Raw genomic sequence first — 72,089 nt, forward strand, 5'->3', positions numbered from 1 at the left:
TAAGTGCTAGGCCTAGCCAAGACTAAATTGATGTGTTCGATTAGAAGTCTTATGTCGTCATCACAAATCAGAAACTAGGAAACAAAATATTGGATAATTAGACTGATTATAATCCATGTCTCATGTCCGTACGATATCTTGTAGAATGGAGGAATATTTGACCACTTATCTTAGAATACGTAACTGATTGGGTCAGAGTTCAGCAGCAGCTTTTGGAAGCTACAATTTGCTGATCGATTCAGAATTTATACTGGCAATTATAGTTATAGACTTATCCAAGTGGGAGACTGTTGGATTAGGTGTCTAAGCCATTAACTATAATTGGTATAAACTTGAATTGATGGTAGCACAGTCCTTTTGGGTTGTTTGCAAATCCTGGCAATTGAATATGATAGCTTTTAGAGAAAGAGATAATGATTTATTAATTTATTATATGGTTAATAAATTAATTAGAAATCAAAATAAATAATTTTTTAATATATTATTATAATAATATATTAATTAGAAATAGTAATATTTAATTAATAATTAATCAGAAATTAATTAGAATTAATTTTGGGATTAATTTGATTAATTAAAAGTGCAGGGTCTGTTTAATTATTTATTGAAAGTTGAGAAAAGGAGTCCATGGACCTCGTTGGATGAGGTGGACAAAAATCATTTGGGCAAGCCCACGGAATTTCGTCTAATCCCTTGCATAAGGAATGGAATGTGCTCCTTGGTCACCAAGCAAATGGATCAAAGTTTCCTCCTTAAACCCTAGCTTTGGCACCAATCTACCTCAGTTATATAAAGGCCTCCCTAGCCCCATATTTTGTCCATGCCTTTCTTCTAAGAGCCTTGGACGAAATATTGGCTCTCTTCTCCCCTCTCTATAGTTTTCCTCTTGGTAGTTTGGGTATGATTCCATTAGAGGCACGACACTTATGGTGTTTGCTTCCAAAGGATCAACAAGAAGGTTTCTTTGTTATTTACAACAATAACAATCAAGGTATGTAATCCTGAACCGTATTTTGATTTTTTCGAAAATACACTAGGGTTCTTAGGGTTTCTTTTTGATGTTCTTAGTTATAGGTTCAATAGAGAAAACATAGATCTTTATTAGGGTTGCATGCACACTTAAGAGTTTAAGTTTATTTGTTTTGCATAAAACTCATCATGATCCACCTACATCTTCTTCAGTTTCGACCATCCAACAGCCCGAAGGATAACATTTGGTTGTCGGGTAGCAAACAAACTGCTCACAGGAAAACTTTAAAGAATCCATATCTGAAAAAAAATCATGTATTAGAATATTAGCAAAAAAAATGTTTAATTACCAATCATGTATTTTACCTTAAAAGCATATAAAAATCCGTTTAGGGTGTACGTCATTTTTGAGGTTTTGTAGGTTTTGGTAGCAATAGATGTATAAGATTCTCACCCTTATCGAATACAGTGCATAGTTGAGAGTACAGTTGATCTCAAATTATCCCCCCACATGGATATATGCGACATAAAAAAATCACAATTAAGTTTGTAAAAAATATTAGTAATGATATTTAGAATTTAACGACATGATACCTGTTGAATTCATGAAGGTTGGATAGCAATGAGAAATACTACTCTGTCATAAGCTGACGAGGCAACTACCTACTGAAAACCTTCTCTAACAGATATAGAAGACATACACGGACCACATCTTCGTCTGATAATTCATTAAGTGAATTTTTCTAACACATGAACCACCTGTTATAATTTCACGGAGACATTCTTCTTAACCATAGGAAGGCGGAAATGGATTGGAAGGCGACGCAAGAAATAGAGGCAGGAAAATATTCACCAAAGTTAGAAGTCGGTGAGAACTGAGAAGACATAATTATTCCATCCCGAAAGATAACTCGTACCCCCTAATTCCAAAAACCATTCCTCTACTCCACTTCGAGGATCTGTTATTACTTCGTGGCAAAACACGTAATGCAGAAGTAAATGGTCCCCTTTTATCCTCGCTGGAATATCTAACCACTTCACAAAACAGGTCTTTCGGAACATAATCTCGCATGACGGTCTGTCTTTGAGTGTCGTAAGAATATCCTCACCAATTGCGAGTTTGCAAGTTAGCGTAATTGATGCTTCAAAAATGTTGTCATGCTACAAATAAAAACAAACAAATTAATTTTGAGGTAAATCATAAGTTTAAATGGCGTTCTGGAACGAAATGTGACTAACATTCTGGACCTGTTCTTCGCATTTCAGACTTTTTCTTTGTGTTCCAGAGTAGTTCCTCGCATTTCGGACATTCCGAAGATGTTCTGAATGGTTTTTTTGTTTTGGAATACAAATTCCCAATGTATAATACCCTAATATAAATAAGTAAACTACTTTTGGGTTGGTCTTAAATTTAATGTAAACATCTACAGAAGTCCAGAATGTGTTATGTGCATTCCGGACCTGTTTTTGTGTTCCGGGCTAAATTACTAAAAACAAATAATCTTATAATCAAACTACTAAAAGTGTAAGAGTAAAAAACTTAACCATAAAACGATCGGATCATTAAGATCGTGTTCCCTATCTTCTGTGTTTCTTAACTCTGAAACATATAGTAGTAGTCCGAATGTGTCAGAATGAGTATGTCGTTACTTATCTGGAATGTATCGGAAGAAAATCCGTAACACGACTTTGTAAATTGAGATCCGGAACAAATTGGATTAGTCCGGAATGGGCATTCTGGAATGTCTTTGATGGGACGGGCCAGGTACACAATCCAAAACAGACTTCAGAATATTCCAGAAACAGTGGTTATTTTTGCAAAATCGAATTTATAATGGTTATTTTTTAAAATAAACACAAAAAATGGTTAGATTATTAAAATTTTCAGTATTAAATCATTTAAGTCATGTTTTGTATGTTTGTGTTTTTAAAAATTAGTAGCCGTTAAAAATTAAAAAATATATAAAAAATTAATAGTTAAAAAATTAAACAAAATTAAAAAAAAATGATTTGGCATGCTAATACACACCATCACTCTTTAATATGATGTTGCCCTTCGTTGATATGTAAAAAGATAATGTGTCACCATAATATGCATATCATCATTCCCTCTGGTCTTAGTTTTTTTTACTACAATAACTTGAAGTCTATAAAATTAAATATAGCATATTTAGAGATTTATTTAAGAATTGAAAAAACTTTTTCCCTATTTTTATTTGATTCATTTTTCTTTAATTGGTATTGTTATAGGAATCATAACACTGTTCGACTGTTCGAAACTGGAATGAGTGGTTGAAAAATCCTCTCATGATTTAATTGTTTTTCTTTTGCTAGTTTTTCATTAGCTTTTAATACATATAGTAGTTCAAAAAAAATGTTAATATTACATATTACAATAATAAAGTTTCATCCATTAAATAAAAATAAAAAGTAAACTTGTTACTCTTTAAACTTTCCAATTAAACTCTATGTTATAAATGCTTTTAGTACGAAACTAATATCCATTGAAAGTTAATCATGATAACTAATTTATAGGAGGTAAATTTGAATTTAAAAAGTTAAATATTATTTTGTTTATCTCATTTCTTAATTTTGACATTTATCTTAATCTAATGGGTAAAAAAAGTAAAAAAATTAATAGAAATAAAAGATAGAAAGACATTTGACTTCTCTCGAAACTATTTGAGTTCTCTTGAATTAAATACCAGGAGTACACTATGACAGTACTCTATTTTTGTGCCCACGGGAAAATTTATTGCAATTATTCAAAAATATATTTCTTTCAAATCCGACTGGGTCCAAGAATTTATGCGTGCAATTTATTCAACAATATATGCGTTTCAGGCAGGGTCCCATGCATTTGTGGGTGTTATTAAACCGTACAAACAATAAAAAGTTAATTTGATAGGAAAGAAAACTTATTTATGTAATGTACAAATTGTTATATGCCAAAAATATGTGCAATATGTCTCTAAAATGTTGATATTTTAACATAATAATATTCTTTTTAATGTGGCTCTCCTTAGGACAAATCAATAATTATTATTTCTTCTAAGAAATATTATATTATTTATAATTAATAATTTTTTAATAATTTATATAACTTTTTTTAGACGACAGATTAATAATTTATAAAGAATCAAGATATCATATTACCCAACAAAAAATCAAAATATCATATTTACCCTTTATAAACTTTAAAATATCATATTTATCTTTCATAAATTTTAAAATATCATATATTGCCTGAATTTTATTTTAAATATATTTTTTTAATTTTTATTATTTTTAAATATATATATTTATTGATTTACTATTATACCCTCTTCATAAATTTTCAAATCAACTTCAAACACTCATATAAAATAAAGTTAATTGAAGTGATTTTTGGAACAATAATGACGGTTATTCTTTTTTTGAAATCTTTGTATATAATATTAACGGGTTTTTTAGGGTTTTGAATGTGAGGGAGACAATTGTAAAGTGGGTTTAGAATTGAATTCGTTATTGAATCAAATAATACTTTAACAAGTAATCGATTTTTAGAATTGATTTGATAAAGATTGGACTCACTCGACATTTAGTTCATTACTTGTAAGTAGAATTTAATGATGCCAAAATTCAAACCAAGTGAGTTACATACATAACTTTCATTACTCATAATATTTTGAGATGTTTCACGGATAGATTGAGCACTTTTGGTTTCGTTCCAAAAATATCTCAATCGGTTCTTTTAGAAGAGATTTTGAAATTCAATCAATCAATGTTTGTTCGGGAATTTATGAAGAGTATAATAATAGTCTATTACTTAAACAAAATATCTAAATTCATTATAAAATGTTAATTTTTTTTATTGACAAATATGATATTTTGAAGATATGAAGGATAAATATGATATTTATATTTTTGGTTAGATAAATATGATATTTTAATGTTTAACAAGAGCATATACGAAATTCTCCTTAATTTATGTAACTACTTATATTTTGAATAAAAATAAGTATTACACATTTACTTTAAATAGTTTAGTTATTATAAAGTAGGTCGAATATATCATATTTACTATTTTATTAGTTTTCAGTGTTGTAAAATTCGCGGAGTTGACCGATTAATCGACCGAGTACTTTCTGCTCGACCCCTTACTGATGCGAGTTATAGAATCCGAGTACTCCTCGACCGGCCCTTACTGAAGCGAGCAGTGTTGTAAAACTCGATCAACTCGGTGATTAATATGTATAATATACTTAATGATTTATTATTTAACCATACACATGGGATTATATATATATATATATATATATATATATATATATATATATATATATATATATATATATATATTCAGTAATTATTCACGAAGTGAGACCATTGTATGTTTTTCAGTTTTTGTATATTCACATGTTTCTAATTTTATTATATATTTCAATCAAATTATGATTTTAACTTGTGATTTTGGCATATATAATTTCCCTAAAAATATTTCTACATGAATTACCGAATCCGAATACTCCCCGAATATTCCGGAGTACTCGCTACTCGACAGTCAGTCGAACATGTACTGAATAGCGAAGTCTACAGCCTTGTCAGTTTGTCTGTCACACTTTTTTATTATTATAACGTAGAAATTAATTTAATATTATAAACAAGATAATTTAAATAATACTAGCATATGAACGTGTTTACATAATAATAAATTAACATATAAAAAAATTAATTAATTAAATACAATATTAGAATAAAAAAAAAAATATTTAATGTTATTAACGGTTGCAAGCAATATAGAAAGGACTACACCAACATGGCTTACAAATTATACACTTTGGATGTTCAAGAGTCTAACATCCTCATATGGGTATTATAAAAATCATACATTTAAAATCAATTTTAGTTTTAAAAATAAAAGATAAAGTTTAAAGCTTTTAAAAAATCTTGCAGAATAGCAAATGGTCTTAAAAGTTATCAAAACATTTGTTATTTTAGAAATACGAGGTAACAATAGTAATCAAAACATATTCCAAACTCCCCACAAGTCATGTCTACTAAAAGTCTGGATCCTCAAATTTCTTCAAAGATTTCAATCTTAAGAAACGTCAAAATAAGTTACGAGTTTTTTTAGTAGGTTCCCTCATATTGATTCATTTAGAGTAAGGAACGTCAATCCAAGTTACTCGAATCAAACATCCCAAAAACAGTTCAAAAACACATAGAATAGTAGGTTTAATAATTCAATCGAAAAAAGTGTAACGTTCTGAAAATTACAAACAAAAATTTCATTTTAAAATATATAAGCCAATTAAAACCTTATACTTAAAATCATTAAGTGACTTCTATTTGTTGAAAACCATAATGTTAACAAAGTTGAATTACAAAAACAACAGGAACTAATATCTTCGATGCGTGTGTACAGTCTTGTCGAACTCTTCTCACGAACAACCTGCAAAACATTTTATCCACACCTGTAAGCATAAAGCTTAGTGAGTTCTCAAGTATACCACATATTCCACCATACATACAATGCATACAAGTAAAGTCCTCGGCTCTAGCGTCGATCTGCCAACACTCCTAACCACATGCATATAACATACATAACAATCATACGTGTCACCTACTGGCACTCTACGATCAGGTCTTGGTCGTCATAAAATCATGGCATCTCGCCAGAATAATATCTATACCAGGCCAATGCTAATACTGACAACCGCCTCATGAATACATAGTCAGATATAGTCGGGAGCCAGATAGATAGTCAACAGATGGTCCCACCCGAAAGCAATAAATTAAACAAGAACCATGCAATAAGGCTTTAGACCAAGAGTTATCAAGCTATCTAACTTGGACTACATACGACCCCTAGGTTATCCACTCAACAACCATCCGAAATTATCAATTACCCTAACCATTCATAACTATACAAGTGATGTGATCCAACAACAGTATTTCATATAGGTGTTGTGATCCAACCATAGTCTTTCATACAGGTGTTGTGATCCTACCACACTCTTTCATACATGTGTTTTGATCCAACCATAGTCTTTCATGCAAAGTCACAAAGACAATCTAGCATAATATGACACCAAGTGTCCTACACTACACATACATATCAAGAATTTATCCTAGACACCTATCATGCTCGTGCTCTAACAGTACCGCTTTCTTATCAGACAAAGAATATACAATGGCATACGTGGTATAGTGAGAAGAATCACCTGAATCACGAACCGGAGAAGCACAACAAAACTCTCACTCCTTACACTAATCAATTATGTGAACTGACTATCACCAATTAAAGACCAATCCTTAATCGACAACCCAAATCCTTCAAGTATGACCTAGGATCAAACTGGTCAAAATTCAACAGTCAACGATCAACCATGTCAACAATGACCATGTTGTGGTGAGCTCTTAGCCATGATGTGGTCAAGTCAGGACAAAACAATCACGATGCAGAGCACCACCATGTTGTGGGTCTTCCTTTGACACGTCGTGGTTTCTGGTAGATTGCTCTTTTCTTCATTAAGAGCATAATCCTTACAAATCAAAGCCTATAACTTCAGATTTGGTCCTTCTCATTGACTTAATGGATAAAGTTTCCAACTTTACCCATTAAGGCATCACCACAAAGCAAGATCTACAACCCTTACTTCAGTAAGAGTATCCTAAACAGCACATATATAATATAAAGTGAATTACTAAAATGACCAAAATACCCTTATTGTAAAAAAATCCCAAACTGTCAGATTATTCATTATTAGTCTAATTCGGAATAATGTAAATAAAATAAGGTCAAGCGGATGTGCCAAATCCTGTGAAATGGAAACTATTGCTCCATCACAGTAGCCATTACACGTTGGTGACATGTCACGTTGTAACACCCCGATTTACCGAGTATCAATTTATGGTTATAAATTCTCATGATTTCGAGGTCTACTCGACGAGTTGGTTGCCTGACTCGCCGAGTAGCAGCGGGTTGGCTACGTGTTTAAGTGACCTACTCGCCAAGTCCAAGAAGGGACTCGACGAGTAGGAGCTGGTGGAGGAAAAACCCTAATTTTGGGGTTTTGCACCCTATTTAAAGGATCATTGGCCTCCCCAGCCTCCCCTTTACAGCCTCTTGACGATTCAAAACCCTAGATCGTGTGTGTGTACTTCATTGGTGTGTTGGAAGAAGGATCTTGGTGAGGAAAACTTGGGGAAAACAAGTGGATTGAAGCAAGGAACTCGTGGGAATCAAGATCTACTTCAGTTGGCATCTTTTGGAAGGTATTAAGCTATTATCTCAACCCCATTTCATTCTAGATCTCTTTTGGGTGGATTTAGGGCTTTTCTAGCATAACAAGAAGCCATTCTTGAGTATAAGCCAGGATCTGAAGTTGTAACTTTAGATCTGGACTCTCCTTGGCCTCTAAGTCCATAAAGTAGCCAGCTTTGACAAGTATGAACCTCCCCTCAAGTGTTAGACTTCTTTGCAAGCTTAGTTTTGTCATTTTAAGGCTTTAGAACTTTGCATGCACGTAAAGTTTGCAACTTTACGTGATAAGCATACCTTGGGAAGTTGGATCTGCAATATGGAGCCTTTGCATGACTTAAAAAGCATCTGTATGGAAGAAGGTCTGAAGGGACTCGGCGAGTCCGTTGAAGATGGTCTTGAACTCGACGGGTTGGATGAACAACTAGGCGAGTCCGATGAAGATTGCCTTGGGCTCGGCGAGTGGCATGGGGACTCGACGAGTTGGCAAGTTATGCAAGGAACTCGTCCAGTAGCTGAGGGTACTCGACGAGTTGAGGTCAACATGGACTGTTGACCTTGACAGTTGACTTTGACTTTGACCAGTTTGTCTCCTGAGGGTATTTTGGTAATTCGGGAATTTATGGATTTGGTCCTATGGTGATTATAGGTGGTGGAGTTCGGGGCTGTGACTCGGAGTTTGATCTTATCTCTACGGTTCGGCATTCCGAGGTGAGTTATCCTCACTATATCAACAGGGTCTACGGCACCAAGGCCGACCCTTTATCAGATTTGTATCCGGGTAATTGCATGAAATGTTTACTGATCTGTTAGGTCTGCGTCCTGGTAGTTAGGACGGTATTATGTTTAGTGACCTGGTTTAGGTCGGTATCCTGGTATATAGGATGGTTGATATGTTAGATTTCATCCTGGCTTTAGGATGGTTGCTATGTTAGATTACATCCTGGTTTAGGATGGTTACTATGCTAGTAATCTGTTTGATTGATATCCTGGTTGTAGGATGGTTTCTATGTTAGAGATCGGTTAGATCTGTATGACTATCTGTTATTGCATGCTAACATATGATATTTATGTGCACATGCTTATTGGTTTGGAGAAAGGGTTGAGGCAAGTCCTGCTGTGTGCAGTAGGCCAAGACACCCTGGGCAAATCTAGTCAGGCCGAAGGCCCAGCGAGCGGTCCGGATAGGTTGAAGGCCCCGAGAGGGCGGTCCAGACGTGCCGAGGCTCGGAGAGTGTGCCAGATAGACTGAAGGCCCGGTGCGGGCGGTCCAGTCAGACTGTAGACTCAGAGAGTGGACCAGGTGGACTGAAGGCCCGGTGCGGGCGGACCAGTCGTACTGTAGACTCGAGATGCATGGTTGTTCTGTAATTGTTGATATGATATGATTATGGTTATATGAGGTTGGTATTTTGAGGGTAACTCACTAAGCTTTCGGGCTTACAGTTTCAGTTTATTGTTTCAGGTTCAGCGGATGGCCGCGGGTAGGCGAAGGCATGACCGTACACTTCCTCGATTGATGATTATGATTTCTGGGAACTCTGATGTATAAACTATTTTGAAAACAAATTGTAATAAATGAATGGTTGCAAATGATTTTAAAAGTTTTAAACTGACTCAAATTTTATGGGTGTTTCAAGTTGGTATCAAAGCCTTGGTTTGAGTGAATTGGAGGAACACTCGTGTGAATCCAGTCTCAAACTAAGGAAAAAGATTTTCGAAATGATTTTTTAAATGGTTTTCAAAATAAGTAAAAGAGGATGTGAAGTGTACGATCAGTCGGAGCCAGTAAGTTGACCCCAAAATACCATGCAGTTATTGATTATGTGATATGTTAGAACAACATGCTAGTGATAAGATAGGGATCCTCATGAACCGTATGAGATAATTGTCTGATCTTTGATGCCTTATCTTATGTAGAGTACCTCATTGATTGTTGTGTGACTCTTTCGCGTGTGAACTAACTATTAGGTGAATACCCCAAGTCACATGCTACATGGGTTAAATGGTCTTAGGGTAAGGGATTTGGTCCTGCTGCACAGCTCTTGTCTGAGTCCAACCGTTGTGGGATTAAATCTTTTTGTCTAAGATTGTTTAAGCCATGCTGTATGTGATTGTATTCATGCAATAGTTAACCGGCACCAATGGAGGGTCGTGTGACAGCTTCTTAGATGGGTGGGTTGTGAGAGGTCGGGAGGCCAGTTATGAGATGTTTAGCATTTCCTCTATGAGTGAGGATTGAGCGCTCGCTATGTTTATGTATATTGTTAGGGTGTTGTGGTGATACTTGAGACAAATATGGGTAGGTGTGGAAGGTAGTATGGGCCCATACTATTGAAAGCACAGGACCCATACGCGTAGCAAGGAAGTCACAACCCCTAGGGTTTGGTTGGGAGTTGGTTCCCTGTTCTTATATGGGTTATCGAAGATCTTTCTGGTGTATTATCAGAATGGTGATTACGAGACGTCTTGAGACCGGATCCGGGTCAGGATCGGGAGCTGGCAGCCTGGATAGGCCAGCATTGGCAGAGGATCGTGTCAGGGAGATCACCCGGGAGGAGGTGATCGAGATTGTTTGGGAACTGTTGCCGGAGATGTTTGGGTCTATCAAGACCGCCATGAATGATTATTTCGACGAGCGCTATGCAGCCATTGCTGAGACGGCTGTCGCAACAGCTTTAGCAGCTGTAACGACGGCAGGGGGAAGAGCTGGTCGAGCTTTATAGTATCGGGACTTGTTACTGGGACATATTCTAATGAGAAGAGGGCTGCAGTTACTTGGGATCAGGGAGATGTTCAGTACTCGATGCTTTCCGCGGGGTGAGTGGGAGAGGTTGATATAGGAGTTCTGGATTTGAGGCTTCGGGGTTTTGCTCGAGGCCAGGATGCGAGTCACAGGGACTCAGGAAGGGAGTAATGATTCTGATCAGTTTGAGTTTTGCAGCTGGAAATAGAATGGTAGAGTTATTGATCAGAATTTTATCATCTATGGCAAGGGATGTTCCCTTTCAGATTTTCGAAGGAGTGAGCAGGTTTGTGACCCCAGGATCAGGCTGCACTCCAGCTCGGGTCAGTTGGGTGCAGGGATTGGCGATATTATTTCAGTGCCAGTGAGCGCAGGTGGGTGAGTCAGGGTGCGAACCATGAATGAAATGATTTCTAGAGCTCGAGAGCGGGAAACTTGTTTGGAGCACCTTTGGAAAAAGGGGTATTATGTGGGAGGTTTGCGGATAGGGTTCCACAGGATGGTTATTCATCATTTTCAAGATTCAGAGGTTTTAGCAACCGTTTGTGATTGACGGACGAAAGCACCAGGGGAAGTGGCCCGTCGCCAAAGTATTAGTTGGAGCATTGTCTTCTGGTCTTCAGGACGTGAGTGTGGGGTCATTCAAGCATTAGTGACTGTCGGGTTCTCTGGGATTCTGGAAGTGTTCTTTTGGTTCTTAGAAGTGTGTGATCAATTGGGATTGGCTAGTATGGAGCGCTAGTTAGGAAGATTTGGTTGTCATCGGATCGATCGTTTGGAAGTGGGAAGGATTGGGAATCCTCTAATTTTCATGTATTGTGGAGGCTTAGCCGAATCTAAGTAGGGGAGAGTTACTTCGAGATGTAGAAGCGGGAAGGGTTTTGAAACGGGGATGAGTTTCACAACCCGACAGGGAGAAGGGAGGCCCCAGTGGCTGCTTGGTTTGAGGGTTGTGTTGGTTGGGGGTCGGTAAAACTCCCCAGCATAAGAAATACGTCTTCTTGGTGCTTGATAGCAGAAGTTGGGAACCAGGTTGGGGATTCTAGTCATGAATTGAGCTCAGTTCAGGTGTTCAATCGAGTGCGTGCTCGACTTTGAGGGTTTTTCTTTGGATTGGTAGATTGAGGGTTTTGTTAGCTGTCAGGGTTCGACAGTGCTTTCAGCACAGGTGTACGGGTTATTTAGCATATGTGGTAGACACGCGGGTCAGGGAACAGACCACAGATTTCTGAGAGGGTAGATGATCGACATGAGGCCTAGGGTTAGGTCGGGGTTGGAGTCCACGGAATGGATCAGGAGTTCGGAACCCCAAGTGGGTGAAAACAGTCTGCATGGGAGAGATCACCGGGAGGGGTGGTCCTAGGAGGTGCTCAACAGTTTAGAGCGGTCTGGATAGACTGAAGACCGGTGGGGCGTACCAGTCAGGCCGAAGGCTCGAAGAACGGTCCAGACATGCTGAAGGCCCAGAGTGGCGGTCCAGACATGCTGAAGGTTCTGAGAGTGGTCCAGATAGACTAAAGGCCTGGTGAGGCGGTCCAGTCATGCTGAAGACTCTGTATGTGTTTGTAGATCCAAGTGCGGGTATTGAGTATGCTGCTATGCTTCAACAATCAGCAGGTATGTCCCCAGGTATTAAACATGTTGTTGGAGTGGGCTGAGGATTCCGATGTATTTTGGGTTTGATCGGAAGTTGTTATTAGAGATCGGATGGAGTACAGAGGATCTTGGTGATCTCGTTAGTTCGAAGTGCCTCAAAGGATTAATCTTCTTGGATCGGTTAATACTCCAGTTGGGGACTGGGAAGTAGATCCGATTGGGTATTTGTCAGCCTTAGGAAGGCTTGGGATTAGAATATCCTGTCATTCAGGTTCTAGGAACCGGGTGAGATCTTTCTCATGATCGTCTATGGCATTTGGATAGGGTTGAGGCGGTCCTACTTTATGCGGTAGGCCAAGATACCCGGTGCGGGCCGACTGAAAGTCGTAGGCACGGAGGCTCAAAGGGAGCGGTAGGGTTGAGGCGGTAGGGCAACAAACCCTGAGAACTTCAAATCGATAATTGAATTGATTAGACATGCTGGTATTCCAACCCGAAGGGGGTGATATGGGTTAGATATGAGCGCCGTTCTGGTTGGCCGTTAGTGGTAGGTATGTTGATGATAGTTTAAGTTATTGTGATGTGTCTTAGGTTGGTTCCATCTATGAAAGAGACATTGTGTGTGAAGTAAGGAGAAGATTGGTCACTGAAGACTAGGTAGGATGTGAGGTTGACGTGGGTCGTGTAACGTTCATTATGATGGTAGAAGTTGATGGTAGGGAGTGGAAGCAAGTCCAGTCAGTCGGTTTCTTTTCGGGAAACGCGTGGGACTGCTGTTTGTGTGCGTATTTTGGTTTAGCCATCGGTGAGGTGTCCGATGTTTCGGATAGTGGGAAGACAAGTTGGGACCAGAGGGGTTTTGACTTCGTCTGGGAAAACACCATATGGTAGCAAGAAGAGTTGAATTCGGTGTGAGACTTGGGATTCGTGTGTAGGATGCGGGGGTATTCCATCCTAGGGATGACTGGACCCGTCGAAGGCATGCGTGGTATTCCAGCCCGAGGCTGATTGGGCCAGGCATGAGTGTTCGTGTTTCAGTGGATTGATTTTGTATGATGTTGTGGGACAATGTCCTGTCGGCACAAAGGGTTCGCCTCAGAAAGAGGGAAAGTTGGGTTTCCGATATGTTGGATCATCAGGATTTTGTCAATTGGAAAAGTGGCTTGTAGGATGGACCTTTTTAAAAGGTTTGGTTGGCTTTCACATCACCTTTCATAGTTCGCAGTTGCGAAAGTGTATCATGAATCAGGAGGCGATAGTGTCGTTGGATGACATTCAGGTCGGCGAGCGCCTGGATTCTGTTGAGAGGCCTGTGGCCATACCGAAAAGAAAGGTGAAGGTTCTGTGGAACAAGGAAGTACCTTTGGTATAGGTACAGTGGGAGCACCATAAAGGGTCCGCGTGGACGTTGGAGACGGAGGCAGAGATGGGAGAGCACTATTCGAGGATGTCATCGCAGCAGACTTCGAGGACGAAGTCTAGTTCAAGTGGGGGAGAATTGTAACACCCCGATTTACCGAGTATCAATTTATGGTTATAAATTCTCATGATTTCGAGGTCTACTCGACGAGTTGGTTGCCTGACTCGCCGAGTAGCAGCGGGTTGGCTACGTGTTTAAGTGACCTACTCGCCGAGTCCAAGAAGGGACTCGACGAGTAGGAGCTGGTGGAGGAAAAACCCTAATTCCGGGGTTTTACACCCTATTTAAAGGATCATTGGCCTCCCTAGCCTCCCCTTTACAGCCTCTTGACGATTCAAAACCCTAGATCGTGTGTGTGTACTTCATTGATGTGTTGGAAGAAGGATCTTGGTGAGGAAAACTTGGGGAAAACAAGTGGATTGAAGCAAGGAACTCGTGGGAATCAAGATCTACTTCAGTTGGCATCTTTTGGAAGGTATTAAGCTGTTATCTCAACCCCATTTCATTCTAGATCTCTTTTGGGTGGATTTAGGGCTTTTCTAGCATAACAAGAAGCCATTCTTGAGTATAAGCCAGGATCTGAAGTTGTAACTTCAGATCTGGACTCTCCTTGGCCTCTAAGTCCATAAAGTAGCCAGCTTTGACAAGTATGAACCTCCCCTCAAGTGTTAGACTTCTTTGCAAGCTTAGTTTTGTCATTTTAAGGCTTTAGAGCTTTGCATGCACGTAAAGTTTGCAACTTTACGTGATAAGCATACCTTGGGAAGTTGGATCTGCAATATGGAGCCTTTGCATGACTTAAAAAGCATCTGTATGGAAGAAGGTCTGAAGGGACTTGGCGAGTGGCATGGTCGACTCGGCGAGTCCGTTGAAGATGGTCTTGAACTCGACGGGTTGGATAAACAACTCGGCGAGTCCGATGAAGATTGCCTTGGGCTCGACGAGTGGCATGGTGACTCGACGAGTTGGCAAGTTATGCAAGGAACTCGGCGAGTAGCTGAGGGTACTCGACGAGTTGAGGTCAACATGGACTGTTGACCTTGACAGTTGACTTTGACTTTGACCAGATTGTCTCCTGAGGGTATTGTGGTAATTCGGGAATTTATGGATTTGGTCCTATGGTGATTATAGGTGGTGGAGTTCGGGGCTGTGACTCGGGGGTTTGATCTTATCTCTACGGTTCGGCATTTCGAGGTGAGTTATCCTCACTATATCAACAGGGTCTACGGCACCAAGGCCGGCCCTTTATCAGATTTGTATCCGGGTAATTGCATGAAATGTTTACTGATCTGTTAGGTCTGCGTCCTGGTAGTTAGGATGGTATTATGTTTAGTGACCTAGTTTAGGTCGGTATCATGGTATATAGGATGGTTGCTATGTTAGATTTCATCCTGGCTTTAGGATGGTTGCTATGTTAGATTACATCCTGGTTTAGGATGGTTACTATGCTAGTAATCTGTTTGATTGATATCCTGGTTGTAGGATGGTTTCTATGTTAGAGATCGGTTAGATCTGTATGACTATCTGTTATTGCATGCTAGCGTATGATATTTATGTGCACATGCTTATTGGTTTGGAGAAAGGGTTGAGGCAGGTCCTGCTGTGTGCAGTAGGCCAAGACACCCTGGGCGGACCGGGTAGACTGCAGGCCCGGGTCGGGCAAATCTAGTCAGGCCGAAGGCCCAGCGAGCGGTCCGGATAGGCTGAAGGCCCCGAGAGGGCGGTCCAGACGTGCCGAGGCTCGGAGAGTGGGCCAGATAGACTGAAGGCCCGGTGCGGGCGGTCCAATCAGACTGTAGACTCAGAGAGTGGACCAGGTGGACTGAAGGCCCGGTGCGGGCGGACCAGTCATACTGTAGACTCGAGATGCATGGTTGTTCTGTAATTGTTGATATGATATGATTATGGTTATATGAGGTTGGTATTTTGGGGGTAACTCACTAAGCTTTCGGGCTTACAGTTTCAGTTTATTGTTGCAGGGTCAGCGGATGGCCGCGGGTAGGCGAAGGCGTGACCGTACACTTCCTCGATTGATGATTATGATTTCTGGGAACTCTTATGTATAAACTATTTTGAAAACAAATTGTAATAAATGAATGGTTTCAAATGATTTTAAAGGTTTTAAATAGACTCGAATTTTATGGGTGTTTCACACGTTCTCTTTACACGTCACATTTTGCTAAGGTACGCATCACATGTGTTTAGGAGACTTCCTGTTTTGGACATCATACTTACATTATACGCCACATTCTACTAGGGAACGCATATCGTTCTGTAAAGAAGAATACCAACTCAGTTTTCACTCCCATTTAGCCATTTTAAATTCACTTAAATAAATGGCTTTCCAAAGTACTTATTTATATAACCACTATGGGCCTCCAAACACCATTAATAGACATTCAGTCACACATGAATACATTGACTTAAACCATTAAGTTCTTCACAACAAATCATGATATATATTAATCATCAAACTTCTTCTAATGGACTTAAGTGCTTAATTGGCCAATAACACACTAGAGTTACTTGAAATGATTCCAACCATTTCAAACTATCAATTCATCATAAATGATGTAATTCAATAATTTCTCAATCTATTTAACTTGTTAAACTCAATTACATAATGAGATCACAATTTTGTTTCCTAATGTAACATCCATAAAATTTTGAAAATTTTAACTTTTATATAAGTCCAAAAACCATCATTGTGTACATATTGTTTTCAAAATAAGTTCGACATCAGAGAAATCCCAGAAATCATGAAACGAAATATGAGGAGGTGCACGATCACGCCTTAGCCTTCCCGCGATCCTCTGCGGTACCTGAAACATAATCCAAAACTGTAATCCCGAAGCTTGGTGAGTGTTCCTCACTGTACTTGTTGGGTCGAAGGCACCAAGGCCGACCCTTTTGGATTGTTATCCTAATTATTGCATGATTAAGTATTGTAGTGATCTGTTAGATCTGTATCCTGATAATAGGATGATGTTATGCTTAGTGATATGTAAGATCTGTCTGTTTGTCTGATTGACTGGTTGTATGTTTAATTGTTATGTATATGTCGACATGTTATGTGTGGTTGGGTTGAGGCGGGCCTGCTTTGTGCTGAAGGCCAACAGACCCAGGGCGTCCCGGATAGACTGAAGGCTAGCGGGGCGTACCAGTTAGGCCGAAGGCCCGAAGAACGTTCCAGATAGGCTGAAGGCCCGAGGTGGCGTACCAGTCATGCTGTAGGTTCTGTGAGCGTACCAGATAGATTGTAGGCCGGTAGGGCGTTCCAATTAGACTGAAGGCTCTGAATGCATGTTGTTTGTGATATTATTCTGGTTTTTGTATTGTGATTGGTATTTTGGGGGAAACTCACTAAGCTTCGGGCTTACAGTTTTGAATTATGTTTCAGGTACCTCAGAGGATCGCAGGAAGGCAAAGGCGTGATCGTGCACCTCCTCATATTTTTTTTCATGATTTCTGGGATTTCTCTGATGTCAAACTTATTTTGAAAACAATATGTACATGGTGAAGTCGTTTCTTAGGTTTTCCATTTCGAGCTGCATCTCCATAGCTAACAGCTCGTTATCAGTAGGTATGTCTAAGTTCGACGCGTGGAATCCTCCGTACGAAAAGCTACCTGCTGAAGCCCTGATCTTTGGTAGGGATGGAATTTATAAAGGGGGAAGGAAGACAAAGGGTATAGAACTGATGCTCTGTAAGGGTAACAAACTGAGGATGTTTAACCTAAAAGGGGAATACGAGTTTATATAAGGGGACCACAAGCCAGGTAAGAACCCTTGCTCCCCAAGGGTTGTACTGTTCATGACACGTAATCCTCCAATTGGACTGTGGTATCCTACATGTAAGTCCACATCACCGCTAACCTAATGTAAAGGGTTAAAGGATATGGTCATACGTGACTTTATTACCATTTTGTAACAAAAAAAATTGAGTGACCTTTTAAACCAAAAATGACAAGTTTAATGGGTAATATGACATTTTCCCCAAAACTATTAATGATCATAGAATCCTCTAGGGAACAACTTGAACATTATGATTATCATTGGGATCTAAGTTTGTAGTGGGTTATCACTCAAACACCAACTTTATCAAATGGATGATAAATTTGGGTTTAAACCCACATCAACTACATTAGATATGTTCAAAAACAAAACCCTAGTCCACAAATGGTCAAGAAATCGAAATTTACTTCGAATTTATGCTTCAAATCCGAAGTTAGGGTAAGTGGATGAATAAATCATATCATAAACCCTATATTGCTTTCACTCTTTGCACTATATATTCACCACTTGATTGATTCCAACTCTAGATGGTGGTTCTTCATGAAATCTACATCTCCCAAACCCTTTAGCTCTCTCCCAAACATTTTGGCTGAAAATAAGGATAAGGATCCATCTAATAAGTTTATTTTTAATTTCTACCTGCCCATCCACATATTTTGACAATATCGGTCCTAAACTCCAATTAATGGAACTTAACTTTGAGATTTAACCCTTTTTAGTACCTCTCCATCTCATTTATGAATTTAATGACCCAATCTCATTTAAGTGAGTAACTCATTGGTCAACAACACTTTTGTCGTTTTTTACATATTTAGTCCCTAACTTCCAAATGTTGCAATTTCAACATTTGTTCATTTAATACTTTTATATTAATTAAATATGATAAAAAGTTTCTAAGTAATTTATTAATTAATTACCTAATTAATCAAATGAAAAATTTTAGCCCTAAATTTGAGATGTTACAAAGAGCCAACATACATCTCAAGTCAACGGACACATAGACTCCATCCATTCTTCAATATTCACTTAATGGTTTTGATAAATGAAGTGACACCTTGAGAGAGTCATATCTTAATTCATTATTTAACAAACATAAATATGGCTTGCAACATTATTAAGTTTCATCTCCATAATATTGATCGGGCTTCATATTAGTCTAAATGCATAATTATTCATGTAATGTGACTGATTATTAACATTTAGAATAGTGTATAACCATTCAAGGATTTAAACATTCAAATATAGAACAAAATTTCACATGATAAAAAAAATCATACACTTAGTGTATTAATCCATACCATAAAAACAAAAAGTGTTAGTGTTCCAATATCCTAATAATAAATGGAAAATACCAGATATAGACATTATTTGGGGTTGAATTCCAAAATATAGACACAAAAAATTGAATTTCCAGGTATAGACATGGATTCCACGGAGGTAGCTCCGCGGAATGGCAAAATGGTAAATAAATGAGGAAATTAAAAAATAAAAATAAAAAAATAAATAAAAAAAACTCAACATCCATTCCGCGGAGCTACAGTGGATTCCGCGGAGATAGCTCCGAGGAATGGATCTTCAGGAAAAAAAAAATCTCCTCCAATAATTTTTTTATGTAAAGATCTCCAATTAAAAGACCAATTTGTTTCAACCTCACATTCATTCCAAATATTGTCAAGAAAAATTCATATTATCATTAATCTTTTCTTGAAAATAATTAGTTGGGGAATGAATATAAACCCCGAAGAATCGATTTGAAAAAAAAATCTGAAGATCCATTCCTCGGAGCTACCTCCGCGGAATCCACTGTAGCTCCGCGTAATTGATCTTGAGTTTTTTTTTTTTTAATTCCCTCATTTATTTACGATTTTGTCATGCCGCGGAGCTACCTCCGCGGAATTCATGTCTATACCCGGAAATTCAATTTTTTGTGTCTATATTTTGGAATTCAACCCCAAATAATGTCTATACCGGTATTTTCCCAATAATAAATAATTAAAAATAAAACAATACTACTAGCACAACAACCATCTAGGGCCTCTAATCCAATATCATGCTTGTAGGGGTGTAAGTGAGCCGAGCTACTCGCGAGCTACTCGAGATCGACTCGTTAAAAGCTCGACTCGAGATCGAATTAAACGAGCCCGAGCCGAGCTCGAGCCTAAATAAGAGGCTCGTTTATTAAACGAGCTCGAGCCGAGCTTCAGTTAGTGGGCTCGCGAGCCTAAATGAGCCTATATATATATATATATATATATATATATATATATATATATATATATATATGTGTGTGTGTGTGTGTGTGTGTGTGTGTGTGTGTGTGTGTGTGTGTGTGTGTGTATATATATATATATATATATATATATATATATATATATATATATATATATATATATATATATAGGCTCGTTTAGGCTCGCGAGCTCACTAAATTGTTCACGAGCCGAGCTCGAGCTTCATTTTAAGGCTCGAATCGAGCTCGAACTTCTTCAAAATTAAACGAGCCGAGCTCGAGCTTGGTTAGGCTCGGACTCGACTCGGCTCGTTTACACCCCTACATGCTTGGTTATATGTATAGGCTTGGTGAACAAATGTGTTATATTCTGATATGTATTTTGATTAAAATTAGATAGAGTTTATATAACAAAAATTATTTATATGTTAAATAAAATATATTTGCATGTTGATTAAAATGAATAAGTTTTATTTTTTATTTATATAAATATTATATTTTCTATGTTTTATTTATTTATTTTATTGTTTTTTATTTGATTTATGATAATTAATACAAAGTTTAATAGTTTTTTCTAAAATTTCACAAACAGTCCTTATGTGAGGTTTCAGAAAATTTCATAAATGGTCATTGTGTGAATTTTCATAAAATTTTGCAAATGGTCCTTATAGCGACTTAACGTCTCTCTCTAACACACGTTAGTAATAATGACTATTTGCATGCGAAGTTTTCTCCAAAAGGACCATTCATGCAAAAAAAATTAAAAAAAAAAAAGTAAAATAAAAATGCAGACTGTTTTAGAGAAAAATTTAAAACAAAAAGACCATTTTTAAAATTTTGTCAAAAAAAACAAAGTTAGATACCAAACACATAAATTATCCTAAACCATAGGGACCATTCGTGTAATTTACTTTTTTTTTTCTATGATGAAAGAGCTTAAGTATGACTAAAATACCATGTTTCTCACTATTTCATGATGCCCCATGTCAATTTGGAAAATGAGTTTATAGCTTTAGATAGTGAAGAAGATGTCATATTTTTTTTCTAACTTTGTAGTACTACACAAGGAAATCGATGTGTATACAGATCATGGCATTTCTTCTAAATTATATTTCAAATCTCTTGATAGATTTTCAAACCAAATGAAAAACATCAACAAATTCCATTCTTTTCAAAAATATTCTTCAAATCAAACCCTAAAACGGTTTTCCAAGAGATGGTTTTATTGATGCCTCACAAGTCGCAACAAACAAACATACTAAACAAGATAGAAACAACCACCACCACTACTACTATTACCCATACGTATTCTTTAATTAAAACACGTCATGCAAAATGATTAGAATCTCAACTGCTAAAATTTATCACACTCAAACATCATTGTTCTGTTGTTGGAAAGCTGCATCATATTCTTCCACATCATCATCATCATCATCATCATCTTCTTCTTCACTACCAACATCATAAATACTGCTTCTCATCATTTTCAAATCACTTCTACCATCATCTTCATTAAAAAACTCACCACCAAATTTAATGTCACGATGTTTGACCAAAAGCCAACGTAACAAACGGTCTTCTTTGTTTAAATAATGGAGCTCACTGTTAAAGCTTGGTGGGGTCATCATTGTCATTTGCATCAATTGGCCCTATGCCATCAACAATAAGGACAATGATTATATGTACACAGTACACACAGAGTAAAATATTGGAAATGACTAAAAGGACCACTTGGAGAGAAGGTACATCGTACACCTTTGTTTTTTTCATAATTGTTTCAATTTACATGTAGTTCGGTAAATATTTGTAACTTCAATTTTTTTTGTTGATTCATGTGTATTTTGTATGTTTTTCAATTGATAACTATGTAAGTGTTTGATTTGTGGATTTATAATAGGGCAAATACCATAAAAGCCACTACATTTTCACGTGTTTTTGAGAAAAGCCCTATTATTATTTTTTGGTTGGCTCTGGCCACAAATTGAACATAGAATTACCACTCTAGTCCATTTAACGATTGCAAAATCAGTCCTAAAAGTTCAAATTTGGTCCCTATAGTTTGCAAAAATTTACACAACATGTCCAAAACTCGGTTTTATGTTTTTTAACTTCTTTATTTTCATTTATTTTTTTTATTTTTTAATCAAAGCTAAACTTGCTTTTATATTTTTTTTTATTTTTCGTTTTTTTTTGGTCTTTTTTGTTTTTTTTTATATTTTTTAACTTTTCTTTTTTGTTTTTTTATATTCATTTATTTTTCATATTTTTTTATATTTTTTTCGTTTTTTTGGTTTTTCTTTATTTTTTTTTCGTTTTTTCTTTATTTTCGTTTTTCTTTATTTTTGCTAAAATAAAATTTACGTTTTGTTTTTCGTCAATTTGATAACTTCTTTCGATGTTTATCAAAATTTTTAAAGTGTATGAATATTTTTTATATTTTTCGTATTTGTTTCGTATTTTTTTGTTTTTTTTTCGTATTTTTGTTACGTTTTGTTTTCGTCAATTTGATAATTTTTTAGAAAGTGTAAAGTGTATAAATATATTAGAGTATAATACATTTATGGTGTTTGAATTTTTTTTTGGTTTTCTAAAAAAAATGAAAAAAACGAAAATAAAGAAAAAAAAACGAAAAATATATATAAACAAATATGAAAAATAAGTGAATATAAAAAACGAAAAACACAAAAAAAAAAAGAAGTTAAACAAAAAAAACCAAAAAAATGAAAAAAGAACAAAAAATATAAAAAAATATAAAAAAATTGAAAAATATAAAAGCAAGTTTAGCTTTGATTAAAAAATAAAAAAATAAATGAAAATAAAGAAGTTAAAAAACATAAAACCGAGTTTTGGACATGCTTTGTAAATTTTTGCAAACTACAGGGACCAAATTTAAACTTTTAGGACTGATTTTGTAAAAAATTTAACAGAGTTAACCATGAAAATCGTTAAATGGGCTAGAGTGGTAACTCTATGTCCAATTTGTGGCCAGAACCAACCAAAAAAAAATAATAGGGCTTCCCTCAAAAACACGTGAAAATATAATGGCTTTGATGGTATTTTCCCTTTATAATATGACAATAATAAGAGTAAACTTCAAAATTGGTCTCTGTGATGTGTTTTTTGTAGTTTAGAGTCCAAAAAAAAAATATTTTCTAGGTTGTCAAGTTTGATAGCCTATTGCTAAAATTTTGAAAATGACCATTATGCCCATCACTTTCATAATTTATTATTATTTACTGTTATTATTATTGGCCATCTCATGACTACACACACAAAATAAAAATAAAAATAATACAAGACAAAATACAAAATGGTGGGTCCCATGGAAAATAATTCTATATAATTATAATGAGAGGCAAAATGGTCATTTTACAAGGGTTTAGCAGACTTAAAATCAGGGTGTTAAAGTCAGGGAGTAAACTCTCCAATAAAGAGCATCCAAAGAAAAAGATTGTTTTATGGACTACAAACAAAAACACACACAAAACATTGGGAGTGTTTTTGCAGTTTAATCTAACAATTATTATAAATTGAACATTTTATAAATTAATGAGGACTTCAATGAGGTGTGAAAGTGAAACTAAAAGTTATAGGCAATTTGGACCAATTTCAAACTTGCTCCTAAAGATTATGCTGTCAATTCACCAGTTTTGTGTTCAGGTGTTCCCTTAACAACTTACAGTAGCAATTCATGCACTTCAAGTTTGATAGGTGTCATTGTGTCAACATAATCTCATATGAAAATCACACAAACAGTTGAATAATGTGTCACACGACCCTGTAATTAGACTACATTTTCAAGCTTAGAAAGGATCATGAAGAGGCTTTAGTAAGTTTAATCAACAGTTTCCATTTGTTTAGATACAAGTTTACAATTTGAGCAAGGCCTAAAACATAAACTAGCAAGTAGCAAATATGTGCTGAGTTAAATAGTGGGAATGATCATGCAAAATTTATAGGAAATGATGAAGTAAATGCAAGTGATTTACCTGATAGTATCTGCCATCAAGCTTCTTGATACCATAACCCAACTGAACAGTTCCAAGTGACTTTAGATCAGTGATAACGCCATTTCTTCTGTATACATGTTTCCCAACTCGAGAAACCAATTCTATAAGTGATTCCTTTTTAACAGCAGGCTTCAGCAATAGCATACAATCATATAGCGGCATCTTTCACCTTCTCCCCTTTCTGAAACCAGATTATAAACTATGTAACGTTTACTAATTACTAAATTACCTCTCCATATGAACATAGAAATGAAAACAACAAAGTTAGAGTAGAAAGAACAAATTTGGCACACTCCGTCGATACAAATGTAAATTGAGTTGAAATCGGAGATGCTGGTGTTGAACTTTCAATAAAATCCTTATCAATTTCGCATATGAGTCTCGACATTTGTTAAAATAATACTAAACGAACCTCTTTTTTTAGAAGAAGAGACTGTTGCTAAAACTATAAAAATGAAAACTGAAGACAAGCAATGATTTAGATCTATGTCAGTGGATGTGACGATGCTCGTCTATTTAGTTGATGCTCGGAAAATTGTACAAAGCATGTAGTCGATTAATATACGTGTGATAATCTTTTAACTGAGAATGCCTAATGAAATCTGAAACTGCGATAGAACAAAATGCATACCTTTGATTGTGAGGGACCTGATGCCGACGTTTTTGGGGCTTTGACGGAGATTATTTATCTAGGGTTTGGAAGCTTGGACTGACGAGAATGGCGGACCGACGAGTTGCTAAGGGTTATGTGTTCGAATTACATCTTAGTAATGTTTTAGAGAAAACTGCATATGACCCCTCTAACTTTAACAATATATCTATTTTCACCACTAAATCAATATGAACTTTTAATATGGTCGTGTCCAAAAAAGTTATGAAATTTGCTCCTTTGTATACTTTAGTCATTTATGTTTTTGACTTTGTATACCATTTACGGTTGAACAATTTTATCATGCCAAAAAAAAACCATATTTCACTATTCACTCTTTATTCTCTGTAACTTTTTTACTCTTCTGAGTTATGTATTCAAGAACAAATCCATAAAATTGAGGTTCAAAATATATGTGTGTTCAAGAACAAACCCATAAAATCCAGAAACAAAACCCTAAGAACAAAAACACATAAATGTTGCCGAAAATCCATGTAAACAAACATAAAAAATTCCCGACCATATGAACATACACATAGTGGTGGAGGTAGTAGGGGGAGATGTGGGTGTTGAGCCCTCTTAATCCATTTCGTTTAATAGGATTACAAGTCTACAACCAGCTAAAACTCATTATATCTAAAGCTCACTGATCATTTTAAGTCACTCTTATTTTAAAAACATGGACCTCTTATTTTAAAAACATGGATATCCCCATGCACATACACTTCATATTTGAACATCCCTAGTTCATCTTAGATCTTATATGAAAACCATTTTTCAATTTTTGGTGTTCTTTATCAAATCCCATCCTAGAAATCAAGATTTTGTTGTTGGTTTTTATTCTTGTTCTTTTGTGTGTGTTCCAAAAAGCAAGAGTTTGTTGCTGTGTTTTTGTTTATGTTCCTATGTGCGTGGGTTTTTTTAGTCAAAAATAGAGAGAGTTGACATATATATTTTGGATAAATAATACATATCTAGAAAATATTTTAGATAGTAAAAAAACTTTAGAGAAAACTACTATTAAAATGCTCTAAAACTATGGACGAGTGTTAATGGTCTTGCACATCTTGTAATAACATATTAGTTGTGAGACCTATGTATTACATGAGTTAATTTAAAAATAATCTTTAAAAAAAGTTAAATATAAAAGTCAAAATATTTGAGAACTTTGAATTTATAAGAAAAATAATAAATTATTATACTGGAAATGTTTTTTATCTTTTAAATTAAACAAAAGAAACTAATGAGCTTTAATTTTGGGAATTGTGAAATTAAAAGGTAAATTGATTAATGAAATTGATATTCATTTATTACTATATTTATTGCAATTATTACATTAAAATATTATGTGGAATTTAATAAAATACTCCGAAAAACTTATAAAATGACATGTGGAAAAAAAATTAAATCAAAATAACCACAAAATGACATTTGGCAAATTGAATAAAAGTGTGACAAGTGACAAAAAAAACATTCGTTTATTAGAGTAGATGGTAGAGGGTTTAAAAGTCAATTATTAATATTGAATATATAAAAAGCTTGTTAGAGACGGTAATATTTTCAGTTATTATTTATTTATTTATATATTTATTTTATTAGAAAAAATATGCCTTTTCCTAAATATTATGTGCATAAATAAATAAATAATAACAAATTAGATGAAAGGGTTTTATTAAATATTTCACAAAAATAAAGGTAAATTGGTTAATTTTCAAAGACATTTTTTTAAAGCCGTCAATGATTAGAGGTGATTTAAATAAATATATTTTCATTGATAAAGTTATTGGAAAGATGATATGGTTTAAAAAAAAAAAAAAGCTAGAAAAGGGGTCAATCATTGTGGATACACTAAGCAACACTTGACATAAATCTAAACATCACATGACTCGCAATAATTCAATAACATCATGTCTTTATACAAAAAACAATTCTCTATTTAACCAAAAGATACAATATTGAGATGAGCATAATGTATATGTATATACAAAGAAGACTGTAAGCTCGTATATACCAGTTTAGTACACATTTTTACAGTAATTGAAGGGATGTTTATGAACATGGAAATTGATCAAGATGCAATCAAAATGTAAATTTTACCAGAGATTTACCTCACAAGTGACTATTTTCTTTCAAAAAAAAAAAATACCTTTCTATGTTGAAAGTATGCTATTCAAGAAACCCCTGACAACATCACCATAAATCAATCAACATTTATATGCATATCAATAGCTTTAACACATTAAGCCACTAATTAACTTCTTAAAAAAAACAAGTCTTTTTTTTTACAATATGTAAAAGTGTAAATTTAAAAAGAGAAAATGGTTTGTACTTGGCAAGTTTTGTGTGTAAGCTAGGTTGTACTGTGTGCATTTGACTAAGACTGATGTCAATGAGACAAAAAGTGAAATTTTTTGTCCTCGCTGACAATATTTTTTTTATACAAAAGACGTAAATGCCCTCCTCATTGAAACAAAACCTAAACATCTACTTTTGAAAAACAAAACAGTGCAGTTCGCTAGCAATATTATTATGGTTAATAATGTCAATATTTAATCTTGAAAATAAAAAGAAACTTACCAGAATCCTGAAGCTTTCTTAACTTGATCTCTGCAAGAAGAGGGCAAGAATGTCATTAAAATATAATAAAAGGGTTTTCACTTTTCACATAGTAATTATGTGTATGTGTATTATGTACCTTGTTTTTCCTTCAAATGCATCATTAACTTCATCACCGGTTGGCCTACTAGGAAATGTTGACAAGATGACATATTTCTCTTTTCCATTTGCTTCATTTATCCTTTTGAACAGCTCATATCGATATGGATAAGCCATCCTGCAATTTTTTTATCCATATCACTACAATTTTCTATGTAAAATATATATTATAAAAGTTATGCATATCTTATACAAGATATAGCAGGTTTAATGTTTAAGTTACCTTAAAGCACCCATAATTGGATATTGTGTTCCTGAATAATAGAGAAGCCGAAACTGGTAGCATATTTCAAAAGATGCAGCATACTCCAGTCTTTTTTCTCTACCCATCGTCTAATTAATAAAATAAAATCAAAACTAACTTAGAAATTGTCATAATTATTGGATTAATTTTCCATGAAAAGCTCATAAGCTTTAAGAACTTACTTGCATAATACCACTTGATGCTGGTAAATCCTACACATAAAAAGTTTTAACGGTGTATTAGTACCATTTTTATCAAGAAAGACACTACAATAGATCAATAAAAGGGTATTTTCGTAACTTAACATAATTTTCATTCCAAATATATATAGATATATATACATTCAATACTCAAGGGACTAACCTTGAGTCTAGGGTTGATAAGAATGACTGGACGACTACCAGCAGCATCAGTCATTGCTCTTAGATCCTGCATTATCCAACATCATGACTTGTGAATGGACATTTATGCCCCCGACAATTGGTATGCGTTTGTTTACACTTATCAGGATGAGGAGGGCATTCACGTCTTTTTGCACAGACGAAAAACGAGAGCAAGTCCATGTCTCACCTTGTTCCACCTTTTGGGCGGGACAAAACATTGCAAGTTTTGTCCCATTCTAGCCCAGTGCATGCCAAACACAGTACATCTGTCAGATGCAGTACAACCTGTTTTGTTCTATCATGTCATGTCCTGTGTTAGAATTAAATATTTGATCTGAGGTTTTTACATCGATAATGCAATTTCCCATAGCATTTTGAGGAGCCACTAGAATGAAGATGTCATCTGCTTCATCAACGTCTCTTCCCCCTGTACAATGCCAAAAAAACATATAAAGATCTTTCGCAATTATAATACACTTTATCTCAATAATTTGAAATCCAACATTATTTATTTTGCAAAAGAGTACCTATAGCACCAATGTTTATGAATGTCCCCATGGCTCCATCATTACCCCAATCCATGTACTCCAAAATCTTTCTTGTTCCTGCAAGCTGTAATGGCATTCCTGCAAGTGCTCCTTCTCCCATGGATCCTTGAACAGAAACCTGCATGAAGATTGTTTCTTGAAATGTTTCTGATATAATTTAATTCCATCCATTTGCCAATCAAACATGCCATGGAATGGAACTCCAATTCCAATTCCATCAGAACCATGATAAGCATACCTTAACACGCTTTCCATCATCTGAAAATGATAGAGCAAGAACTCGAACAAGTTCCATCAAAGTACCTATCCGATATACATCCTGTACATAAAATATAATTTATATTTATATTTTATAACAATTCAATTATTGAAAAAGGAAGTGTTCCTCACTGTGTTGGGGTTCAGCTCTGGAATATTGATCTCCACCTGAAAAATACAAGTTTATGCTTAAATTAAACTTAATAATGTCTTTCTTTTATCTTTTTGTAGGGTTAATTACAAAAAGAACTTGTAACTTTTTTAAAACTACTGGTTTTTTATACATAGATTGAATCTCAATAGTAGTAAACTGACCTTGACTCGAGTTTTTCCATCCTTGATAGCTCTTTGGGTAGCTTGAAGCACATCATTATAAAAGTAATCCCTAATTTCTCTAGAATGAGGGATGTTATTTAAGTTTGTAGGAATCCCTCTCCAGTTTTCCTATAAAAGGATAAGATAGCAATGAATATGAATCAAATTTCTAGACATACAAACTTTCTAGGGCTATTTTTAATGATGAGATTTAAGAGGGCATTCACGTCTTTTTCACTATACAACATGTTTTGTGTAACAACTATAACCACATACCTTGGTTGAAGGCGACTTACTGAACTGGCTGTCAAGTTTACTTATATTTCCTGATTTAGTAAAAAAACAAATGAAAACAAAACCATGTGATACAAATTCAAACTTCAAAAACATTCTAAAACTTGCCTGATTTTTCTGTCTCTTTCTCTTTCTCAACTTGCAAAAGCAAAGAGCTTATTTCTCCAAAAATTACATCTTTAGAACGGTTTCCATCAATCTAAAACAAAATGAAAGAATCACTAGTGACATCAAAAAAAAAAAAAAAAAAAAAAAAAAATGAAAGAAAAAGTAAAATCTATGTTTACATACCTTCTTCAAAAGGTCTGAATACGTGGATACAATCGCTTCCACATTCTTTTTATAAATCTGCAAACGTGATTTCACCTTTTCTTCAGTGTCATCAGGTCGAGTTATAAGTCTTGCTTTAATTTCCTCAGTTTCTGGAGGGAAATTCTTTATATGGTAAATCTTCCCTGTTTCAGGGTCCATTCTTCTACCAACACATCTATCAATTAGAATTTCATCAGGGACCTGCGTTTATGGGATTAAATTATAACTCATAAAGAATTAATAAAAAGATATGTCTTAATATTATATTATAACTTACATCTAGAACAATGAACACATCTGGTCTGATCTTCATTTTCTCCAGAGATTCTGCTTGGGGAAAACTGCGTGGAAAACCATCTAAAAGCCATCCTTTTTGTTTTGTATCATCTCTTGAAAGTCGCCCAATCACCATCTGTAAAAAAAAGTGTTTGTTTATATAATTTGGAAAGAAAGTGAATGTGATTTAAGTTAGTGAAATGATATTATATACATTTGTGACAAGTTCATCTGGAACAAGGCGTCCTGAATTCATGTACTCTTTTGCTTGGTTTCCAATCTCAGAACCTGCTGCTACTTCACTTCTAAGTAGATCTCCAGTTGATATGTGCACCAATCCAAACTAGACCAAAAAAAAAACATAAAATTGGAGATATAAACAAACACAAAAGAGAAATTTTTGAACTCACCTTTTGAACAATCATTTCACACTGAGTCCCTTTGCCTGATGCAGGTGCCCCTGATATCATAACCTTCAAGGGCTCATTTTGTGAGCACCTCACCTTCCGTACCTATTGAAAGTATGAGACAGATAGAGAGAAGAAGTTGTAAACTTCTAAAATCAATGGCTTTTCATAGGCATTTTCACAAACAGCTGGTATGGGTATTTACAGGTCACCAAGATTGCGCCCAGAATTACAGATAGTTGGTATAATGAATCAAAAGAACAAAATGGTGTTCTGGTGTGATGAAATTTCCAGTAATAAGTCATCCAATTATAGGATTTATGTACCTCGACAACGAAAAGAAGTAATTTCCAAAAGAAAACATAAACATGGGTAATGAAAGACTGACCTTTGTTCTTGGCGAGATATTGAAATGGGTATGCTTGTAAGCAATGACTTTAGGAAGGTTTTGGTGGTATTGAGAAGAAGAGTGCAATGATGAAGATGAAGATGACGATGATGATGATGATGATGATAGTGTGAGAGATGAGGGGTGAAGAGTGTAACCGGTAGGTGGTGTGAATCGGGTGTTTTGGCAATTGAAAGAAGAAGTTGCAGGGTAGTTCAGCATGATGATGAAAGGGAAGGAGCTTCTCTGCGATCGTGAGGAGAGAGGAGACTGGACTAAATTAACAGATAAACGGTCGCCACATATTCTTGAACATGTAGGGATCGCGTCACAGCGTCAATTACTCTTCAAGTAAAAAAATAAAATTAAATGAAATAAAAGCTTTGTTTATAAATGTTTATTTTATCTAAGTCCGATTTTTTTGTTCATTTAATATCATTATATTTATAAAATCCAACCCAACCCAAAATTAGAAAGTTGGATTCACATTTTCAATCCATTTTATTTAAATAGGTTAACCCGTAAAACTCATTTAATTAAATTTAAATAAGTTTGGTTGGATAAAAATTATTAACTTGTTTTCAACCGGTTAACCGTTTAACTATAATATATATTTAAAATAATAATTATTTAAATATTATCATGTATTAATCTAAAGATTAATTTATAAATTAAAATGTTGTTATTATTTATGTTTTATAAAAATAAGAGAAATTAAATATCCTCCTATTTTCCTTTCTAAATATATTCCTACCCATTTGAAATAATGACAAGTGTATTAAAATATTATTAATCTTATCTAAATATGACACATGTCACTATTTTACATGGATATGTATATAAGTAGAAAGAAACTATAGGAGAATATTTAATTTCTCTAAAAAAAAATACAATATTAATTCTCATTATTTTTCTCGGTGTCGACAACACTTGCCATTCTTCAAAACTATTTTAAAATTATACATTTTTAATATTATTTAAATAATTTATTTGTATTTGACTATTTGTGAAGTGAGATTATGTTTTTGCCATATTTTAAAATTTTATTTAAGTTTGGAGTAAATTTAAGTGATATAATCTTTATTTAGTTTATTTATTTTTTTGATTTTTAAATGGGTTAACCCATGTTTAACCCATATAATTGATAAGTTGAGTTGGAAAATACATAAACTTGTCAACCTAGTGACAAGCTAATTTATCCGAAAAGTTGGGTTGGGTTGAAAATATCAACTTATTTAAATAAATAGGTTGAATTGGATTAAAATCTTCAATCCATTTATTAAATAGGTTAAACCTGAATCTGATCCAAGTCGACCCACTGTCAACTCTATTTTCATATGTGATAACAGGTTTTCCAGGTTACCATTATACAACTCACAAGAAACCTTAAAGTTTACAAAAAAAACTACGTTTTATACTAAATATTCTTTTTCATATTATACGTATTAATGCAAAAAAAACATATTTATATACGAAAAAACTATTTCATTAAATATTGAATTTGTTGTATTTTTATTTTTGTTGTCTTTCTTCGGTTTGACTAGTCTGACAAGGAAAGATTAAGTTTGGAGAATTTTGATCGCTTGATTTTTTGTATATATTTTAGCATTCGTTTGATTTTAGTTTTAGCATTTTTAATATTCTTTTTGAATTAAATCATTAGATTTATTGTTTTGAATTTTTTTACTCGTTTAAACTATTTTTGTGTAGATTTGTTCGAGCAAGATGATATTTTGCAACATCATTAAAGCCACATCGAATACATTGCAACCACGATTGAAGTCCTATAGCAAATTTCGTGAGCGACAAAAAAAACAAAACGATATAAATTAATTTTCGGATTTTAACAGCATTGCATGACTTTCTTTAAGTGATTAGACGGAGGAGCATGTAAGGTTTAGGCCCCACAAAATACACAGGAAAGAGAATAACCAATAGGAGATTAAGAACAAGGATTTACTGCTACAAAACTTGGTTCTAAAATTGATTAAAACAAAGCAATCGAAATAACCTTACCTATACTAATTCTAAAAGAGACCTACTCAAACTCTAAAACAATAAAATAAAAGTTAAATATGGAACTTTCCTAAAATGCCCTTGGTTAAATATCCGATTAACCCAACAATCACCCCCTTAATCAGATTTGTCATACGAGCCACTCGTCGTTCAAAACAATGTCGATTCCTCTTCGATTAGACCCGCTTCTTCTTTTTCCCATTTAGGACACTCGTTTTTATAGTGACCAAGCTCACCAAATTTGTAACATCTAAAGTGAGTTTTATCCCGGACACGTTCATTACCATCTCGACTTCTCCCGGACCCCCGACCTCTTCCCCGGTCACGTCCAAAGTCATCCCGATTTGAACGTCCATTGCCACAATGCTTACAAACATGTGATTTTTCCTCACTAGCCAACCATAACCCACCTTGAGTGTCCTCCACTTTCTCGGTTCCTCTTATATGCTCCTCGTATGCCTTCAATCTACCAACCGCTTCATCGAATAACATTGAATCCAACTCGAAACATTGCTCTACCGAAGCCACGATTTGAAGAAACGACTTAGGCATCGAATCTAGTAACCTTTTCACCAAATCGACTTCTTCAAGCTCGTAACCAAGACTCCTTGATTTTGAAGCTAAACCGAATAATTTTGTCACAAAATCATCGACCGTTTCACCCTCCTTCATGCGCAAGCTTTCAAGCTCTCTCTTTAACGTTGCAAGCCGAGCTGTTCTCACCCGATCCACTCCAAAATACCGTGTTTTCAGCCCATCCCACACTTTCTTTTGGTCGGTGTAACTCGCCATTTGCAACACCATGTCTTCGGGTATCGCTTGAAACAAAAAAGCAAGAGCTTTTTTTGACTTTTTTTGATCCGATGCTTCACCTAACGCCTTTGGTTCGATCATCTCTCATATGTCGTGTGCATCCATAATCGACTTGACTTTGACCGCCCACACTGGATAATTCGTTGGAGTCAAAACCGGAATTTGATACGTCATCGAACCTCCTTCTTTAACCAACGACATCCTATTATTTTTGACAACCCCGACCTCTTTAATCAAGCTTGTTTCGAAAGCACTCTTCCACCGAACAACAAGACAAGGTCACAACCACCTTTACCGTCTTCCGTCACCCGCAAAACGAACCAAATCAAAGCCATCCGATTTGATGTCTACACGTATGTTTATTCCGCGCCTCCGGTTAGTCTCTCGTTACCTTAGAACAAGCCTGATCAAGAGAACTAGTGGCTTCTTGCGATCAAAAACTGAATCACACCCCCTTCAACGTAACCCAATTCCTGCTACATCTGCCCCGCGGCGAAAGGCTACGCTTTTTCTTGAAACCGACTCTCAAACCAGCCACCTTACGTATTCACGAGCCCTAGGCTTTGATACGAAGTGTAAGGTTTAGGCCACACAAAATACACAGGAAAAAGAATAACCAATATGAGATTAAGAACAAGGATTTACTACTACAAAACTTGGTTCTAAAATTGATTAAAACAAAGCAATCGAAATACCCTTACTTATACTAATTCTAAAAGAGACCTACTCAAACTCTAAAACAATAAAATAAAACTTAAATATGGAACTTTCCTAAAATGCTCTTGGTTTAATATCCGGTTAACCCAACAAGGAAAACGTTTTCCGATTTAACTGATATTTTATGGACGTATTCCCAACTCGTTGGTCTTCAATCTCACCGAAAATAAACAAATTCAGACAAATTTTGATATGGTTTTTGACCTCGTCAATATCAGAACAGGAAGCTGCCAACTTCATATTTTGGCAGCCAAATATCAAGACAAGAGCCCTTTTAAGAATTAAAAAGAAGCCAATTTGGTGATATCGTGGTAGCCCGTCTGGTTATTTACAACAACCCACTATTTTTAGCAAACAGTATATTTATTTGTGTTATTGTGGCTGAAAGAAACACAACTATATAAAGAAAAAAGGAGGGTGTTTCTTTTGTGCACACACTGAATAGAGAGAAGAGGGTCTCCAGTTTCTTTTCTTTCATTTTTTTTTCTAACATCAAACACTATTATATTGATATCATTGATTTTATTGTCTTGTAATTTATTTTTTATAAATTAGATTAGGTTAATTTTTGTATTAATACTTTAATTATGGATGGAGTTTTTGAAGCAACGAGAAGTGATGATTTTAAAGAGTTTTTGTCATCTTCGTTTCGTAATCGGTATTTGTATAATTTCTATCATTTTTATTGTTATTATTATTTTGTCCAGTTAGTTTTTATTTCCAATATTGGGTGAATCTATAGAACAATTAACTGATTAAAAGTAGTTTTGTGTGTTTTTGATGGTATTTTATGAAAATAGTTTCTAGTAAGACATCTATTTATGTTCATATGTTTTTAATCACGAGTTTATATATGTGAATGTTTAATTAGTTTGTTAATTTCTTGATTACGTAATAGATCTTCAAATTATCAAGCAACAAATGGTTCTTGTGTTGTTTTCACTTCACACAATCATAAACGTATTTTCTTCAACATGGTATTGAAAGCATTTTGACTCATCTTCGATTTGGTGGCTTTTAAATCTTAATGCTAGGTAATTTTCATTGATTACATGTTTCATGGAAATTATGACTTTAACTAAAAAATGTGTTATGAGCTTCTCTAGCCATTGTATTAACTAAGAAAAGTCTCGTTAATTTCAAGCGTCTTAGGTTACTATAGCCAAATTATGATTCATCAAACCTATTGCACCACAAAATTATGATGATTAATTAATTAATTGAACTTGCAATTTCCCGATATTGAAACGTTTGTTTTATAGATTTTATATTTTTTGCATTTTAGTTATTTTGTAAATTAGTTTTTAACGCATTTAACATTCTGAAAACCCCCATAACATTTTATATTTTTATCTTGTAGTGTAACATCCTGTTTCGAGAAGTTTCTTATTTTGGGATTATGGACAATAAATGGATCGAGTAAAGGCCTTGGGCTTCAAGGGAATAGGTTTTAGACTTTATTGGATGTCGATAATGTTGGTTAAGTGATTAAAGCCTTCGAATTGTGTTTTGAAGAAAAATGGTAAAATGGGAAAAGTAATATATTGGGCTTCTTGCATGGATTATGGTTTTAGTTCGACATGTATTAAGTCAAAAGTAATTAGATAGGATTGTGGGGCTCGTCAATATCTTTCCGTGCATATAAAGAACGCCGAAAATGAAGTTGAAACGAAGAAGTTATGATTGTCTGAAGTTGGAGTGAAATTGGGATAATACTCGTTCTCATGAGGTGAGAATATATTCTCACAACATGAGAACTGTGCAGCCCATGCCCACAAATTTTTAGGGGTTTCAAGGTATTTAAAGGTCAGGATTCATGTTTTAGGGTATTCTCTTTGCCTCCATCATATCTAGAACCCCTTGGGAGAACCCTAGCCTCAATTTTTAAGATTTGAGCCTCATTTCTCCTCTCTCCTATCTCATCCATTTTTAGAGTTTTTGGTGGTTTCGGAGCTATGTTTTCATGCAATATTGATCCTTGAAGCTTGGCAATTGAAGATCTCAACTTTCATCTACATTCTAGACATTTGTAAGTCATAAAGCTCCAAGATTTATTGCATTTCATCTTGGATCTAAGTGTATTGGGTGTTTTGGTCCATTTTAATGAGTTTTGAGTAAGAGTTGGGAATAAAGTTTGCAACTTTATTACTTTCCTAGGTCCCAAGAACATTATATGTTTCAGATCTGGACTCCAACACCTTTTGATCAAGTTTAGAATGTTTTCTTGGACCTCATGGACTAGGAAAGTTTTGATATTTTGCCTTCCCTTTCAGCCATGCAAGTTATTTTGGTCATTTAGGCTAATTTGGTGTATTAAATTTTAGATCTTGAAAGCTTGATACATTATTATTGTTGGATTTAATAATGTTGTGTCAAATATGTGCTAGTATAGTCTTATTTATTCCGGTTTGGGCCTGTCCATTTTCGGATCTGCTTAGTAGCTTAGACTATAACTATTGTGCATGCTTTTAACTTTAGGGTTAACATTTTGGTAACCCTAATTGTCGTACGCTCTTACATAGAAGTTCTTGAGAACTCTTCTAGAGGCGTTTAATCTAAGCATTCAGCACACTTTTGATCTTCATTGTTCTTATCATTTAATTGATGCTCTTTAATATAGAATCTATCGATCATATTTATTGTTCCAACAATTGGTATCAGAGCAGGAGATAGTGTAATCAATTCGCTACTCTTTTGTCGAGTTTTACGTAATACTTAGATCTGTTCTTGTAGTCTTAATCATTCTAATCGATTGTAGACTCTAGATCTAGATCTCAAGTTTCACCCTTGAACTCGATTCAAGTTTTTACATATCTGGTTCTATATTTGTTCTTGTGAACTTTTGACAATACGCAGAACGAAGATCCTCATACTCTTTCATTCAATCTCTCTAGTAGTATTGGATCTATGACAAGGATTCCAATCCTCTTTCCTCAAGATTATGAAGTTTGGGCGTTGCACTTTGAAGATTATGTCCTAGGAATAGAAGAACATGGTGCTACAATATGGCAAGCAATGACTCAAGATACATTCTCGCATACATGCACAAGGAGAGTAATCAAGACTTTGGATGATTACAATGCTCTTATTCTTGAACATACTAACGTTCCATAATATGAGAAGGATAAGCTTATGTTTAACATAAATACCATGAGGATCATACGATTTGCTCTTCCACCAGACACTTTTCGTCTTGTAAGTGCATGTGAAACTGCTAAGGAAATATGGGATAGATTGAAGGAGATTTATTCGAGTGACGTTGATTTAGAACACTCTGTGCAAACCTTGATCTTATCAGAGTTTGGAGCATTTATACAAAAACCTGATGTAAAACTAGATCAGACGTTGAATCGATTTAATCATCTGTTAAGCAGAATGCTTAAACACAATCTCAGACGTGAAGTTATTGAACAAAAAGTTATGTTCATGAATGGACTTATATCCGAATGGAAGGCTATTGTGTCCACTGTAAAGGCACATGAACAGTTTAAAAGCTACTCTTTGGCTAAGCTAGTGGGAATTCTGAGATCTCACGAAGATGAAGTGTCTAGGGAAGTGAAGGTTGTTTCAAGTCTCAGATCTTTGGTAATGGTTGCGAAGGGAAAGAAGTCAGCTGAAGAAGATTTCGAATCCGACCTATCAGACAGTGAAATCTCAAAAGAAGACAATGCTCTCTTGGTGTCCAATCCCAAGAAGTTTTATAAGAAGAATTTATCCCGGTTCAGAAACAAGTTCAGGCAAGGTAATCCCAGTTCTGAGAAGTCTAGAGATGAGAGTTTCAAGAACTCTCAAAATAATGAAGAAAGGAAGATTCTGGGAGATTCAGGCTATGAATGTAATTATTTTCATGGTAAAAACCACTTTGCGAAAGAATGCATGCTTAGGAGGATAAATGAGAAGAAAGAAACTGAGAAGGATGAAGCCTACAATCTTCAGAAGTTAGAGGAGCTTCAGAAAAAGAATGTGTCAAATGCGAAACCGGCATTGATTGTTCAGAAAGGAAGTGATGATGACGGACGAGTTGAGGTGTGGTCAACAGACTCAGAAGATGATGAGGTCAGGAAACCCACACATGGTGGGTGTTTTGTGTCAAAGTCAGAAGTGCAAAAATACGAAGGCAAGTGCTTGATGGTTCAAAACGGAGTTTCGGAACAAAGAGGGTATGCTACTGACAGAGGTCAAACTTCCGAAAGCTATTTTGCTGCGAAGCTAGTTTCAGAGCAAGTGAAAGAATGTGAGAAGGTCGTCGATAAGGTACATTCCATACTCAAATCTCTTAATATTCTCACTTCTCGTTATGATTCTGAATTAGACGATTTAAGATATATTGTTTCCAACTTTAGTGATAGTTTAAAAAGAACTTGTCTTAGTAATTCTAATATGAATGATCAACTCAACATGGTAACGTTTAAGAGTGAAGAGAGACAATTAAAAATTGAGAAGTTGGAAGTAGAGCTTACTAGATCAAGAGATGACATTATTTATCTTAAGAGATATAGTCTTTCACTTTTAAAACAGAGGAACATTTTTTGTTTGATTGCTAAACGCTTATATTTTAATATTGCTCAATTGCATTTGGAGTATGAAATAGGAAAAGGTTTGCATAAAATAATTTTTTCCTTTCTCAAATTGAAAGATGATGAAATCGATACTGATTGTTATAAATGCGAATCAATTGTTTCTTCAGATGACATTTCTGATTCATACAAGGTTGGACTTGATAAAATCGACGAATACATTAAGTCCAAAGATCACAAAAATATGTTGAAAGAAATGTGAAATGAAAAGGATAAAGAACAAATCAAATCTAGTACTATGCAAAAATTTGACTCATTATGTAATAAATGAAATTCAAAAACTACTCTTGATTCCGAAAACGTTTCTGAATTCGATGAAAGTGAAATGAGTGAAATGTTGATGAACCTAAGAAAAATCCGATTTCTGAAAACTCAATCAAATTCATTCGAATTATTGAAAATAAAGGTTCTAAAGTTTTAAAAGAAAAGACAATTGTTTTTCCAAAAGTCCAAACCGTTCCGAATCAAGTTTTTGTTAAGACAGGATTGGACAAACATGATACTATTGAATTAACGTTCCTGGTTGCTGATGACAATGCAAATGGTTGTGATGAATTCTTCTGGTCCAAGCCCATCGATAATGGCGATGAAACAAAAGGTCTTTCAGAAATGACCTCATGGAAAACAAAATGGAAATACGTTTCAGAACCGTTGAAGCGTGTTGACCTTCGTTACGATCAGGCAGGCCCAAGTGGTACAAAAGATGTCACCAGAGAAACCTCTTTCGAATAGTATGAAAAGCCAGTCAGAAAAGAAAAACAGAAATCTAACATTCACAAGTCTGCTGAAGAAATTATGGCTAAGAAAAGAAAGATGAATGCTAGATATAGGAAGAATTTGCAAGAAAGAAAGCGTTTTTAGAAAAACAAGAATTCAAATCAAAGTTCTATCAATTCAGAACGATATTCTAATCAAAAGTTGATTCTTCTAATTCTAATCAAAAAGTTGATTCGTCTAAAAAACCGAAACCTAAATCAAATTTTGCTCAAGAATCACAGGTTTCGAAAGCAGTTGAAAAGCCAAAAACAAGTTTTTCTCCTAAGTCCCACTCTTCAAAATCAGACATCAAGTCAAAAGATGTTAAGGGCAAAAATAAAGTTGTTTCGAAACCAGAGACAATTCTCAAGGAATACAAAGCAAATCTGGAAAAGGAAGAGAAGGCTTTTTCCAAAAGAATGGCACCACAAATCAAAGAATATATTCAACGAAAATCCAATTTTGTTGAAATTAACCTTTGTGATCATAAAGTGGAAGTTTTTAAAATCGAAAAAGGGAAGAATAATGTTTTAAAAAGAAAATCTTTTTGTGTTGATAAAACAAAGATATTTCCTGTACAAAAGAAATCCTCACAAGGACCCAAGATGGTTTGGGTTCCCAAATCTCTCTAATTTTGCAGGTTATGCGTGACGAACAGTACGATTCAGAATGGTATATCGACAGTGGTTGTTCTCGTCACATGACTGGGAGAAGAGAAGAATTACGAGAGTTCAAATCTTTAAAGGATGGCGGTTAAGTCAAGTTTGGAAACAACGCAACTGGAGAGATAAAGGAATGATCATTAATGGCAATTTCTCCATTCGGAAGGTAGCATATGTGGAAGGCCTGCAACACAATCTGATAAGTGTTTCGCAACTAGTTGTAGGTACTGGTCTGAAGGTATCGTTTGATGACGAAGGTTCGGAGATAATTGAAAAGAAATCTAAGGCAGTGCGTCTGCAATCCAAAAGAAAGGGAGAAATGTATCCTTTGAATTTGAATCTAATAAAAGGAAAGCCTTCTATTTGCCTATTTACGAAAGCATATTCGGATGATAGTTGACTATGGCACCGAAGGCTCTCCCATCTGAACTTTAAGGATATAAACAAGCTCGTACTGGGGGGGTCTTGTTCGTGGACTATCCCTTCTACAATTCGAGAAGGAACATTTATGTGCTGCTTGTGAACTCGGAAAGCAAAGTAGGAAGAGTCACTCAACCATCATCAATACCAAAATTATTGAGCCACTGGAGTTACTACACATTGATCTTTGTGGTCCATCTGCCATCAAAAGTATTGGTGGTAATAAATATATTTTGGTTATTGTTGATGATTTTTCTAGATTTACCTGGGTGTGCTTTCTTAGACAGAAATCAGATGCAACTCCGAAGCTAATTGATTTCATCAAGCAAGTTGAGCTTCAATTACGAAATCCCATTCGGAAAATTCGCAGTGACAATGATCTGAATTCAAAAACCAAGCATTTGAAAAATTCTTAATTGGCAAAGGGATAGCTCACAACTTCTCTGCTCCTTACACTCCACAACAGAACGGTGTAGTTGAAAGACGACACCTGTAACGACCCAAAAATCAAGGATAAAAATTTCATTTTTATTATAGTAAAAAACATAGATATCATTTAATCCAAACACTCCAAAACATAACTAATTAAAACGATTATCAAAGTTCATCCCAAAATCACTCATTGCGGAAAACATGGGTGTGTGTGCTGCGATCAAGACGGGCCCTTCCTTTCCAAACCGATGATACCTGAAACCATAAACAAAACTGTAAGCACGAAGCTTAGTGAGTTCCCCAGAGCATACCCCACACAATCCACATAACCACATAATCCATATTAGCTATATCAGCTACATAAACCATATCAATCACATAAGCCATGCATATAATCATATAAGGAAGCCATGTAAACCCTCCAAGGTCTTACTCCGGGTGCCATATGAACCCGTCATGGTCTTAGCCCACTGCCATGGGAACCCCCACATGGTCTTCACTAACTACCATATAAACCATACATACAAACATATAAGGATGCCCTAGAAACCCTCCAAGGTCTTACATCGGGTGCCATGGGAACCCCCACATGGTCTTAGCCCACTGCCATGGGAATCCCCACATGGTCTTCCTGGAATATAAGGATGCCATGGAAACCCTCCAAGGTCTTACACCAATGTCATGGGAACCCCCACATGGTCTTAGCCTGGAATGTCATGGGAACCCCCCAATGGTCTGACATCCAACCGCCTCGGGAACCCCCCGAGGTCTTCCATGCAAGTATCATAGAGACGACTAGCATATCACCTAACACATAATCAACTAGCATACCACATATCACATAATAGGCCATGGGAACCCCCACATAGTCTTAACTGATTGCCATGGGAACCTCCACATGATCTTCGCATAAATACATAACATGTTGACAACACATTGGCAAGTAACCACTACATGCAAGATTCACGAATACAACTGGCATACTACATATAACTAATTGCCATGGGAACCCCCACATGGTCTTAATCTACTGCCATGGGAACCTCCCGGGGTCTTCCATGCTAATGTCATACTAACATAACACATAATCAACCAACAATCTACATATAATATAATGGGTCAGCTTTGGTGCCTTAGACCCATTGGTATGGTGAGGAGACTCACCTCGAATGCAGAAGCTTCCCGAATGACATCCTTAGTTGCTGCCCTGCCGACTTCCCGAGCTATCAATACCAATCAGTATACCCAATTGGCAATTGGGTTCCATACTATAATCCTTAATCCATACATGGCGTAAAATGACCATTCTACCCCTGGCCCAGTATGATCCAAAATTGAGGCCCAAGCCCAAAACAAAAGCCCAACACTATAATGTCCATAAATCCATCAATGGCCCAATTTTCCAAATCAGACCCCAACCCCTTACGAGCCTTACTCTAATCCCATAATCTCCTTCATTATAATTTGGTTTACTTCAGGCACTCCTTGGGACTAACTTGACCAAAGTCAAAGGTCAAAGTCAAAGTCAACAATCAAGGTCAACAGTCCATGTTGACCCAACTCATCGAGTTCCTTCAGTGTTCAAAAAATTGGGAAAAACCCTAGCCAACTCGCCGAGTTATCTCATCAACTAGCCGATTTCGCTCAGTATCCAGAAAGCGGGAAAACCCGATCCAACTCGTCGAGTTGTCAGGGCAAATCGTTGAGCTTTCCCTGTCTTAACATATTCAGCCTTTCCAGTTGAATCTAAAGCCCCAAACTACAGATCTGGTCCCCTAGGGTCTAGATACCACGTAAAGTTGCTAACTTTACATCCATGCAAGGCATCAAAGGGCTAAAACACTTAAACAAATCTTGTCAAGGGACTTAGAGCATAAAAGAGGGCCAAGACTTGATAAAGTTGGCAACTTTAAGTCCCCAAAGGCCCTGAGATGTCCAGATCTGAAGCCATATCTTCATAACATGCTCAAATCCAAGAATGGACCCAAACTATGCTAATAATGGCCATAAACTTTCATAGGAGAAAATATAAGCAATAAAAGGCCAAGGTTTCAACTTTATACCTCAATGTTGCTGCAAAACTGGAGGAATTCCCGGATCTACTGCCTTCCACTCAATCCAACCTCTTCAAGCTTCAAGTTCCTTCCAAAAGAGCACCAATAATCACTCTCCAAACTCACACACGCACAAAATGAGAGGAAATGGGTGAACTAGGGTTTCTCTGGACAATGGGGGCGATAAGGGAGGCTACAAATGAGGCTTAAAGCCTTTAAATAGGGTACAAACCCTGAAAATTAGGGTTTTCCTTTCCAACATCAACTTGTCGTGTTGGGGCCTTCCGACTCATCGAGTAGACCTTAAAAAGCGCGGCTGGAGAGATCTCTACACGACAAGTTGGAGCCTCCCAACTCGTCGAGTTCCCTTCAAAAACTTGAAAATTGATACTTTTATTTCATACTTGAACCAAGCGCTACAAAATCGCTCTCTTTGCGAAGCTGCAAGGACGATGTTATCATTTGAGAATCTTTCTCTTTACTTATGGGATGACGCTATAGCAACCGCTTATTTCACTCAGAACCGCTCCTTGATCAACAAAAGATTTCTTATTACACCTTACGAGATTCTTAACAATCGGAAACCTAATGTCAAAATTTTCCATGTGTTTGGTTTTAGGTGCTTTATATTCAACTCTAAAGAAACTCGAAACAAGTTCGATGTGAAGCTAGACAAAGACATTTTTTTTGGGCTATTCATTACATTCAAAGGCATATAGGGTTCTGAACAATAAATCAAGAAAGATTGAAGAAACCTGTTATGTCACCTTTGATGATCACTATTTGAAGAAGTATCAGAAAGCAGATTGTCAATCTGAGGAAATCTTTCCGTTAACAAATCCTATGACAATTCCTCTCTCAAATCTATATGAGGAATTTCTGAATTTGTTTGATGCGCTTGATAAAGCTATTTCCTCGGAATCGAAGGCCAAGGACAACAAAGAAGATGAATTAAAGAAGATCATTGATGAAGCTTCCAAAAACATCGCGACTTTTCAGGAACAACCAATTCCGAACGCTTCTGAATTCCCAACTCATCCACAGCCTACTGATGCTTCATTCCATGGGGAGGGTTCCATTTTGAACTCCAAATACGATGATACATTCTAGGGGGAGGATCTGATTCCGAATCTAGAGTCACATGCAAACTTCCAGGGGGAGAATGAAAATAATGACTCCGACATACAATCGGAATTCGAAGAAGTTTATGCTGAAATCAATCCAGCTCTTGATCCAAATTATCCTCCGATGAATAAGTGGACTAGAGATCATCTACAATCTCATGTGATAGGAGACTCATCTTTAGGAGTTCTTACTCGGGCACAACAAAAACCAAAACAAACTGCATTATTTTCAAAAACAGAATTTTGCATGTTTAATTTGTTCATTTTCAAGATTGATCCTAAAACTGTGAAAATAGCTCTCGATCATGTAGATTGGGTTCAAGCTATGCAGGAAGAACTCAATGAATTTGAGAGAAACAAAGTATGGAGATTAGTTCCCACTCCAAAGGATGCTTTAGTTCTCGGAATGAAATAGGTGTTTCGGAATAAGTTGGATAAGGAAGGAAACGTTATTCTCAACAAAGCATGACTGGTGGTGAAAGGATATTGCCAAGAGGAAGGAATAGACTACGAAGATACGTTTGCACCGGTAGCAAGACTTAAATCAATTCAGATCTTTCTTGCATATTGTAGTGGTGTTGATTATGATGGCATGTGCGGAATTAGAAAAGATCTAGTGAATCATCATGTAAACTCAAGAACACAAGGAGTAAATAAATCTTGGTAAGCTCATATTAGATCTAGAAAGAATATACAAATGGGTTTGTACAAAGTTTCTCTCTCTAGTCTAACACTCCAAATGGTTCCTTACATAATGGGAGTTACTCACTTCCTATTTATAGGAAAGACTCAACCCATTTACACATACAAGAAGGTAAGCCTAAAACATTACATCCAAGAGTGACTTTGCACCCTAACATTCTCCCCCTCAAAGTTAGGATTGGATGTCCCGGTTTCAGTATCCAACGAGCTCGCGCGATCAAGACCAAACTCCCCCTCGAAGTAAAACCGGTCTTCAAATCCGCTAATGAATATCCGACAAACCCGAGAAGGTTCGAATACCCATCATTCTCCCCCTTTTTATAATAAAATAATGATTATAAAACCCATTAAGGGTAAGAAGCGCCCGAGGAATAGTCTTCACGATACTCCCCCTTGATGTGTACCAAAAATGAAACACCAAAAATCTTGCACGGAAAAACAATCACGAAAAAGCCTAAAAATTTTTCCAAATTCGTGAAAATTTTTGACTTTTTGGGTGAAAGTTGCACGATTTTCCAAAATCCGGGTAAAAAATGTAACTTTCTGAATTCTGCAGGGACCCGTTGCGCCAAAAACAACCTAAAATGCGAAACTCTATCTCATTTGCGAAACTGGGCATAAAGCGTAAATTCGCACAAACTACAGGGGCCAGAAATGCACAATCTTCAATTTCTCAAAAAAATCAGTCCTTTTTCGAATTTGGGTATAATTTGCCAAATTGTCGAAACTTCAGGGGATAACTTCGAAATTTCTGCCTTATTTCTTCAAAACATACGAAACTTTGACCATATGCAAAACTATCAAAACACCAGGGACCATTTTCGAAAATTCATGTTTTCTTCTTCCCCAAATCTAACGAAAATACTCAGACCATATTAACGAAAGATTTCACAGGGCACATTTGAACGAAACTTTTGAGCACCCTTTGTACGAAATTTCATCTCTTCGTACGAAATCATCATCACCCTTCGTACAAAATCTTTCTCTCTCCCCTTCGTACGAAACTTAATTCCAGTTTATCAATTTCGTTCCTTGACATCAACTAGTTAGCATTCGTTCATAACACCCATTTTAAAGAAAACTTGTTCTTCTTCACTTCGTTCATTAGATTTAATCACCCAATCGAAAACAATTCGTCCTTCTCTTTTCACAAATTAACCATTCGCTTTTGACATCCATCCAAACCATGTGAATCTTCATTCCCAGTCGATACCAACGAACAAACGAAAATCGACCTTTCGAAACTTCAAAAACGAATTCATCGATATTACAGTTCGTCCCAACCATCGATTCCAAATGTCGACCAAACACCCAACTCTTAGATGTCGACATGCCCTTCCATTCGTTATCAATCAAACGAGTCGATATCAATACCCAGTCGATACAAACTAATAAAGTAAAATCATCTACTCCAAAATCATCCTTCCCAATTCTAACGAAAATAAACTCACACAACTTCCCATTTGACATCGATCTGTAACCATTCGACTGTAAACACGATTCTCATATGAACCAAATCGTGAGCTCAAATCGATCAGATAGCGAAGCCATTGACACCAAAACAAACCATCGATCAACAGATCTTCGAAATCAAGCCATCAACCAAAATTGCTTTCTTGACCCATCTGATTTCAATTTCAGTTCTAATTTCTCAAGAATACTGATTTTGACTCCAAAATCGAATATTGTTAATGATCAAAAGCAGTCTAAAAAACGTTTCACTCTAAGGAACATCGTTCGATCCTTTCAATTCGATTCTGATCAACTATCATCGAAGTCGATTTTGATTCCAAAGCGATCGACTCCAAATCGTTCTATCCCATCTGATTTCGATTTACAGAAATCAACTTCTATAAGTCGATACTGACAACATCCCTTCGAAATTACATCTTCTCAGTCTTCGCTTTCAGTTTGCAATACTTCGTTCTTTGATCAATCCTCATCGACATCAAGTTATTGAAGTCGACCTTTCCCAAATCAACCATCAAAGTCAAATTTTGACTTTTATTCGTTCTCATGTCTCTGAATTCTAACAGTAACCGATAATTTGGGCTAAAAAAATCGATTATAGGCTCAAACAACCATGGATCAAACAAATAGAGAAAGATTGAGTTATATGGGCTTAATATGAATTGATGAACAGTATCAGTTCAATATTTTGGTTTGGGCTCAATGTTTGTGTAAATGAAAGTAACAAAACAAAAAGAATTTTGATTTTGATTTTGGTTTTGATCTAAACAAAAATAATTGGATCAACTATGGGGTTGAAACGGATTAGATCCAATGAGGCAAATCGATCAAAATGAAAAACGAAAAATACGAATCGAAATCATGAACGTTTTGGAATCTATTTGAGAATTTGTGATACCTTTTTGACAAATCGAGTTCCGTTTTCAACAAACGAATCAATTTTAGAAGATCTTGGTTCTTTTGTTGGAATGAGAAAATCTCCAAATCGAACATTGTACCACCCATTATGCGAGATGTACAACTCGTTCTTCGTGTTCTTCATCAACCCAAGAACATCTTCAAAAGAACCACCAACACTTTTGGGTTTTGACTTCAAATTCAATGCAACCTTTGAAGATTGTTGCTTCGGAACCCAAATTTGTTTCACGGATTTCGGCTTCACAACATTTAACGATTTTTGTGAGGAAACCCGCTTGTTTTCGCGATTAATCTTCTTCTTCTTTTTCTTTCTCATCTTTTTGCATCTTGAAGACTTGATTTCATGAACAAACCCACTTTCCACAACTTCACCTTTTTGAGTTTGAATCAAATCTTTTGGAGTTTGATACTTGTGAATTTCTTGGATCACCGGCTTCCGATAAGGAATCATTCCTTCAAACGAATCACAAGAACACAAAATATCATCGGTTTGAACTCCAATCGAGCAAAAAACTTTTTCATCATGATAATCAACTTGAACTCCTTTTTCTTCAACATCAAGAACATCACATTGAACTCCTTTTTCTTGAACATCAAGAACATAATGATCATCATCAAGAACATCTTCAACAAACTTAAGAGCATGAAGATCACTTGGGTTTTCAACAAGAGAAACGTATCTTTTATTAAACAAATCTCTTTCTTCTCCTTCTTTTCGGTTATCGCTTGCAACTAACTTCATAATGAAAAGATCATACAAACATTCAATCTTCAAAAGTGGTTGAAATATCAATCTTCCATGATCATCCTTCAAACCTCCATAAGAAATCAAAGTTTCTTGCGAAATCAACCCACTTAACACCAATCCATAGAATTGATATTCGTTGACTTTGTATTTCAAATCTTTAACAATCACAACCCAAGAATCATACTCCAAACGCACCATGATCACAAAAACTTGAAGATTTCTAGAAAGAGAAAGTGATTTTGAATGGGTTTTCTAGAGATAGAAAGTAAAAATCACTTGAATTCTAGTGAAGAAAATCGAATTTTGAATAGAATCAAAGATGAATTTGATTTCTAGAATCCAAAAACTCTCTAAAACACAAAGATCAAGGATCAAAAAATGAATCACCAAATCAAGATTGCCATCAAGGATCAATTCTTGATCCAATCAAGAACACCCGCTCTGATACCAATTGTAGTGGTGTTGATTATGATGGCATGTGCGGAATTAGTAAGGATCTAGTGAATCATCATGTAAACTCAAGAACACAAGGAGTAAATAAATCTTGGTAAGCTCATATTAGATCTAGAAAGAATATACAAATGGGTTTGTACAAAGTTTCTCTCTCTAGTCTAACACTCTAAATGGTTCCTTACATAATGGGAGTCACTCACTTCCTATTTATAGGAAAGACTCAACCCATTTACACATACAAGAAGGTAAGCCTAAAACATTACATCCAAGAGTGACTTTGCACCCTAACACATATGTCGCTCACAAAAAATTTGAAGTCTATCAAATAGATGTGAAGTGCGCGTTTCTGAATGGTGAACTCGAGGAAGCAGTCTACGTGGAACAACCACCATGTTTCATTATTGAAAAATATCCAAATCATTGTTATATATTGGATAAGGCTGTGTATGGTCTGAAACAAGCACCTCGAGCATGGTATGAAACCCTTACTCGTTTTCTGAAACAATCAAAATTCAAACAAGGTTCTGTCGACCCAACCTTCTTTCGCAAGAAAGATGGTGACTATTTAATGATTGTTCAAATTTACGTTGATGACATCATTTTTGGATCCACAAATCCTAATTTAACAGCTGAATTCCGAAAACCGATGGAAACTAAATTTGAAATGAGTTCAATGGGTCCAATTAACTTTTTCCTTGGTTTAAACATTAGACCGAGTTCAGAGGGAATATTTATCAACCAAGAAGCCTACACAAAGACTTTGCTAGCGAAATTTGGTATGGTGGGTGATTCAAATGTCAAGGTTCCTATGGCATTCGGAACGAAACTCACTCCATCCTTGGACAAGCCAACAATTGATATCACTCTATATCGTTAGATTATTGGATCTTTAATGTATCTAACGTCGAGTCGTCCTGCTATTATGTTTGTTGTATATTATTGTGCTAGGTTTTAGGCGAATCCCTGTGAACCTCATATGGTAGTTGTGAAGAACATATTCCGATACCTCAAAAGATCAACCTCTCTCGGAATTTGGTATCCTTCTAACTCCGGATTCTTCGTGCAAGCATATTCCGATGCTGATATTGGTGATTGTTGACTTGATCGAAAAAATACTTCTGGGGGATGTCAGTTTCTGGATGGCAAACTTGTCAGTTGACAATCCAAGAAGCATACTTGTGTCTCATTATCTACTGCAGAAGCTGAATACATCGTGACTGCATCTTGCACTTCCCAAGTAGTGTGGATTCATAATCAACTTAGGGATTATGGAATCAACATGAATAGGATTCCACTATATTTTGATTCAGAAAGCGCAATCAAAATCAGCTATAATCCAGTGCAACACTCAAAGACGAAACATATAGCACTACGATATCACTTCATAAAGGATCACATTGAGGATGACAATGTTGAAGTCCATTTTGTTAGATCTTCTGATCAGTTGGCAGACATCTTTACAAAAGCCCTACCTAAAACAACATTCAACCGGATCTTACAAGGGCTAGGCATGATTGAAGCGGACTCAGTTCCGAAATCCCCTTCGTAATCGGAATTTACTGTTCATGTTCCAATTGATTCCGAACTTTGGAATTATTTAGAATCTACTGTTCATTGGGGTTTCAGAAATCTTTTGTATCCTTTGTAAATTAAGTGTCCTTCGATTGATTCCGAGCTTCGGAATTGTTCGGAGGTTACTGTTCATTAGTATTTCTGAACTTATTTATCTTAAATATTTTTCTTTATTTCTGTTTTTTTTGTTTTTAGAAAACCAAAAATCACAAAAATATTTTTTTAAATTATTTTTTCTGTTTTATCCTTTTCAGAAAATCAAAAATACCAAAAAACAGTTTGCTTTTGAGAACGCTATCGTTCACTTTTTAGGTACTTTTAATTCAATACTTCAATTCAGATCGATGGGGCAGGTATAATTCCGAATCTATGTATTAGCTAAGTGTCCCTAGAAACATGTTGTTGCATGTTGTCCCAAGCCTCTGGGACTCTATGTTCGAAGCCTTAATGAAAATTCCATTCCGATCGTTTCTTCCCAATCAGGCTAATCAATCACATAAGTCATCGAGCCACCTTACTCTTCTCACATTGAGTTAAGATTTGATTGCTTTGTCATTCATTTATAGCAAAGGTATACTTTCTTCTTCAGAACCAATCTACAAATTCTCCATCAATTTCATATTCATAAACGTAGCCCTTGAGACTCTTAGAAGTTACCACCGAGGTTTATGGTTACACAACATCTGTGTTTATGATCTTGAAATCGTTATCACCATGATTTTGAGTGAGACCCCAAAATCCGAAACCCATTTCTGAATTGACGCTGAACAATTAAATGTTCTAGATATTTTCACCAAGGAACTAACATTTAACACCTTTATGGCTTGTACCTTTTAAGGTTGAAATCTCATTTTTCTTTTTGAGAGATCTTAATGAAATGTTCTCTACCCAAGACATTTTTTCCCAAAAGATCCAGTTTTTTATTTTTCTTGAGATTTCCATCATATCTAGCCACTTAAAACATATCCAAAGCATAGTTGTTCTTATGGCTACACTGGTCAGACAAGTACTTCTCTCAGATCTTCGGACTTATGTCAAGTTTCGGAATTTGATTGAAGCTTAAGCCACCCTTATAGCCTACTTAAAAGAAGCCTTTCACTATTCTCAACAAGTAGATGATCGTAATTCAACGGAAAACCACACAAGCACTTTAGAGTCTCTCTTGACTCAGAAGGAAGAGATCGTTGCCCGGGATCCATCTGATTTTATGTCAATTTTTATTTGACATCATAGAATCCCTAAAATTAATTTGCTTTATTTCTTTATCTTTGGCACACTCTTGCACAAAAATCCTTGTGATTTTTTCAAGTCTTGTTCTAAATTCTGAATGGTTACTTTTATTCTGAGAACAGGTCATGATCTTCAAGTCGGTGCATTGGTTGGTGATTCCGAAATAGTCAAAACTGAAACGACGGTTGTCGGAGATAAGATTTCAAATCAGGCGTGTATTTTGAAAATCCCTGACATCACGTGTGTCTGTTACAATGGATCTGACACATTGATGAGCTGTCACTATTTTCAAGGCCACTTTTACGGGGTACTAGAAAGTCATGCCGCGATTTTCTCTCACCACTCATACCACACCGTATAAAAGGGTTTTGACGGTTCATTCTCTCTCACCGCTCACACAGTATTCCAAAAACCCTCAAAGCAAAAATCGCAAACTCTCTCTACTGTTCATCATCGTTTTCGTTGCTTCAATGGCTGGATCATCTGAAGTTGCCTCTTTCGTCGATCAATCCGCCTCCGTCATCATGATGAATGTGAAGCTAAACGAGATACTCATTCTCGATCTCAACTCATCTCGCTACAATGAAGCCCTAAGGCCCATGATTGAATGCTTAAGGTTCTCGACACTTGATCAAGCTTTAGCCATGGCGGAATCTGTTCCTTTGGTCCATATTTCTAAGGCTTATTCGTCTGCAAACTACAGTCAACCTAATGGGGTTATTCACTTCGAGGTAGCCTCTCACAAGACCTCGATCTCCAAATCCTTATTTTTGCAGACTTTTAGGGTTTGCTTCATCTGGAGGACTCATGGATCCAGAATCAATTTCAACTTCTGCACTCATCGATATGTCCCTATTGTCTAAGTTCAGAAAGCCCTTTCTTCCTCCAATGTGGAATGGGTTGTTCACTCTTCTGTTCAAGAGCTTTTCCGAAAGAGATGCAGGCTATGACAATGCAAGTAGGCTATTCTATACTATTATCTATGGCCTCTACCATGGAGTAAATCTCGATTTTGGTTCTATTTTGTGGACACAGCTCATCCAAAGCACAGTCTCCACCACTTGCCACACGGAGATCTCATGTGCTCGCTTTTGGTCCATTGTGGTCAAACGTGCCCTAGGACACTTCAAGGTTCCACTGGTGGAGAATTCGGTAATTCCTGCTATTCCGATTCTGCGAACATCAACATTCATGATGTTCGATCCAATCAAATTCAACTTTGTTGGTTCTATTCCAGAAGTGATGTTGGTAAAAGTCCCCACAGACAATGCGATTGTGAACGAATATTGCAAGCTGCCTACATCTGGTGTTCGCCCAATGATAGAGGAATTACGAAAGGTTCTTGAGGATGCTAACAAACCGAAGAGGGGAGATAAGTGAAAAGTGAAAGTTGCTCCTTCTGAAGTAGTGAAAACTCCAAAGAAGGTCAAGAAGCAGGCTAGGAAACCGAGATCTCCATCTCCAGTTGCTCAGGAGGACTCGGAATCCCAAACGGTTTCGGAAATTAGGGAGAATGCTACAGTTCAGAATGAAGTTGAGGATACTGCTACAACTTCAGAACCTGTTCCTACTAACTCAATTCCAAAGGTATCCACTCCAGCTCCCTCTTCTGTTCCTTTTTTCAGATGATTTTTAGATGAACACTCCACCATCCTCACCTTTGACAACCACAAATCCGATCTCATCTATCCCTCCTCTTCCACCGAAGATTTATGTTGGAATTTCACTTTCACAGATCTTCATTCCTCTTTCTACACCTCTCTTTACAGATTCAACCGCTATTACTACAAGAACAGTAACCAGTACATCAGGAGTCACTGTCACCAAGTCCGTTTCAGAGGAGGTACACACTTCCGTCATTCATGTCAACGAATCTGATACGGGGGAAGATGTCAATTTTGGTGTTACCATGGCTCTAGGAATCTCTACAGCTTCTCCATTACGTGACAATGATCCAGACATCCTTTTTGGCGATGATCTTGAAACCTTTACCGATTTCGTTTTTAGCCCCTTCAGGGTTAATATCAATAGTGATGATGATGATGCCCCTATGACGGAAGGGCAGTTCAAGCAGCTAAATGAGAAATTGGATACTCTCTTAGAGTCTTCCAAATCTTCGTCTTCGCCCAAATGGGAGTATCTGTAGATCACCCATAAGGTCACAGTGGAGTTGCTAACCAAAGCGAACGCCCAAGTCCTTGAAAAATCCAACAAGGCAATTAAAGCTTCCGAACAGACTATTTCCAAGACGACTGCAAAAGTAAAAAAACTATCTCAAGAAGTGAGAAACTTCATGGCTGAGTTCAGAACTTCGTCTGACTCCAACACCGAAGCCGTGAATAAAGTTATTGCAGGTTTTCAGAATTCTTAGCAAGCTGAGAAGGAGGAACTTTCTGTTGTTCTTTACGAAATAAAGGTAGACAATGCCGAGCTAAACGCCTCTGTCCTTACAAAGATAGAAAAATTGTAGCACGACTTGGCAGGTGAAAACAACATTATGGATCAGTTGGCTAAAAAGACTCAGAAGGCCAGGGTTCTTTTGGTAAAGCTGCAGTATACAAACAAGCGTGTTGATGACTTGGAATCCGAGAAGACTGTAACCTCCCGACTCCCAAGTATAAAATATAAAAGCTAAAAGTCATATTCTTAGACCTACTCGACGAGTTGGTTGCCCCCAACTCGTCGTGTAGAAGTGGATGAGGCCGCATATTTTTCTACTCGACGAGTCGGAGGACCCCAACTCGACGAGTAGGAGCTGGAAAATGAAACCCTAAGTTTTAGGGTTTGCACCCTATTTAAAGGACCTTAAGTCCTTTCCTCCAGCCCCTTACTACCCTTTTGACGGCCAGAGGAAACCCTAATCAGTCTAAGCTTTGTTCTTGAGTATTTTGTGAGGCTTAAAGAGTGTTTTGGTGGATTTTGTGAAGAAGACTTGAAATTCAAGGAGCTTGGAGCAAAGGGAAGCTTGTGGATCTGACTCTACTTCATCTTGGCATCATTTTGAAGGTAACAAGTCGTTACCTTCTCTTATCTCTAATTAGATCTATTCATGATTAAGTTTAGTGCCATCTTTAGGATATTTAGGAGTCATTTCGGGTATTGGGCAATATATGAAGTTGTAACTTCAGATCTGGACTCCCCTTGGTCCCTATAGCCATAAAGTTATGAGATTTGGCAAGCTTGGGCCCTTCCCTTTGAGTTAACCTTTCCCTTAGTCTAGTTTTGGCATCTAGGACCATGCATGTACGTAAAGTTTGCAATTTTACGTGGAAACCATGCCCTAGGAGGTTGGATCTGCAATATGGAGCTTTGGGGTGGCTTAAAAACATCTGTATAAGGAATGGACTGCATGAACTCGACGAGTCGCATATCCAACTCGACGAGTCAGATGAAGGTTTCCCCTATCTGATTCTGCATGAACTCGGCGAGTCAGTAAGAGGACTCGATGAGTCAGTTAGGGTTTTCCCCGACATCTGGACACGCATGGACTTGACGAGTTGGTTGGAAACTCGGTGAGTCAGTTAGGGTTTTATGACTTCCTGAGTTCTTAAGGAACTCGACGAGTTGCTAGCTGCACTCGACAAGTCGGGTCGACATGGACTGTTGACTTTGACCAAGGGTTGACCAATTTGACATCTGGGGGTAATTTGGTAATTTGGGAATTTACGGAGGTGGATCACTGGTGGATGTAGGTGTTGGACTTGGAGCTGCATTTGGTGGAGTTTGACGTTATCACTTTGAGCTAGTTGTGAGGTGAGTTCTTCTCACTATATCAATAGGGTCTACGACACCAAGGCCGACCCTTTATGATTTGCATCCTGGTTTTATGATGGTTGCTATGTTAGTGATATGTTAGATCGGTATCCTGGTTTTAGGATGGTTGCTATGCTAGTGATCTGTTAGATCGGTATCCTGGTTATAGGATGGTTGCTATGTTAGAGATCGGTTAGATCGGTATCCTGGTTATAGGATGGTTGATACGTTATTGATCGGTTAGATCGGTATCCTGGTTATCAGATGGTTGCCATGTTAGTGATCTGTTAGATCTGTATGACTATCTGTACTTGCATGCTAGCGTATGATATTTATGTGCATATGTTGGTTGATTGGGGAATTGGGTTGAGGCAGGTCCTGCTTTGTGTTGTAGGCCAAGATACCCAGGGTCGACCGGATAGACTGCAGACTCGGTTAGGGAACACTAGTCAGGCCGAAGGCCCGACGAGCGGTCCGGATAGGCTAAAGGCGCTGATAAGCGGTCCAGACGTGCCGATGGCTCGGAGAGCGGTCCAAATAGGCTGATGGCCTGTGGAGCGGTCCATTCAGACTGATGGCTCATTATGCATGCTGTGTTTTTTTATATGATATGGTTATATCTATATGACGTTGGTATTTTGGGGGAACTCACTAAGCTTCGGGCTTACAATTGTTGATTTTGTTTCAGGTACTTCTGATGATCACGGGAAGGCGATGGCGTGATTGTACACCTCCTATTGTTTATGATTTGATTCTGGGATACTCTGACACTGAACTATTTTGAAAACAAGTTTTGTAATAATCATTGGTTTTGAAATGTTTTAAAAAAGTTTAAATTTGGCATGATTTTTATAGATGTTACAAGTTGGTATCAGAGCCTTGGTTTGAGTGAATTGGAGGAAACACTTGCATGTCTCCAGTCTCAAACTGAGGACAAGATTTTAAAACGAAATTTTTCTTAAAATGTTTTCAAGATGATAAAGGAGGATGCAAGTGTACGATCAGCCGGAGCTCGCGAATAGACCCCAAAATACCTTACAGATTATTTGATTTATGTGATATGTTAGAACAACATGCTTATACTAGGCTAGGGATCTTCAGGAAATGCATGATAGAATTGCCTGATTATATGATGCCTGATAGCCTAGGGTTTTTCCTTATATGAAATTGACATCATTGTTGTAGTTGCTTAGTGTATGCATCACGACTGTGTATAATTAAGATCTCATAGCCTGAGAATATTTGGTTTAGCTTTATTTCCTATTCCTTGGTTGGTTGTGGGCTTAGAGTAGGACCAAGTATTCGAATGTCTATAGGGTCTAGCGTTATGTATGGCTAGCATACACGAGTGTTGTAGGGTTGATGGAAGTTTCATGGATGGGTTGTTTGGGATGAGTCCTTCAGTTATGAGATATTTAGCCTTCCTCTAGGAGTAGGGATTGAGCGCATGACATGCTTACGTATAGTTTTAGGGTGTTGTGATGATACCCGAGACAAACATGGGTAGGTGTGGAAGGTAGTATGGGCCCGTACTACTGAAAGAACAGGACCCATACGCGTAGCAAGGAAGTCACAACCCCTAGGGTTTTTTTGGGAGTTGGTTCCCGGGTTGTTATGTGGAATATCTGATATCTTCCTGGTATATTTCTCAGCATGGTGGTTACTCGACGATTTATGACTAGATCCGGGTCAGGATCAGGAGGCACCGACAGTGTCCGAGACTATCGGCCATATGGGGCCAGACGAGTTGGACGCCAGGATCCGGGAGATCCTGCATGATAAGGTGGCTGCGATGTTCCGGGCTCAGTTACCGGAGATGTTTGGGTCTATCAAGACTGCCATGGTGGAGTATTTCGATGATCGCTATGCAACCCTCACTGAGGCGGCTGGCACTGTAGCTACAAAAGTTGTAACAGCAGCAGGGGGAGGAGCCAGTCGGGCTTTTCAGTATCGGGACTTCGACAACATGAAGCCCCCAACTTTTGATGGGACTTAGGACCCCATCAAAGCCATGAGGTGGCCTTATGACGTGGAGGGGTGTTTCTTCACGTGTTCATGTCCCACTGACCAGAAGGTCAGATGAGCCCTGAACCTGATGAGGTCTGGGGCAAAGGACTGGTGGAGGTTGATGAATGGATCGTATTCTGATGATCAGAGAGCTGCGGTTACTTGGGAGGAGTTTAGAGATATGTTTCACGCTCGCTACATTCCACGAGTCGAGCGGGAGAGTTTTTGGATTTGAGACAGGATGGTGAGACGGTGACGAAGATCACCCGTATGTTCACAGAGAGGGCGATGTTCTGCCCGGAGTTTGCTTCAGAGTAGGCTCAGATGACGCGTTATTTGAGAATGCTCAAGACCGACATCCGTCAGTTTGTTGCTACCCAACGATGTGACACTTTGCTGGAGTCATAGGAGGCCGCTAGGCGGCGTGAGTTGAAGATTGAGTTGCAGTTGAGGGAGCAGCGGCAGGCCCCAACACAGTCATAGCCGGCGCCGAAGCGATGTAAGACCGCTGATTCCAAGTCAGGGGGACATCAGGGCCACACTTGTGGCAAATACGGGAAGGGCCACTCGGGAGTTTGCAGGTCGGGTAGCGTGTGCCGCAAATGCGGAAAGGAGGGGCACTTTGCGCGGGATTGCCGCCAGACAGCCCTGGTTCAGGATATGAGGATATGCTACCACTGTCATCAGGTTGGTCACGTGAAGACCAACTATCCACAGCTCGCTGCCAGGCCGACGCAAATTCCAATGCCGGCTACACTGTGGATTACGGACGGGGGTCAGGGTAGAGTAGCGCCCCTGAGGGCTCAGGGATGTGCCTTCCAGCTTATAGCAGAGGAGGCCAGAGCAGCACCAGACGTGGTTGCTGGTATGTTTCTATCCCTTATTTTACTGATGATATCTGTTTTATGCTTATATGTTTGTACCTGTGATTAGGTACGTTTTTAGTGAACTCCTTACCTGCTTTGGTATTATTTGACTTGGGGGCGAGTCGGTCGTTTGTCTCTCATAGATTTAGTAAAGAGTTCGGTTTACCAGTAGGAGAGCTAGAGTGTCCGTTGCGAGTCTCTATCGCCAACGAACATGGGGTTTCCGCTTCTTCGGTCTATCGGGGTTGTGTATTGGAGATCTTCAGGGTATCTTTCCCGATAGACTTGATTCCGATTCCCATAGGAGACGTATGTGTGATTGTGGGTATGGACTGGCTTAGTCGTTTCAGTGCCATGATTGACTGCGAGGGTCAGCGGGTGGTAGTTCGAACCCTAAGTGGGGGAGAACTGATTGTCTAAGGCGAGGGTACCAGATTGGGATCAGGGGTTTGCTTGGCTGCCAGGGCTCGACAGTACATTCAGTACGTGTGCGGGTTATCTAGCATATGTGGTGGATACGCGGGTCAGGGATCAGACCTCGGTTTCAAAGGTTTCAGTAGTTAGGGAGTTTGCTGATGTGTTCCCGGAGGAGTTACCAAGAATGCCTCCAGAGAGGCAGGTCGAGTTCAGGACCGACCTTGTGCCAAGTGCGGCACCTATCGCCAAGGCACCGTACCGGTTGGCACCACCAGAGATACAGGAGCTGTCATCACATCTGCAGGAACTGCTGGCCAAGCAGTTCATTCGTCCAAGCAGTTCTCCGTGGGGAGTGCCGATTTTCTTCGTCAGGAAGAACGATGGTTCACACCGGATGTGCATTGACTACCGGGAGTTGACCAAGTTGACGGTGAAGAACCGTTATCCACTCCCGAGGATAGATGACATTTTTGATCAATTGCAGGGAGCATCTTGGTTCTCCAAGATAGATATGAGGTCCGGGTACCATCAGGTCAGGGTTAGGGAGGAGGACGTGGAGAAGACCACGTTCCGGACTCGCTATGGATATTACGAGTTCGTGGTGATGCCGTTCGGGCTCACCAACACGCCAACAATATTCATGGACCTGATGAATCGGGTCTGCAGACCGATGCTCGATCGCTCGGTCATCGCGTTCATAGATGATATTTTGGTGTACTCCAAAACCCGAGAGCAACATGAGGAGCATCTACGCGAATTATTGGGAGTTCTGAGGCGAGAATGACTTTATGCCAAGTTCTCGAAGTGCGAGTTTTGGTTACGAGAGGTTCAGTTCCTTGGACATCTCATTAACCAGGAGGGGATTTTGGTCTATCCGGCCAAAATCGAGGCGGTTATGCAGTGGGAGGTTCCGAAATCTCCCTCGGATATCAGGAGCTTCTTGGGATTGGTAGGGTACTACCAGAGATTCATACAATATTTTCTCCAAGATTGCAGTACCCCTCACTCGTCTGACACGGAAGGGGGTGGATTTCCAGTGGGGCCCCAAACAGAAGAGGGCGTTTGAGACCCTCAGACAGCGACTATGCGAGGCTCCAGTCTTGACTCTCCCAGAGGGAGTTGAGGATTTTGTAGTTTTCTGTGATGCATCCATCACGGGACTGGGAGCGGTCCTCATGCAGAGAGGACGGGTGATAGCCTACGCATCGCGACGGTTGAAGCCGCATGAGACGAGATACCCTACTCATGATCTGGAATTAGGAACGGTGGTGTTCGCTCTGAAGATTTGGAGACATTACCTCAATGGGGTCCGCTGTACCATCTACACGGACCATAAGAGTCTGAGGCACATCATGGATCAGCTGAATCTGAACATGAGACAACACAGGTGGCTTGACATGGTCAAGGATTATGACTGCGAGATCCTTTACCATCCTGGTAAAGCGAACGTGGTTGCGGACGCTCTGAGCCGCAAGTCAGCTGGATCTTCTACCCCAGTGACATGTATGAGGATATCCGTGGATTCTCCACTTGTGAGCTTGATCAGGGAAGCTCAGGCAGAGGGTATGCGTCAGGAGAACTGGAATCTTGAGAGGATTAGGGGTGAGAACACCCGATTTGTGTGCAGGATAGCCGAGGATTGTTGACCCGTTGCGGTCGGGTCTGGGTTCCGATGTCTGGTGGGGTCAGAAAGACTATATTGGAGGTGGCTCATAAGTCTCGCTTCTCTATTCAACTGGGGGCCACCAAGATGTACCGAGATTTGCGTTTGAGTTACTGGTGGCCTTGCATGAAGAGAGAAATTGCTTGGTACGTGGAGAGGTGCCTGACCTGCAGGATGGTTAAGGCCGAGCACCAGAGGCCGCATGGTAAGCTGCAGCCTCTAGCGGTTCCCATGTGAAAGTGGGAGTAGATCACGATGGATTTTATCACCAAGTTGCGGAGGACGACGAAGGGATTCAACGCTATTTGGTTCATCGTGGATCGATTGACCAAGAGCGCCTACTTTTTAGCAATACGGGAGAGTTCATCGGCCGAGAAGCTGGCCGACATGTATATCCGCGAGATCGTTGCTCGCCATGGGGTGCCGGTCTCTATCGTTTCCGACCGTGATGTTCGGTTTACCTCCTGTTTTTGGCAGAAGTTCCACGAGGAACTGGGCATGCGGTTACACTTCAGTACAACCTATCATCCGCATACGGAATACCAGAGTGAGAGGACCATACAGACTCTCGAGGATATGTTGAGAGCCTGCGTCATTGGCTTCGGTGGGAGTTGGGACTCCTACCTACCCTTTGCAGAGTTCTCCTATAACAACAAATTTCATTCCAGTATTGGTGCTCCACCTTATGAGTTGTTGTATGGATGGAGATGCCGCACCCCAGTCTGTTGGGGCGAGGTTGGTCACAGGGTGATGGGTCGGACCGAGGTAGTCCTGCAGACTACCGAGATGATTCATCAGATTAGACAGCAACTGCAGACCACACAAAGTCGGAAGAAGAGCTACGCCGACCGGCGCCAATCTGAATTGGAGTTTCAGGTCGGTGACATGGTACTCCTGAAGGTCTCACCCTGGAAGGGTGTGATTCACTTCAGGAAAAGGGGGAAGTTGGGTCCCCGATACATTGGACCATTCAGGATCACTGCCAGGGTTGGCAAGGTGGCGTATAGACTAGATCTCCCTGAGGAGCTTAGTCAGATCCACAACACTTTCCATGTCTCACAGTTGCGAAAGTGCATTCAGGATGAGGAGGCAGTAGTATCACTAGATGATATTCAGGTCGTTGAGCCCCTGAATTACGTGGAGAGGCCAGTGGCTGTTCTTGAGAGGAAGGTGAAGGTTCTACGGAACAAGGAAGTACCTTTGGTAAAGGTACAGTGGGAGTACAGGAGGGGATCGGAGTGGACGTGGGAGCTGGAGGCAGAGATGCGGGAGCACTATCCAGAAATGTTCGCCGCAGCAGACTTCGAGGACAAAGTCTAGTTCAAGTGGGGGAGAATTGTAACACCCCGAATCCTAGGTATAAAATATAAAAGCTAAAAGTCATATTCTTAGACCTACTCTACGAGTTGGTTGCCCTCAACTCTTCGTGTAGCAGTGGATCAGACCGCATATTTTATAAGGTCTACTCAACGAGTCGGAGGACCCCGACTCGACGAGTAGGAGCTGGAAAATGAAACCATAAATTTTAGGGTTTGCACCCTATTTAAAGGACCTTAAGTCCTTTCCTCCAGCCCTTTACTACCCTTTTGACGGCCAGTGGAAACCCTCATCAGTCTAATCTTTGTTCTTGAGTATTTTGTGAGGCTTAAAGAGTGTTTTGGTGGATTTTGTGAAGAAGACTTGAAATTCAAGGAGCTTGGAGCAAAGGGAAGCTTGTGGATCCTACTCTACTTCATCTTGGCATCATTTTGAAGGTAACAAGTCGTTACCTAGTCTTATCTTTAATTATATCTCTTCATGCTTAAGTTTAGTGCCATCTTTAGGATATTTGGGAGTCATTTCGGGTGTTGGGCAAGATCTGAAGTTGTAACTTCAGATCTGGACTCCCCTTGGTCCTTATAGCCATAAATTTATGAGATTTGGCAAGCTTGGGCCCTTCCCTTTGAGTTAACCTTTCCCTTAGTCTAGTTTTCGCATCTAGGACCATGCATGTACGGAAAGTTTGCAACTTTACGTGGAAACCATGCCCTAGGAGGCTGGATCTGCAATATGGAGCTTTGGGGTGGCTTAAAAACATCTGTATAAGGAATGGACTGCATGAAATCGACGAGTCGCATAGCCGAATCGGCGAGTCGGATGAAGGTTTACCGTAGCTGATTCTGCATGAACTCGGCGAGTTAGTAAGAGGACTCGACGAGCCAGTTAGGGTTTTCCCCGACATCTGGACACGCATGGACTCGACGAGTTGGTTGGAAACTCGGCGAGTCAGTTAGGATTTTATGACTTCCAGAGTTCTTATGGAACTCGACGAGTTGCTAGCTACACTCGACGAGTCGGGTCAACATGGACTGTTGACTTTGACCGTTGACCTTGACTTTGACCAAGGGTTGACCAGTTTGACTTTTGGGGGTAATTTGGTAATTTGGGAATTTACGGAGGTGGATCACTGGTGGATGTAGGTGTTGGACTTGGAGCTGCATTTGGTTGAGTTTGACTTTATCACTTCGAGCTACTTGTGAGGTGAGTTCTTCTCACTATATCAACAGGGTCTCAAGAACCAAGGTTGGCCCTTTATGATTTGCATTCTGGTTTTAGGATGGTTGCTATGTTAGTGATCTGTTAGATCGGTATCCTGGTTTTAGGATGGTTTCTATGTTAGTGATCTGTTAGATCGGTATCCTGGTTATAGGATGGTTGCTATGTTAGAGATCGGTTAGATCGGTATCCTGGTTATAGGATGGTTGCTACGTTATTGATCGGGTAGATCGGTATCCTGGTTATAGGATGGTTGCCATGTTAGTGATCTATTAGATCTGTATGACTATCTGTACTTGCATGGTAGTGTATGATATTTATGTACACATGTTGGTTGATTGGGGAATTGGGTTGAGGCAGGTCCTGCTTTGTGTTGTAGGCCAAGATTGATGGGTTTTAGTATACTACAACATCCTATGGTGCACATACAACCCTAAATACCTTGGATCTATGTTTTCACTAATTATACATGCAAAGGTGTTTCCAAGGTATTAAGCCTATAACTAGCATGCAAAGATGTAAACTACACAAGATACTAGTTAGTGTAACATACCTTTTATGTGGCTGGAAGTCTTGATGTATTTGGACTTAAGAGCTTAGCCCCAATAGTGTGGAAGCCTCAAATGAAGTCACAACACATCAAGGACAAAGGAAGAACTTGAGAGAGAATCTTCATGCACCCAAAACACCCCCATGAACTCCAAGAACAAAGGTGGTGGTTTTTAGGTCATCATATATGTATTTATATGTGTTGAATTCTAAGAGTCATGGGTATAACCCAAACCCATACCCATGGGTTTTATGATCCATGGTTCATGTGGCCCAACTCTTTATGTATCCCTACATAAACTTGGTCCAACATGGATCATAAGCCCAACACATATAAATATAACTAATTACCATAATTAGTCCCCATAGATTCAATTAGTCTCTTTTGATCACTAAATTAATTCCAAATTAATTATTGATCAATACTAATTAAAACATATGATTTCATATTAATATATTATAACTTATAATATATTAACAAATCATATATAACATTCTCTTAAGAGGCCAAACTAACAAATTGTCCTGATGATATGCAACCCAAATGGACCATGCTACTCTCGGGTCAAGTACATACCAATAATAGTTATGGGCTTAGACACCTAATCCAACAGTCTCCCACTTGGATAAGTCTAAAACTATTATTGCGTATGACTCCAAGATCCCGACTAGCAATCGTAGCTCTTAAAAGCCGCTGTCGAACTCTGACCTAGTCAATGACGTGTCCATAAGATAAGGGATCATATATTCCTCCATTCTAGATATCATATGGACTGAGACATGGATTATAATCATTCTCTCTGTCCATTTGTTGTTTCCCGATTTCCGATTTACGACGACCGACTAATTAAACAAATCAAATCCGTCCAGGCCCGGCCGAGCACTTACGTTTGTCATCACTAAATCATCGAGGGGCCCACATATATCGATTTTATCCCTCTAAGGGTAAAAGGAATGGATAAACTTCGACTCATATGGTTGCTCTATATACACACCAAATCACACACAAAAATGCGTTTTATAACACCAAGTTACTGGTGCGTTTTCACATAATCAATGTGTAACCGACTTGTAGACTGCAACTCATATCTCTTGGTTTGAAGAATATTAGATATTATCGTCTCATGATCACTCGTGATAAAATCCATGAAGTGATTCAAATGAGCGTGGGTTTAATCCAATACTCGAATCTCATTCCAGGAGCACTCATGAATACTTGCAGCTATATCTAGGCCACCTAGACAAACTACATACCCATTCATGACCGTCTTGATTCATACCTACTTCCAAAGTATGATTGACTGTGGAGAGTTTGAATAACCTAGTTATTCGGGAAGTCAAAACATGCAAAGTGAAACACAAGAATAATACTAATCCTATATGGCCCCAAGCACCTTTGAGAGTAAATAAAACACCTTTTATTTAAACACCATATTGATTACTCATTATTCATTATATAATGTTTCGAATAATCAACTTTATACTTGAATCAAAACAATAGTCATGCCATGCTCCAAGCATGTACACTATGTTTGTCCAAACAATAGTTATGCCATACTCCAAGTATGTACACTATGTTTGACTATGATCCTTACTTTGTGGAATAGATCAATTGAACATAATTCCAATGATCCTCATTTCACAATCCCAAATCTTTATCACAAATGTAAGAATTCCAAATTCCTGCCATTTACTGAAATCTGTTAGATTCTAAACTTATATGCATTGATCCTCTTGTAATGACTGTGCACAAAAGTCACAAAGACTTGGCAACAAACATTACAAAGTATTCCAATGGAGAGCAATTCCATGGAAACGAAGTCTCACTTCTAAACAAGAGTTGCCTCCTAAAATTAACACTATACTTCCAATTAACACTATACTTCCAATTGCCCATGAGCAACCAATCTTTGGTAAACCTCAGATTGTCCTCGACAATTGCTTAATCATTTTAGTCATATCTAGTTCTAGTACTTTTTCCCTCTTAATGCCCTAGGCATTAGGAAAAATTTAGAAAGGATAAATATTATAGCACATGTAATCGATCCTATATCCGAAGCATATGGGACACGATTCATGATGTGTCACATAAAGACATGATCCTAGACCAGTCTTTTGCTACAATATTTTTTTTATTTGCCATGTTTTCATAATTCGACTATGAAGAGGGATGCCGTAATCATAATCGAATTTTGAGAACGCAATATATATAGAATTTCCTTATGTTGAACCATTCCAACATAAAATTCATATATATATATATATATATATATATATATATATATATATATATATATATATATATATATATATATCCTTGACTAAATTTGATTAAAATCTCACAATCTAAGCTTTTAGATTTGAAACATAAAATTCATATATATATATATATATATATATATATATACATATCCTTGACTAAATTTGATTAAAATCTCACAATCTAAGCTTTTAGATTTGAAATGAAGTATAATTTCCTCTCCCTTAATTATAGCAAAACAACTTTCCAACCCTTGCAGCTTTACAAATTGAAACTTTTGTTTTCTATAATTAACATTGCAAAACTCAACATAATAATCATGATCCCACTAACATGATAATTATTAGCATAACACTTATGCTCCCACTAGCTTTGACATGTATCCAAAAATCAGCTGGACTTCTAGAAATCAATACTTTATTGACTTTCTTACCAAAGTTCATATTTCTGATACGAGATGCTTTGATAAGACTTTATAAAAATCATACAACTTTCCTTAGATAGCTCACATGTGTGTCTAAACAGTTTTTAGAACTATGAAAAGGGATGCCGTAATCATAGTCTCAATTGTTTAGACCTTCGCCATTTCTCACAAGTCCATGTTAGTGTGCCGGTTAACCACACACGCTCCACTAACGACTTTGAGAATGCAAATATCACAATTGATATCTACTTAAAATCTACTTAGTGAAAGCGTTTCCTCACCATCATTTTCATGAATCGAAGAGAAACCTTATGACACTTAGATTTCTATGGTGTATGTGTTCCTATCCATGTGAATTTGTCATAACCGCAAGAGGAGGTTAGTGACAAATCCAAACTCATATGGATTGAACTTGTTTCAATCTTAACTTCTTGCCACCTGGCAGCACAAGGGCCTACCATTGCTTCCAAGTAGTTATGCAAACAATTGAGAACTCACAGAACTCACATGCATAGTCAACTTTTAACTGGAATGGGCACATAAATAAGAATATGTCAACACGATAGGTTACAAGCCACAAGTCGTGTGCTAGTGATAAACAATACCCTTGATTAGTTCTTGGAACTTTTCAAGATCATTAAGACTCCCACTGACCTCTTGACATATAAGATTCTCTTGTCAAGAACCATTCCTTGACAAAACAAATATTCAAGAGTTAGTGTGGATTCTTATCAAGATAAACACTTCACACAATTGGACTTAGTTGGTTTTTGTTTTATCCAAAACATCACAACTTACCAATTTCAAATGTTCAAGAGTAAGAAAACATTTTACTCTACATTTGACAAGTGTTATAAACCTTCTTAAGATTATGTCACTTAAGTTACAATCTTGGAGTATTACTCTAAGACTTATTTTTGGAACGAAGTATAATTTATCTTTTGATTTAACCATTTCAACAATTCACAATTCCTCTTCTTAGTCAAACAAATGCACTAAGATGTCCTTAGAGGATCAATTGTGATACGGTTTGCTAATCACTAAGATAATCATAAAACAAGATACTCAAGTACTCTCCCATCTCTTCAGATTGGAGAAACTTTTATCTTTTTGCCTAATTTGATTCTTCTCATTCGTTCTGCCACACAATGAAACTTTTCCAATGTTTCAGAATTACACTTAAACTTGTAAGTATAACCATATTCACTAAACTTTAGTAAATCATGACGAATAGCCTTATCGATCTTTGTGGTGGACTTGACCAGCGCACAACCAAGTGTACCCGATCCCCTAGTCCTTCACTTGACTCACATATACATGTGAACAAGGAATTAGTCTTAATTTCCCAAAGATGAAAATTCTCATTCATCATACAATACAAGTTGCATGTAACGCCCGCAGATCCGGGCTAGTCAATTTAGAGACGATGAGCATCAAAAATGAGTTTTTTATGGAAGATTATTTAGAAGGATTAATCTTAACCAAGTTGTAGTATATGTTACAAGGGTTCCGTACATATAAAGAACGCCGAAATCCGAGTTATAACGAAGAAGTTATGGCCCGTCAAAGTTTTCCGGCAAAACCGGCACGACACCGGGAGACGTAAATAGTGAATTTTTGATAAAGGACTTTTTAGCCTTAGAAATCTAAACAAAAGTTTTAGTATAAGTTAAACCGAGAACATAGAAAAAAAGAACGCCCAAATCTGACTTCGTATGAGGAAGTTATGAATTTTCTAAGATTTGACATAGCAGTGCACGGCCCGAAACTCGAATTTTAGATCGAGCGGTTTTTGGCCTACACGACCTAAATGAGAATTGAATATCTCATTAATAGGAACTCAACGGTAAAAAGACAGACGAAAACGGAGTCCGTATGTAGAAGTTATGAATTTTACGCGGACATTTAACAATATAATCTCCTCGTACTGTTAAATTTTGGATCGGCCGAGAATTAGCCGACGGAGTCAAAATGAAAGTTGTAGATCTTATTTTTACCTACGCGTGGATATAAAGAACGTCGAAAACAGAGCTCGTATGCGAAAGTTACAGGGTTTAGAAGTCGGCAGGGTGCTGCTGCAAAAGGGGTGACGTGACACAATCTTGGCCATTGCTTTCTCCCCAAGGCTTGCCACTAGATGGTGACATGTGACACTAATTTCAGCCATATTTCACCCTATAAATACAACCCCTTCCACCCTCATTTCTTCACACCTCCACCCTTCTCTTTCTACTCTCTCTCTAAACCTCCCAAAACTCCCCTAGCGCTAGAAGAAAGCCCCGGAGCGCTCGACGGCTTCGAGAAGAAGAGATTTCGGCTCGGAAGTTCTGCCCCTGCAGAGCGCGGCTTCTAGCCAAACCCCCTCGTAGGTAAGATACGCCTACCTAATTTTTAATATAGCTTTTATTTAAATATAGTAACGTTATTAGGACCTTATAATAATTATTTGAGCTATTATTACGGGTTATATAAGTGTCGTTATAATATCTTTTTAACCACTCGCGGTACGGGAAATCCGGTTTGAAGGGTCGCCTGGGTTGTTGGATTTCAGAAGTGCTATATGCCAAAATGATCCTGCCCTCGGGTGTTTCATGTCTGGCCCCTGTCTGTACATAGTGGGTGAAGAGTATTGTTTAACGCTTATATAATAGTAATAATAGTTAGACTATTAATTAGTCTCGTTGAACATTAGACTAAACTCTAGTGGAAATGATACTAGGTTTTGTCCAAGGGAAATTGTTTTAACAGTAACGAATCGCTGTCCGAGTGCCGAGTCACCACCTTTTCAAGTGAGTGCATAGTTACTTTCATCTTACACATAAATATGAAGTATTTTATATAAATTACGTGCTATGTGTGTATACTGTCTGAATACTTGCTGTCTATGCTGGATGAAACGTTTTATACATGTTTTTAAATTATCTAAACTGTATATGTATTTTTATATCTACAAAATATGTTGGGTAAAACATGGGTAGATTAGAGGTGAGATAAATGATGAGCGCTGAAAGATGAGCAATGAAAGATGAGATGAATGATGAGCGATGATATATGAGTGATAAAATATGGTGCGAAGCGATGAGCCAAAGCGATGAGCCAAAACGATGAGCCAAAACGATGAGCCAAACGATGACCCAAGCGATGACCCCGTTGTCTAGCAGAGTATGGATGACAACCACAGACTATTCTAGACAGTCTAGTTGAACACTAGCAGGCTCGCAACCTGTAGGTGTTGTGAATGATGTGTTCACCCGGTGTACTCTAAAAACCCATTGACAGGTATTACGAGTGGACTCTCGAAAACGATACTGTCAATAAACGAGATAAACCCTGGCGACTATGCAGACTTAGTGCCGATTCCTTAGGATACTCCTTAGGAACGAACGAACGAGGAATAGCTGAATCTTAGGGTAGATCCTTAAGAGTAAAGAAGATAATGGGGATAGGTAATTGGGTTGATTGCTTGATGTTTAACATAATAATTATATTATTGTGGGTTGAAAACCCTATGTACTCACCAGGTTTCCCAACCTGACCCACTCAGTTTATTTATATCATAGGTGTTGATATGAAGTCACATTACACTGAGAGATTAAGGAGATATAAATCACTAGTGATAATGAATGTAAGTTCTGTTTATGCTTATGTTTCTGTATTGACGATGACATCCCAAATGTTTTAAAATGAATAAAAATACTTTTCTTTGGAAATGCTTTGATAACGTATTTATCATATTTTACTGGGAACAAATTCCGCAACATTTTTATTAAAAGAGGTACTCTGATTTTTATAAAGCATCAACAAAATCGGTCTTTTCTGGCCGTGAAAATGGGGATGTCACATTGCATGATTCCAAGTTTCTATCCAACTGAAACTTGGGTGATGAGAATCTTTCCTTATTTGGTAAATTATGACACTACCACAAACGAAAGAATCATATCCATTTTCCAATACTGCTATCAATGGAATCACATAAACAACAATTTTTCACTAATGCCATTGTAAGGATATTTAAAATAAATAAAATCAAAAACTTTTCTTTTATTTTAAAACTTGCGGAAAAACTTATTCTTACAATGCAAATGCATATGAAAACAATGTTGTTAAGGCTACGACCCAACAAAATATTCTATAACTTGGAAGAGGGATGCCGTAATCCAAGCTATAAAATATTTTATGGTAGGCGAATGACGATCCACCAATTTCCACCACGAAAAACGAAAAAGAATTTTAGGTCTTAAGTGAATTGAAACTCCTAGATCCTTTGAGATTCATTGAACTTTTCAATGGCATGTTTAAATCTCAATTGTGCCATCTCAAGTTTGTGACTGGGATGCCGGGGATCACAAACAAGGTGTGAATAACCATGCAAATTAACTTGGTACCCTTAACTTTATCACCTAATCGATGTGCCGGTTACCCACATGCGCTCCACCGATCTATGATAAACATTAAATCACCCTTTTCCACCCTTACTAGTCCATGTTAGTGTGCCGGTTACCCACACACGCTCCACCAACGACTTGGTAAGGTACAAAGTGTAATTTCATGGGTTAGCACCAAATTCACATTTTCCTAAAGTAAATAATATTGGGAATTTAATAAGGTTTAGTTACTTTATATTTATCATTATACTTTTAATGAAGGGAGAATTAATGTCCTGTCAAAACCGTTCTGCTAACGACCATCCACCAGTCAAGGAAGCGGTGGGTGAGAGTGGACACCCATTAAACTGCCATTTTATAGGCAGTAACCTTATACCCCCCTTATAGACCGGCTTCGTGAATGAGGCCTACTAACGGTAAGAATAACATACTCTTATACATATATATAAATATTAAACCTATAATACTATAATAATATAAGGGTTGAATTTTAACTTTTAAAATTCTAAGGGTCTAACTTGGAATTAAAGTATTCATGGGAGGGGGGGAACTTTACAAATTCCAAAACTTGAGGGCAAGTTTTGAACAATTCAAGACTTTTGGTTTCCATAACTTATGAGTTTAAAGTAGTTTTAATGGAAAAACTCTTCAAGTTCCATAACTTGAGGACAAGTTATGGAAGACTTTAAAACATTAAAAGAATGAGACTCTTCATTTTCATAACATATGGAAATCTAATGAGTTTTAAAAATCATAAATGAGACTTTTCATATAACTTGAGGACAAGTTACAAAAACACATTTTATGAACAACTTTTAGATCAATTTGGATTGAAAACAAATTATCACATAATTTTTCTATTAATCTAAACCAACTCATAAGAACAAGATAATTCAAATCAAACAATTTTTATGTAATTTGTCTAACCATTAAACTAATACAAAACATGAATCCATTGACAATTATCTTTGAAATTGGATTAGCATGAACATTACCACATCAAAAAGAGGTTTATAAGTTCAAAAACAGCTTAGGGTAATGTTCCTAGTCTAATTCCAGCCAAAAAACTTGAAGATATGTTGTCAGGGGGTCCAACTCGCCGAGTCCCTTAATGGGCTCGACGAGTCCCCTGTCCAGATAGAAAAAAACTTCGAATTTCAACCATTTGCATCGAGTATAATTGAATACAAGCCTTGGCTCTGATACCACTGATGGGTTTTAGTATACTACAACATCCTATGGTGCACATACAACCCTAAATACCTTTGATCTATGTTTTCACTAATTATACATGCAAAGGTGTTTCCAAGGTATTAAGCCTATAACTAGCATGCAAAGATGTAAACTACACAAGATACTAGTTAGTGTAACATACCTTTTATGTGGTTGGAAGTCTTGATGTATTTGGCCTTAAGCGCTTAGCCCCAATAGTGTGGAAGCCTCAAATGAAGTCACAACACATAAATGGCAAAGGAAGAACTTGATAGAGAATCTTCATGCACCCAAAACACCCCCATGAACTCCAAGAACAAAGGTGGCGGTTTTTAGGTCATCATATATATATTTATATGTGTTGAATTCTAAGAGTCATGGGTATAACCCAAACCCATACCCATGGGTTTTATGATCCATGGTTCATGTGGCCCAACTCTTTATGTATCCATACAAAAACTTGGTCCAACATTGTAACATACACGTTCAGTTATCGTGTTATGTAATTTTAAAAGTGAATAATATTATGAAATATTATATAATTATGAGTATTG

The 72,089-nt window shown here is 37.4% G+C and overlaps 3 protein-coding genes across 3 annotated transcripts; all 3 read right to left on the minus strand.

Annotated features, from left to right (window-relative positions):
* Positions 1-21,181: 21,181 nt before the first annotated feature.
* LOC145116012 (Translation elongation factor EF1B/ribosomal protein S6 family protein) lies at positions 21,182-24,781 on the minus strand. The gene is made up of 3 exons (XM_079052377.1): positions 24,643-24,781; positions 23,991-24,192; positions 21,182-21,650 (listed from the first exon to the last, which is right to left on the minus strand). The coding sequence occupies exons 2-3, from the start codon at positions 24,171-24,173 to the stop codon at positions 21,372-21,374; spliced, it is 462 nt and encodes a 153-aa protein (XP_078908503.1). The 5' UTR covers positions 24,174-24,192; positions 24,643-24,781; the 3' UTR covers positions 21,182-21,371.
* A 1,840-nt stretch (positions 24,782-26,621) lies between these two features.
* LOC145115442 (adenylate kinase family protein) lies at positions 26,622-31,098 on the minus strand. Its single transcript, XM_079051737.1, has 18 exons — positions 30,801-31,098; positions 30,416-30,517; positions 30,220-30,348; positions 30,007-30,141; positions 29,709-29,930; positions 29,526-29,616; positions 29,400-29,449; positions 29,124-29,252; positions 28,941-28,976; positions 28,789-28,869; positions 28,530-28,668; positions 28,350-28,429; positions 27,983-28,048; positions 27,802-27,831; positions 27,599-27,708; positions 27,356-27,493; positions 27,238-27,267; positions 26,622-26,841 (listed from the first exon to the last, which is right to left on the minus strand). The coding sequence occupies exons 1-18, from the start codon at positions 31,020-31,022 to the stop codon at positions 26,811-26,813; spliced, it is 1,821 nt and encodes a 606-aa protein (XP_078907863.1). The 5' UTR covers positions 31,023-31,098; the 3' UTR covers positions 26,622-26,810.
* Positions 31,099-32,966: 1,868 nt separating this feature from the next.
* LOC145112801 (uncharacterized) lies at positions 32,967-33,710 on the minus strand. Its single transcript, XM_079048920.1, has one exon. The coding sequence runs from the start codon at positions 33,708-33,710 to the stop codon at positions 32,967-32,969; it is 744 nt and encodes a 247-aa protein (XP_078905046.1).
* Between the last annotated feature and the right edge of the window lie 38,379 nt (positions 33,711-72,089).

The sequence above is a fragment of the Lactuca virosa genome, chromosome 5, assembly GCF_052849685.1.
Source record: "Lactuca virosa cultivar CGN04683 chromosome 5, Lactuca_virosa_CGN04683_v6, whole genome shotgun sequence".
In the NCBI taxonomy this organism is placed as follows: Eukaryota; Viridiplantae; Streptophyta; class Magnoliopsida; order Asterales; family Asteraceae; genus Lactuca; species Lactuca virosa.

Coding starts and splice junctions, on each gene's coding strand:
- LOC145115442 (XM_079051737.1), bottom strand. CDS start 31,022: ATGCTGAACTACCCTGCAACTTCTTCTTTCAATTGCCAAAACACCCGA. Junction 29,931..30,006: donor ATGTGTTCATTGTTCTAGAT/GTAAGTTATAAT, acceptor CCATAAACGCAG/GTCCCTGATGAAATTCTAAT. Junction 26,842..27,237: donor AAGAAAGCTTCAGGATTCTG/GTAAGTTTCTTT, acceptor TGATGTTGTCAG/GGGTTTCTTGAATAGCATAC.
- LOC145116012 (XM_079052377.1), bottom strand. CDS start 24,173: ATGCCGCTATATGATTGTATGCTATTGCTGAAGCCTGCTGTTAAAAAG. Junction 21,651..23,990: donor TTGATGGCAGATACTATCAG/GTAAATCACTTG, acceptor TTGATGGCATAG/GGCCAATTGATGCAAATGAC.
- LOC145112801 (XM_079048920.1), bottom strand. CDS start 33,710: ATGATCGAACCAAAGGCGTTAGGTGAAGCATCGGATCAAAAAAAGTCA.